Source organism: Magnolia sinica, chromosome 9 (genome assembly GCF_029962835.1).
Source record: "Magnolia sinica isolate HGM2019 chromosome 9, MsV1, whole genome shotgun sequence".
NCBI classification, from domain to species: Eukaryota; Viridiplantae; Streptophyta; class Magnoliopsida; order Magnoliales; family Magnoliaceae; genus Magnolia; species Magnolia sinica.
Window position 1 is genome coordinate 56,335,571 of NC_080581.1, and position 72,089 is coordinate 56,407,659.

The 72,089-nt window shown below is 40.1% G+C and overlaps 1 protein-coding gene across 1 annotated transcript; it reads right to left on the bottom strand.

Moving 5' to 3' along the window:
- Positions 1–3,777: 3,777 nt before the first annotated feature.
- On the bottom strand, positions 3,778–49,031 carry LOC131254992 (calmodulin-binding protein 60 B-like). Its single transcript, XM_058255693.1, has 6 exons — positions 48,974–49,031; positions 48,345–48,838; positions 46,290–46,444; positions 45,712–45,915; positions 6,689–7,126; positions 3,778–4,269 (listed from the first exon to the last, which is right to left on the bottom strand). Exons 2-6 carry the CDS (start codon positions 48,820–48,822, stop codon positions 3,778–3,780), a joined length of 1,767 nt encoding a protein of 588 aa, XP_058111676.1. The 5' UTR covers positions 48,823–48,838; positions 48,974–49,031.
- Between the last annotated feature and the right edge of the window lie 23,058 nt (positions 49,032–72,089).

Below are 72,089 nucleotides of genomic sequence, written 5' to 3' on the forward strand. Positions count from 1 at the left end.
CAATTGGTAGTCAGGCATGAACACTCCTTTTGTGGCGAGTTCATCCAAGCCTTAAAGATGCTCATCGAAAGGCTGATCCAGCTCAACACCACAACTGTGGTCGCTGAGAAGATCCCAGCAAGATCATTCTAAAGCTTACCTACTCTTGGTTAGGGGTGTATATGAGCTGGCCTGGGATGAGCCCACAAGCTAAGGAAATTTGCAATTTGATTATTTCCACTATAACAATGAAATAACCAAAATTCAAGATACTACATTCAAGTTTATGTTGAAGGAGTGGGGAGAGATTAAGGATGTTGCCCATAGAATTCGAGCTGGGCTGAAGGAATGGAGTTTCACATGATCATCATTTACCACTTAAACTGAAAAGGAAATTTTATAGGATAGTCATAAGACTAGCAATGCTTTATGGGACAAGATGTTGGGTTGTTAAGGAACAATATGTCCATAGAATGCATAGCTGAAGTGAAAATGTTGAGATGCAAGATAAGAAAGGATGGGAATAAAGCGAATGCATTATAGAAACTTGAGAGTAGCACCGATAGGTTATGTGAAACTAGGTTAGGATTTGGTTGTGTAACGGAGATATGGTTGAGAGTGTATCATCCAAGAGCTACATAGAGGTGGCCTCGGCAGTTACCTAGGGTGAGACGAGATATAACTCTCTTGGAGGAGCGTTACTATTGGCCACAGTTGAAACGAGATGTGGAAAAAGTAGTGCAGCGATTTCATACGTGTCAGGCATCTTAGGGATCACGGATAAATATATTGTTCTGACTGAATCAAAAATAAAATTATTTAAATTTTAACACTTGGCTGATTCATGTATAAATACGTTCTCCTTAAAGATTGATTCAGCCCCTGCTCCATTACTGATGGGTTACATGTGAATTGCTTCTAGGATAAGACAAACCTTCTCTCTAGATCCTGTATATAGCGATTATGAAGGGATCATACTTAGAAACTTGGTAAACACAACTCATCATTTGATAGATTGGATTAGTAGTTATTTGACAATTTTTTAGAAAGAAAATGTTTTGGAGAGATCAGATGAATTCTACTGGGATCTGTTGCAGTTAATGATTTCGGACCAGGATGGTTTAATTTATATAGGCATCAGAAGAGTGGACCATTGCTAGGTGGTCATCAATGGTTCATAATGTTTGCAAAACGTTTCTGACCATTGGCACTTGATTCAGAGCATTTCATATCATTGGATCAAATGATTTGAGCTAAAACATTAGACCTATAACATCTAAATTCATGTGGTATAAGGTACCTAATTTTTATAATATTGTAACTTTAGGTGGTTATTCTTTCATCCAAATGAGGTACATCAGATGAATGGATTGGATGGAATTTAAAAAAAAAAAAAAAAAACCTAGCCAGTCCTAGACAACTATTTTTGTGCGTTCCATTCTATCTGTTTCCTATATTGTGGCCTATTAAAATATGTTTGTGAGAACTAATCTTATCCCTCATAAATTAGCCATATCTTGTGAAGTAGAGACCATATGTTCATACAAGAAGAGTAGGTGCCTAACACCTTCCCTCTCTGTAACCGTAATCCCTTATGCATAATCTCTGAACATAAACTCAATAGTTATCTAAGATCTAAGGATCTTTGGATTCCTAATCCTAAGTGCTTCTACAAGGTCTAACTGATTGTAGATTCGAAGTAATTGGTTAGTGGTGACTCTGCTCAAAATAATACCCTCTTAATTGCAACCCCAGAGGCCCTTGAGAGAGGCACACACGGCCGTAAGTCGATTCCATCCAAGATCCAGCGTTCACAGGTTATCGTTGTCATGGCTACCATAGGCAGTAGATCCACAGGAGAGAGAGAGAGAGATCATCTATCGTTGTCTCTAGCGATGGCCATGGCCACCACCTCGAGTGGCGCCCATAGCTTTTTCCACCGGGTGCGGTTGTTTATTTTTTCTCAATCTCTTAAGGTTTTAAAAATTTTCTCGCTGTTGGCAGTGGCTGGTGTTTACCACAACATTATTAAAGGCTCAAACCATGTCGCCACCCGCTACACGCTGATATGTTAAGGCTTTATCAAATCCACAATCTCTAAATTTTAATTTAGATTAATAATTTTTTTATCATCCAACTGCAATCAAAATTTTCGAATATACCAATATTATTCTCTCTTTTATTAATTCCTTATTCCTCAATTTGGAATAGAGAAGTTTGAGAGAAAAAATAATAATATAATTATGTAGATGATCGATATATTTTAATAAAATAAAAGCATTGATGATAAAATCTTAGATTTAAATATAAATGCCTGCCTACTTTAATATGATCCATTCAACGTTAAAATCAGAGATCCGTTGTTGAGTTGCTATAATACCACTAAAAGTCATCCCAGAAGAGGGGCCCATAGGATCTAACAGTCTACACGATATGGAACCTTTGCAGAGCCGAGAATGAATGACGCCCGTCCAGCGGTCCGCCTAACTACTACCAGAGCATATGGGTCTGATCACCCTTTCTAATTCTACAGTAAGGATGGTCTCGGATTACGATCTACGGCTTGAATTATTTAAGGCACGGGCCAAGAGGACAATATAAACTTCTTTGTATTCTCTCTGGACTCTCCTGGTTTCTCGGGATGATTTTCACGAGAAAACCTCTCCCCATTTGTAGGGAAGGTTAGGAGTTTGGATGAGGCTAGAAATTTCGAAACATCACAGGTGGGAATATAACACCGCCGCAGATCAGTAAGACTACTATAAGGTTAAATTTGTGCAATCTTGTGAATTAACAAATTCCGTTGCAAGTGCTTTATTCTCTAGTCAAACTAGTTTATGACTTTTTTTTGGAATATAGTCCCTCTGTGCACAATAGAACAAAACCTATAGCCTTAAGGGTCCACTTGGATGCACCATTAAATGCAGTGTTTGATGCCTAAAGGCATTTTGATCCGAATCCCAGTTTATATTGTGCATTTGGATGTTCTCATGCAAACCTGGCCCGTCTCATCCTCTACTAGTCAATTGGTAGTCAGGCATGAACACTCCTTTTGTGGCGAGTTTTTTTTCTTTTTTTTTTTTTTTTTTTTTGTTTTTAACTCCCTTTTTTTTTTTTTTTTTTTTTTTTATATTTTTTTTTTTTTTTTTAAATAAAATTTATTTTTTTTTTTTTTATTTTTTTTATTTTTTTTATTTATTTATTTTTTTTTTTTTTTTTTTTTTTCAGATTTTTTGTTTTTTTTAAAACAAAAAACTGCAATTTTTATAGCATGGTTGACAAACGGCCTAAATACATATCACACTTGATTTTCAGTCACAAAGTTGTCAAATGCTCTTTCATGTTCAAATACTAATTAAAAAATTCTGTTTCCAAACACAAACTTAATAACCAGAAAAGCATTCCACTCATCCCAAAACATGTACTTACAAACGTAACTAAATTAATCATCATGTATAAAAGGAGAGTGAAATTTCAAACCGAGGTCTTTCAATCCAATCAAATTTTAACGAAATAGCAATAATGTTGTCGCTTTATTTCATACACAACAAAGGAATTATGCTATCCTCGACCCAAGGACACCTATAATACTCTCGTTTTTCAGTTTGCACAAGTGGGGCCCACAGTTTGTAGATCCAAACTGTTGAAAGTTTATTATTAGCCCATTGAGAAGATACCTATCTCCGGTGCAGTCATGGCCCCAGCAGAAAAATGGTCTGGATCATAGAACAATAGTCCCCCCACTTGAACAAGCTGAAAACTCAAAAGTACACAGTGCATACCTTTAGTTCTAGGATCTTATAAGCATTTTATGCATTCGGGTCCTCCAATCAGGATGGAGAATTTCAGCACAGTTATCAACGTCTTCCATGTTGGATGAGCTTTATCATTGGCAGCTACAGACTGCACCGACACGTTGAAGAAGTGGCTGGTGTTGTTCAGTTGTTCTGCTTCCAACAAAATGGCATCCAAGTCAATGTGATGTCGGGTATCTTCGTAGATCAGAAGATCAGAATACTTTACAGGTTCCATGCCTTCAATATGGGACAAAATGTTATAATCTGAGCTCGCCATCTCAGGGGGAGATAAAACGTTCAGTTGGTGTAAAGGCAGTCCACCAGAATGTTGAGAGCTTGAACAAATGTTGGTTGGATTCTCCGGCCTCGTAGAACCACATGGGAATGAATCGACGGCCATGTTTGAGGAACTACCAAGAATGGCCCCATCAACACAAGGGACTACTTCTCCCCAGTTTTCATATGCAACTTTGATCATCTGCTGCATTTCCACCTGATACAAGTTACCTAGATATGTTAGTGGGGTGAATGAGTGGACCTCTCTCTCTCTCTCTCTCTCTCTCTCTCTCTCTCTATATATATATATATATATATATATATATATATATATATATATATATATATAAACTCATTGGTGGCCTATGTCCAACAGTTTATTTCTTCTTTGGTTGTTTGTTGAATTAGGCATGGAGACTTTGCACTGGAATTATACAAAAAAGACTATTTCTCTCGTAGAGCTTTGCATAAAGTTATGGAAAGACGTCAACACCTACTCAATTACTCGTCAAAAAAAGAAGAAGAAAAAAAAAGAGCACAAATTATTGGATCTTCAGGAACCAAAAACTCATTAATTTGAATATTCCCTTGATTATTTGATTTACTAGATCTCGAAGAGTGATGAACCTTGTTTCATTTTGGACAAATCATGGAATAGTGAATCATGAAAGAAAATTTATATATGGCTATATGGGAAACAAGAAAAAAACTTCATGATAATCAATATGGGTTCTCACCACCCATCAGTATCTGGTGTTATTCGACTCAAAGTTACTACAGATGGGGAAGATGTTATTGATTGTGGACTAGAATTGATTTATAAACAGATGGGGCAGGGAAAAAAATCTATGGAATACCAAACAATTATACAATATGGAACACATTTAATGGTTTGTGAAATTTCGAAACATCACAGGTGGGAATATAACACCGCCGCAAATCAGTAAGACTACTATAAGGTTAAATTTGTGCAATCTTGTGAATTAACAAATTCCGTTGCAAGTGCTTTATTCTCTAGTCAAACTAGTATATGACTTTTTTTTGGAATATAGTCCCTCTGTGCACAATAGAACAAAACCTATAGCCTTAAGGGTCCACTTGGATGCACCATTAAATGCAGTGTTTGATGCCTAAAGGCATTTTGATCCGAATCCCAGTTTATATTGTGCATTTGGATGTTCTCATGCAAACCTGGCCCGTCTCATCCTCTACTAGTCAATTGGTAGTCAGGCATGAACACTCCTTTTGTGGCGAGTTCATCCAAGCCTTAAAGATGCTCATCGAAAGGCTGATCCAGCTCAACACCACAACTGTGGTCGCTGAGAAGATCGCAGCAAGATCATTCTAAAGCTTACCTACTCTTGGTTAGGGGTGTATATGAGCTGGCCTGGGATGAGCCCACAAGCTAAGGAAATTTGCAATTTGATTATTTCCACTATAACAATGAAATAACCAAAATTCAAGATACTACATTCAAGTTTATGTTGAAGGAGTGGGGAGAGATTAAGGATGTTGCCCATAGAATTCGAGCTGGGCTGAAGGAATGGAGTTTCACATGATCATCATTTACCACTTAAACTGAAAAGGAAATTTTATAGGATAGTCATAAGACTAGCAATGCTTTATGGGACAAGATGTTGGGTTGTTAAGGAACAATATGTCCATAGAATGCATAGCTGAAGTGAAAATGTTGAGATGCAAGATAAGAAAGGATGGGAATAAAGCGAATGCATTATAGAAACTTGAGAGTAGCACCGATAGGTTATGTGAAACTAGGTTAGGATTTGGTTGTGTAACGGAGATATGGTTGGAAGTAGTAATAAAAGGGTAGATGAAATATGGTCTAATATAGTCCTTGATAGAGTGGAACGAGGGAACATGATTCATGTAGCCAACCCTAGTTAATTTGACAAGGCGTAGATGATAACGATGACAAGTACTTGGTTGAATATGCTCAGGTGTGGGTAAGGAAACAAAACCTAAAGGGATGTTTTCCACCTCAGATTAAAAAATAAATTTTTTTTTTTTTAAATAAAAAACTGCAATTTTTATAGCATGGTTGACAAACGGCCTAAATACATATCACACTTGATTTTCAGTCACAAAGTTGTCAAATGCTCTTTCATGTTCAAATACTAATTAAAAAATTCTGTTTCCAAACACAAACTTAATAACCAGAAAAGCATTCCACTCATCCCAAAACATGTACTTACAAACGTAACTAAATTAATCATCATGTATAAAAGGAGAGTGAAATTTCAAACCGAGGTCTTTCAATCCAATCAAATTTTAACGAAATAGCAATAATGTTGTCGCTTTATTTCATACACAACAAAGGAATTATGCTATCCTCGACCCAAGGACACCTATAATACTCTCGTTTTTCAGTTTGCACAAGTGGGGCCCACAGTTTGTAGATCCAAACTGTTGAAAGTTTATTATTAGCCCATTGAGAAGATACCTATCTCCGGTGCAGTCATGGCCCCAGCAGAAAAATGGTCTGGATCATAGAACAATAGTCCCCCCACTTGAACAAGCTGAAAACTCAAAAGTACACAGTGCATACCTTTAGGTCTAGGATCTTATAAGCATTTTATGCATTCGGGTCCTCCAATCAGGATGGAGAATTTCAGCACAGTTATCAACGTCTTCCATGTTGGATGAGCTTTATCATTGGCAGCTACAGACTGCACCGACACGTTGAAGAAGTGGCTGGTGTTGTTCAGTTGTTCTGCTTCGAACAAAATGGCATCCATGTCAATGTGATGTCGGGTATCTTCGTAGATCAGAAGATCAGAATACTTTACAGGTTCCATGCCTTCAATATGGGACAAAATGTTATAATCTGAGCTCGTCATCTCAGGGGGAGATAAAACGTTCAGTTGGTGTAAAGGCAGTCCACCAGAATGTTGAGAGCTTGAACAAATGTTGGTTGGATTCTCCGGCCTCGTAGAACCACATGGGAATGAATCGACGGCCATGTTTGAGGAACTACCAAGAATGGCCCCATCAACACAAGGGACTACTTCTCCCCAGTTTTCATATGCAACTTTGATCATCTGCTGCATTTCCACCTGATACAAGTTACCTAGATATGTTAGTGGGGTGAATGAGTGGACCTCTCTCTCTCTCTCTCTCTCTCTCTATATATATATATATATATATATATATATATATATATATAAAGGGCATCTTTCAGCACCCTGAGCGGGCAGACACCCAGCCAGGGGCGTGGAAGTGGGGCCACTCTTGGGACCCTACATGATGTATGCACCCTATATATATGTGTGTGTGTGTGGCTAGGGGTAAAAAATGCATGAAATTAATTTTTGTATTTTCCCTTCATCTAGATCTGTGTGACCTTATGAACAGTTTGGATGACAGATAAACGTCATGGTGGGCCCTGAGAAGATTTCAATGGAAGGTATCATCATCCCACTGCTCTATGCGGTGTGGTGCACTTGAGCTTTGGATCTACCGATTTTTGGGTGCATGATGTAAAATGATCTCACTGAGTGGATGGACTGTGTGGATATAACACATACATCATGGTGGGGCCACAAAACTTAGGAGAATGAGAGTTGAGAGAGACATTCCGGGTGTGCAAGAGAGCAGCAAGTCTCTCTCGTCACGCTTCCATTGAATGCGAAAGACTCAGAATTGCCTTTTCAATCTCAGCCATTTTTCATATTTGACTGTTAATACTAAGGTGCGCAAACGGTTATATGCGTACGGGTGTGTAGGTGATCATTTCTCTCTCTCTAGTTATGAACTTCAGTGCAATTCACTGAATTTGTACATGTGCGCCTTTATTTGGATTTCTCAAAGACATTGACCTAGCTCCCCCATTAAGGATGGTTTTATCATGTCCAAAACACTTGGAAGATCTTATCTACTGAATCTTTAGTCTTTCCTCCATTGAATGGGTTGTTGGTGCATTTATTTTTAATCATGTATTTGCATGACAACAATGGAAATGTTAAAGTTAACCAATTCACGAGATTTCTAGGGCATGATCCATCTATGATGAGGGCTATAAGATCAATGGCTTAGATAAACCAATCATCACCACCAGATGTACATACTCGGTGCACAACAGTGAACTTTATGTTCGTTGCAAACAGGGAACTCGATCTTTCTAAAAGGAGAATTCTTTATTAGTGAACAATAAATAAACTCCCTAGTGTTGAGGCAGTTTGTAAATGTGGGGCCCATGCGATCCATTTATTTGTTATCTAACGGCCCCATAATGGATGGCACACCTTAAAATTTTCTCAAGTTGAGGTCCTAAACTTTGGCCTTTTTTCTGTTTAGTGTTCACTATTGGTGGTTTTATCTCACCATGGATTTGTAGATCTAGATTTGAAAGGCAGATCAATCGAGGAGATTTTAAGGGCATGGTCCATCCATTATAGGATTCATTGTATTAATTCTACAGTTTAAACCATGGGACCCACATTTGCAAGCTCTATGGAACACGAAGTTCCATCTTAGAGAACTTAATCTTTCTATTAGGAGGCCGGTTCCTCTGCAAGTTCTGGCAGAATAAGATTATTCCACAAGTAATCCATCCGTGTGTAAAGAGTTACTAACCCGAGTGTTGAAGTTTATTCACTACTCATTCACTTGCTCATACACTATTGCTTATGCATGGCCCACCTTGTTTTTTGTATGCCATCTAATCCATTCAGTGAGCCCCAGCATGATGATGGGATTCACCGAAAATCAGGCGATCCAATCATTATGTGGGCTAGACCATAAACCTCCAAATTCATGTGGTGGCTCACATGATGGTTGGATTAGCCTATTTTTTGAGGTGCCCAACTTTTATGGTGGGGTGACCCCGTGGGACAGGTGGGATGCCATACACTCATCACAATGGGCCCTAAGAGAAACACTTCTAGATTAAGCTTATTCTAAAGGACTTGAAGTGGAACCGGCCTCTTCCATTATTAAAATATTTCTTGACATACTTCATTTAAAATTTAAAAATCATAATGTTGAAGAGCCTCTTGGGGTTGTGAAAAAACACCTGCACAGAATCGATATAAGCAAAACGAAACGAAAAGAAGAAGAAGAAAATAGCAAAAAGACAAGAGGCGTAGGGATTTATATGGTTCGGGAATATAACAACATTTATGAGGCAGCCACGTGGGGCTTTTTTCTTTATTAAAACAAGATAAATCAGAGAATGCAAGGCTTACCTCTCCCACTATTACATCATATAAGGAAAATCTATCACCAAGGAAGAACCAAGAACATCACCCTCTCAGTACCTATGTCAACACACCTCAAAGAGAGCATTTACCAAAACCCAACCCAAACTAGGATTCCCACGTATTGGTTAAAAAGAAGAAATAGAGAGGGCAAGGTTTCCTATTGGGAAACCCAACCCAACCCAAACTAGGCTTCCCACGTATTGGTTATACAAGGACACCTCCTTAACATCCTTCAACTTAAAGACTAGTTTATCTAATAGTGTGTAAAAGACTCCTAATAGTAATTGGTCAATCATCACCACAATAGGTACCGTCCAACAAGGTCAAGAGAAGTCCTTTACAATAAACTTCGTCCCCACCCAAATCCATAGATCAACTGGCCGACTGAGTGGAAATACCTCGTTTCGACACTGGAGGTCTTGGTATCGATCCCTAGTGGGGGAGGCTAACATGGAGTGAGTGTACTGACATAGGTGTGTACTAACAAGCTAACACCCCACACACACACACACAAAAAAAAAAAACAAAAAAAAAGAAAAAGAAAAAAGAAGGCTTTGTTAGTATATTTGTTATGTTGTCGTTGGTGTAAATATTCTATAATAAGATATGCTTGTCTTCCACTATGTCATGAACATACTGATACAATACATCAACGTACTTGGTCTAAGCATGAAATACTAAACTTTTAGCTAAGTGTAGCGCGCTCTGACTATCACAATGAACCATCATTGCTTTTTCTTCTTAATTTTCAATTCTTCTAACAACCTTCTCAACCAAATACCTTTCTTGCATGCTTGTGTAACTAACATGTAGTTTGCTTCTACAATCAATAAGGCTACTATTGACCAAGGTATTCAATAATAGTAATGATGGTTGTCATGGCCAGCCTTATAGCCATTATGAATATGAGCTGCAACTCTAGCGGTCATTATGGCTCTGTAATAGTAAAACAATTTTGGAGGAAAAATGTATTGGCCCCATATTAGTCCCGTATCGGGCAATTATAGGTCATGTTTCTCAAATTAGGCATTGTGGCCCTGTATCGCATAACATGCACCACCGTCACTATTGCATAATGGTTGCTATGGCCATAACAAAAATGGTTTTAAATACCATGCCACTGATTATAATTTTGACATCCAACAAACTTCACTATGAGCTAAAGAGAAGACAACTTGTGGTTGATTTATCACGAGCTACTGCATAATTTGTGTACGTATATGTACATCTGAGCCTATGACTATGCCCATAGGTATATACAACTAGGTCTTATATGTTATGGGCCTTAGTCTTAGCATTTCCTCTTTTCATCTTTATTTTTATGCTTTTCTTATTTGTCCCTTGTCTTTTTTCCCTTCTAGTAAAGGAATATATGTAATTGTCCTCTTTCTTCTATTAGCATAAATAAGGTAGGACTAGACATCCTAGCCCTATGAGCTTCTTTTCTCTCTTAAATTCTTCTTCTTCTTATTCTTCTCTCTCTCTCTCTCTCTGTCTCTCTCTCTCTCTCTCTCTCTCATTCTTATTCATCTTAACTCTATGAGTTTATTTTTCCAATCTTTCTCATCAAGTGGTGTTTTCCGTTCTTCTGTTTCTAATCCTTGGTAGTATTAGACAGACTGAAATATGCCTTGTATAGTTAGCATACCTTGTATAGTTGGTTTCCATAGGTAGAGGATTTTGATTTTATTTCTTTCCTTGCATAGATGTTGTAATCTCTATATATTCAACCCCTTTGGGTTGTCTCAAATATACAAAAGCTTTCAGCTCCTCTCGGTTTACATGGTATCAGAGCTTCACTGATCCAAATCCGGCATCACCTGTCAGATCCGACCACTCCTGCGTCGTCCGACCATCCCTCTGCTCGTCCAGCGCCCTCTGTTGCTCGTCTCGCGCCCCCTATTGAAGATCCGACCACTCCTTGCTCGTTCGACCGCCCACTGTTGTAGATCCGACCGCCCCCTGCTGCAGATCCGACCACCCCCTGCTCGTCCGACCACCCCTTCTCGTCTCATCGCCCCTCTGCTCGTCCAGCGTCGCCCCTCTACTTGTCTAGCATCGCCCGGTCACCTCTATTGCTCGTTCTCTTCGAGTTCCAGCAACTCCATCCAGATCTGTTGCTCCCATCCAGATCTGTTGAAGATCTGTTGAAAATCTATTGCTGTTGCTCCCATCCAGATCTGTTGTTACTGCTGCTTGGTCGCCAGATCTCGATTATCCCAATCCAACGCCAGATCTCGCTTATCTAGATCCAGATCCACTATTGCTGTTGCGATTCCGCCAGATCCAGATCTACATTTTCCAGATCCAGAGCTCCTGTTGATGTTCCTATTCCGCCAGATCCAGATACTGCTACCCCTTGGGTATCTCCTGCTGTACGGTACACCACGGTGTAGTTTTGATGGACAAGAATACATCACGTACAGAGGCCGCAAGGTGTAGTTTTGATGGTACCAACTATTCGCTATGGGCCATCTATTTTCAGAACTTCCTCCAGGGTCGTGGTTTGTGGGGACTAATTAATGGATCTGTTACTATTCCCACTTCCATGGATGCCGATAAATTGGCTGATTGGGAAATGAACAATGGACGGATTATTACCTGGATTCTCGATTCGGTTGATCGGTCCATTGTTGTTGGCCTCACACCTCATCGCACGGCTAAGGCAATGTGGGAGCATCTTCAGATAATTTATCAACAAAGTAATGCGGCCCGGTCATATCGTCTGGAACAGGATCTCGTTAACCTTACTCAGGGTGACGACAGTATTCAATCATTTTACTCTAAAATTGTCACAAGTTGGACTGAGATGGCCTTGATGGATCCAATATTTCCTAATGACTTCAGGATTTTCCAAACTATGCGCGAGAGTGTGCAAGTTCGCCAATTTCTTATGAAACTGCGTCCAGAATTCGAGCATTGTCGTGCTACTCTCTTGAACCGTAGCCCTACTCCTTCATTGAATTCGGTTATTAATGATCTATTGGCTGAGGAACAACGACTGAAAGTTCTATCAATTCCTTCCTCGATTCCGGGATCATCTGATATGGTGCTTGCTGTGTCCACCACTACACCAACACGTGGCTCCTCTCCTTTAACTTGTCACGGCTGCAACAAGGTGGGTCATGTTGTCGCTCAATGCAAAGAATGGTGCGCTTATTGTCGACGGACTGGTCATGGTATTCAGGACTGCTGAACACGTGCCTATGCATCTTCTTTCGGCCGTGGACGTGGTGGTCGTGGTCGTGCTCTTTCTGCTACTGCTGCCACTATTTCTTCCGAGCCGTCTGGTAGTAATTCTACATCTACTGTTTCTGCTGAAGGTCTTTCATCTCCGTTGACTCCTGCGATGCTCCAGCAAATCGTTCAGGCCCTTTCTGCGGCCGGTATGTCAGGTATATCCCCATCTTCTACATGGTTCTTCGATTCGGGTGCTTCCAATCATATGATCGGTGCTGTATCCTATCTTCGTGACATTCGTCCCTACACCGGCAATCAGGCTATTTCTACTACGGATGGCACTAGACTACCTATTCAGTCTGTTGGATCATTGACTTTCTCTCCTTCTACTCATCGCAAGTTCACCCTTCGTGATGTGTTTCATGTCCCTAACCTCTTCTCTAATTTAATTTCAGTTGGTCAACTCACATCAAATAACTGCTTAGTCATATTTCTTCCCAACTGTTGTTTTGTGCAGGATCTGACGACGGGGAAGGTACTTGGGAGGGGTAGGCAGCATGGTCGTCTGTACGTGCTGGATTTTGATCCATCTATCACTCCGGCTCGTTGTTTCTTTTCTCCTTCTTCATCAGATATTTCTTCGGCAAATAAATTGTGGAAACTATGGCACTTTCGCCTGGGTCATCCACATTCCGATCGGTTACTTCAGTTAATTTCGTCTGGCATGTTAGGGAATATTTCTCTTAATAAAAATGATTTGGATTAGTCTTGTTCTTCCTTTTGTCTTTCAAAAAGTAAGTGTGTTCCATTTTCCCTAAGTACTACAAAATCATCTTCTATGTTTGAACTTGTGCATACGGATGTCTGGGGTCCTTCACCAATTATGTCTCTCTCTGGGTTACGATACTATGTTATATTCATTGATGATTTCACACGTTACACTTGGATTTACTTTCTGCAATCGAAGTCACAGGTTTTTGAAAAATTCAAGTTATTTCATTCTATGGTGGAGACTCAATTTCGGGTTTCAGTTCAAACTCTCCGCTCTGACTCAGGGGGGTAATATCTCTCAACTAATTTTCGTACATTTCTTCAAGGGCATGGGATTATTCATCAAACCACCTGTTCTGATACTCCACAACAGAACGGGGTGGCTGAAAGAAAAAATCGTCATATTGTTGAAACTGCCAACACCCTGATGACAACTATGCATGTTCCTCGTTCTTTCTGGGCGGAAGCAATGTTCCATTCCGTCTACTTGATTAACCGGATGCCAACCAAAGTTCTGAACAGTAAATCTCCTTACTCTGTTTTCACCGGCTTACCTCTTGCATATTTCACATTTCGTGTTTTTGATTGTATCTGTTATGTTCACCTGGCTTCATGTGAACGTAACAAACTATCTCTAAAATCAGTCAAATGCATGTACTTGGGATTTGGGAAAACTCAGAAGGGTTTTCGATGTTATGATCCGGTTTCTCGTCGTGTTTGGGTTTCACGACATGTTGTTTTTCTTGAACACATTGCTTTTCATTCATCTCTTCCTCCTTCGCACACTCCAAACTATCCTGGTCTAATTGCCTTTTCAGAAATTCCGTTTGCCTCAAGTACTCTCCCTCGTCCGTTGCAGGTTTACTCACGTCGACCACGTACAGATCCACCACCTATTACTCAACCCAAACCTACTGTACCTGTTGTAGATCCCGAACTTACCTCGATACGTCGTTCCGCTCGTGAACATCGAGTGCCTGATCGGTTGATATGCTTTATGTCTTCCATGAATGCTACTCTGGATACTGTTTCTATTCCTACTTCATACTCTCAGGCAGCCACTCATGATTGTTGGAAGAAGGCTATGGCAGAAGAACTTGCAGCATTAGATGATAATCATACGTGGGACATTGTCACTCGACCTACTGACCAACAGCTAATTGGTAGCAAATGGATTTATTCTGTCAAGCTCAAGTCTGATGGATCATTGGATCGATACAAGGTTCGACCTGTCGCTCAAGGATACAAACAGGAATACAGAATTAATTATGATGAGACTTTCGCTCCCGTGGCCAAGATGAAAACTGTTCGTACTCTTCTGACTATATCTTCTATTTGCTCATGGCCACTCGCTCAGATGGATGTGAAAAATGCCTTTCTTCATGGAGATCTCTAAGAAACCGTATATTTGAAACCTCCTCCTGGCTCTTTAATCACTGACAATAAGGTATGTCGCCTAAAGAAAGCCCTGTACGACATCAAACAGGCACCTCGGGCATGGTTCCAACACTTTCACGATGTTGTTACGGGTGCTGGCTTTACTCAAAGTGGTCATGACCCATCCTTATTTTTACGCATCACTGCTCACGGAATTGTCATTGTTCTGGTTTATGTTGACGACCTCCTCCTGACTGGTATTGATGCTACTGGCATCTCGGCTTTAAAGGAAGTTCTGCAATCCTCCTTCAAGATGAAAGACCTCGGCCATCTCACATACTTTCTTGGGCTTGAAATTTCACATTCTAAACGTGGGATCCTGGTCAGCCAGCGTAAATATGCCAAGGATCTTTTCGCTTTGGCATTATTGACAGATCAAAAAACAGTTCAGACTCCCTTAGAACTTAACATTCATTATGGCCGCGATAATGGTGATCTACTTGCACAGCCCGACTTATACCGCCGTTTGGTTGGGAGTCTGGTTTACTTAACTATGACTCGCCCTGATATTGCCTACGCTGTCTAAGTCGTCAGTCAGTTTGTTTCTGCTCCTCGGACTCTTCATATGACTGCGGTGTTACGCATCATACGGTACCTACGTGAAAATCTAGATCGATCACTGTTCTTCTCCTCCACCTCGACTCTGGACATTCGTGCTTACTCGAATGCTGATTGGGCTGGTTGCGCTCTCACACGAAGATCTACCATTGGCTACTGTATTTTTCTCGGCACTTCTCTCATCTCTTGGAAGTGTAAGAAGCAGGCCACTGTTTCCAAATCAAGTACAGAAGCCGAGTATCGGGCGATGTCTGCTGCGTGTAGTGAGCTTGTTTGGTTACATGGACTTCTTTCCGACTTGGGCATTCCTGTGCAGAATCCTACTCCACTCCATGTTGATAATCTCAGTGCCATTCAGATTGCCTCTAACCTGGTTTTTCGTGAACGGACAAAGCATATTGAAGTTGACTGTCACTTTATCCGCGAGAAATTTCAGTCTGGGCTCATTTCTCTACCACATGTTGCATCCCATGATCAGATTGCAGACATTCTCACCAAGTCCCTAACTTCTGCACGTCACTCATTTCTCGTTGGCAAACTATTACTTGTCGATGACCCGCATTAGTTTGAGGGGGGATGTTAAACAGACTGAAATATGCCTTATATAGCTAGCATACCTTGTATAGTTGGTTTCCATAGGTAGAGGATTTTGATTTTATTTCTTTCCTTGTATAGATGTTGTAATCTCTATATATTCAACCCCTTTGGGTTGTCTCAAATACACAAAAGCTTTCAGCTCCTCTCGGTTTATAGGTAGTTCCCTTCATAATCTTCTTTTCATTCTTTCCTTTGTTCTTTCTTCTTCTTCTTCTTTTTTTCTCAGCAAGTAGTGTTTCCCTTCCTTCGCTTCCTAATATTCTTTTATTTCTTTCCTCCTTTCTTCTTTTCCTATCTCCCTTATTTCTTCTTCTTCTTCTTATTAGTGTGTTTTTTTTTTTTGAGATTTGTGAGGCATTTTCCTTGTTGACTCGCTGTGATCCATGAGGAGGGGTGGCTTGCGGCTGGATTTTTTATAGGGTTTTTGAATCATGTGTTGCTGGATTTTTACTGTCTTTCATAAGTGATTGAAGCCCTTGCTGATTTTTTTGTTGTCCGGTTGAAGATGTGGTTGGAAATTCTTATTCTATTCCTTTTTTGAAGATTTTTTTCAGAGGAATTTGCTATTTTTTGCTGAATGGTTGAAGATATTGTTGGAAATTTAGGTTTGACGATTTTTTTAGGTTGTTTTTTTCTCTAGATTTTCAACATTTGGTTAGCAACAACAAGAGTTTGCTGGCAATATTGTCGTTTGGGCTTCTTTTCTGATTTATTTCTCCAGTCTTTGCTTTTATCCTCGGATTTCTCACAATTTTTTTAGAGTATATATGTTTGATTTGTCGACTTTTGAGACAGTTGATCATGTTAACTCTAAGATCAAACAGTTAATTGTTCATGTCCTGGCTTTTAAATTTGATGGAACCAGAAGTTAGCGAATGTTTATTTATTTACTGTTTAATGCTCTTAAGATATGCAGACTACCCATGAACTGTATGCAACTCAAAATAATATGGCTCATATTTATAATATTTATCAGGAGATTAGAAATCTAAGACGAGGAGAATGATTAGTGTTTGATTACTATGCTAAGATGCGTGGTTTGTGGTAAGAATAATCCTTTTTGGAAGATCATCATGTCGTTTGTTCCATAGAAGCAAAGGCATATAAAAAAGCATTGAGAAGAAATAATTTTTAGGTTATTGGTGGACCTTAATACAGAGTTCGAACCAGTTCACGCCTAAATTCTTGTTTCACCTTATTGATCATCACTTAATAGCATTTAACCACTATAATTACATGATAAGAAGCATCGTACTGCTATAGGATCGACTGTGAGGGAAAAATCTGTTATAGTGACAAGTTTTCGAAACTTTGACAATGCTATTACTAGTTGAAGTCAGGAAGAGGAGGACATGATGGCAGGTATGGTCATGGTCGCCATATTTGTGATCATGGCATCGATGGATTGTGTACCTATTGTGGTAGAGAGGGACATACAGTGGATTATTGATGGGTTATTCGTGGTAGACATCTAGGCTGAGTTGCTTTAGATGGCAGAGATTCTTAAACTATTGCTAGGGACATGGTTCCTTAGTTTTACCTATGGTTCCATCGACTGGGGATATTATTTATCTCTCAAAATATGAAGATGATACTTTTTTAAGAGATGCCACTCAGAATAAGGACTCACCATCTGCTTTTTTGACTAAGTAATACATCCACTACCCTTCATTCTACATCTCCGTCAAGCCCTTAGGTTATTGATTCAGGGACTACTGATCATATGACAAGTACATCTAGCTTTTTTCTTCAGTTACTCCTAATTCTAGTTTAGGACATGTGAAACTAGTAGATGCTACTCTAGCTCTTATTAGAGGCCAGGGTACCATCTTTGTTTCCCCCATTTTTTCCTTGTCAATTGTCCTATTAGTGCTAAATATGTCGTCTAATTTGTTATCAATTAGCAAGGTAACCAAGGATTTGAATTGTAGTGTGACTTTTTATCATAATCATTGTATTTTATATGATATAAAGACGAATAAGCTACTTGGTGATAGACATGAGAAGTATGGTTTATAAATTTTTTTTTTTTTTTTTTTGTAATGCTTCAAGTGTTTTACTGTCCAGAATGAAGACCTTTATCTCTAACATTGTAGACCTTTATCTCTTGGCATTGTATGTTTGATTCTACTATAGCAATCGCTATTACTAGTGTTAGTTCAGTCTAGTGATGTTAAAAATTTAAAGTGAGAGGCTTGTATTTTAGCCAAACGCTATAACTATAAGTATGTCTATCCACTTGTGGAGAAACGTTCTAGTAGAAGTTTTTCTTTGGTTCATTTGGATGTTTAGGGTCTAGTTCTATTGTTTTTTAATGGATTTAAATACTTTATTTCATTTATTGATGATGCATATCATCTAACATGGATTTATTTGATGAAATCAAGAGATGAGGTTAGCTATATTTTCAAAGTGCTAACAAAGTTTTTTTTTTTTTTTTTTTTAAAATAAAATTAAATGGCCACGTCCTCATGAATGTTGCAACGAGTCCACACTTCAAGAATATAACAAGTGCAACATGAGGTTGGGGTGTGGTGCTGCCCACTAATTGTGAGATCATGGGAAAATACGTGGATGATGAGTACACAGAGATGAAGAATTATGTGGAGGGATATTATCATCCATGAGAGATGTATGGCTGCACTGTGATGTGTGACAGTTGGACCAAACCAACAAGGATGTCGATCATAAATTTTATGATCTTCTACAGGAGACAGACGGTGTTCCTAAAGTCCATAAATGCAAGTAATCAGATTGAAAACACAGATTACATCTAGAAACTGATGCACTATGTCATGAAAAATGTTAGGAGGAACATCTTGCAGTTTATTATAGACAATGGGAGTGCATTTGTGAGGACATGGAAGGATATAATGAGTAAGTATTATATGTATTGGACCCTTAGCCCATTGCATAGATTTTATATTGGAGGTGACCGGGGGATAGGCCTTTATTGAAAGCCATTATTACCAGCGTACGATGCATCATGGCTTTTATAGACAACCACTCATGGTTATTATTCGAGATATGCGAAAGGTAATGTGAGGATATAGTACGTCCCGGGACAAAGCGGTTCACCAGAAATTATATTGCCTTAAATAGCTTCCTTAAACATAGGCAGGGCCTATGTGAGCTTTTTGGCTCTTGGGAATGCAGATATTGGAGTTAGAATGAAAAGAGAGTAGCTTGGAGAATTGAGGAGCTTGTGTTGAGCAATGCATTCTAGGAGCGCATGTGCAATGTGATGGCTATTCTGGAGTCTATTTATGCAGTGTTAAGGACGGTCAATAATGAGATATATTCGTCGATGAGATCGTTGTATGCATCCACACAGTTGATGAAAGACACCATGCATGATAAAGCCTCCATGTTATATAAATGGATGCAACAATAATCAACTACCATCGGACAATGACTCTTTCTCACCCATTTCATCAGGCTGGTAAGTTGTTACATGATTTATTTTTTTATTTATATGTTTCAATACTTTGTTATTTCTTCACGTAGCATGTATGGCTATTTTATTGTAGGGATGTGTAAATATTTATATCATGTTGGGTTTCAACTTACTTCTTGAATCCCAAGTGCCACTACAACCGGAGATTCTACAAAGACAATAATTGAAGAAGGTTGTATACAGTGTTTGAAATATCGGTATCGCGCAATGTATCTCATCCTTGGGATACAGATACGTATCAGTTATCGCACAGGATATATCATTTGTATCGCGTAATTTATTGCACTTTTTGGGAAACATGGGGAAACATTGGGAAAATGGTTGAATTTTCATTGAAACTTAAGGAATTATTAAAAAAATACCTCAATACACACTTTTAAATTATAAAATTTCAAAAAAGAAGTGCACATGATATATTTCCTTTGTATAGGGTCCTAAGCTATGCATTGTCCGATTGAACTAAGACAACTAACTATATTCAAATATGATACATAATGGACAACTAATATGCCATTAAAAAAAAGGATGAACATAGTAGATTTCTCACAAACATCATGATGGGCCCCACCATGAGCTTGATAGGACCATGAGGCGATTCAAATCTCATGTGGACCACACAACAGGAAATAGTGATGCTTGAACGACCACCATTAAAAACTTTTCAGGGCCGCACTGAGGGTGAATCTTGAGTATGGGCCCACCATGATGTATGCATTGTATCCATACCATCCATCCATTTTAAGAGATCATTTTAGAAAATGAGCAAGAGAACGATGTGCGTGGAACCCTTACTGTGGCCCCACCCATTATGTATGTGTTGTATCCACACCATCCATCCATTTGGAGAAACCATTTTAGAACCTGAGCCAAAGAATGAGGCCGATCCAATACTCAAGTGAACCCTACCATAGAAAACAATGGGGACAATGACACCCACTGTTGAAACTTTAAACCACTTATGTGAGGCCCACCATGATGTTTATTTGAGATCCAACCTATTCATAAGTTCATGTAGATATGGGCGAAGGGAACACACGAATATCAACTTGATCGAAAACTTCTATGGTCTCACAAAGTTTTTAATGGTAGGCGTTCAATCCCCATTGTTTTGTGGTGGGGTCCACCTGAGCTTTGGATCTAACACATTTTTTTTTCTTCTCATGATATAAAATTCTCTCTCCGTATGAATGGATGGAATGGATAGACAATACATACATAAATGCGAGCCCCACTGTAAGGGTTGCACCGTCTTGAGTGCATAATCCAAACTCTTTAGGAGCGCGGATTAGGTGTTACTGTAGGGCCCACCATGATGATATGTTGTATATCCACTCCGTCCATTCAATTTTTCAACTCATTTTTGGATGTTGTCCCAAACATTAAGTACATCTAAATTTTAAGTGGACCACACCACATGAAACAACGATGATTAAAGGTTCACCATTAAAAACATACGAAAGCCCACTTTAAGTAGATCCATCATGTTTATTTGTCATCCAACCCGTTAATAAGGTCAACCAGAAGTGAATGGAGGGAATATACAAAGATGAGCTTAACTTAAAACTTTCGTGGCCTATAAAATGCTTTTAATGGTTATTCACCACTTTTTATGGTGTGGTTCACCTGAGATTGGGATCTGCTGAAGTTTTGGCCTAACGTCCTTAAAAGGATATGAAAAACCGGATGGACAACATGGATAAAACATATACATCAAGGTGGACCCCACAAAGCCCGTTTGTAAAGTAAGCGAATTAGTTGTTGTACCGCACACCAGAGGCATTGTTTGTACGTACGTATGAACGATGGAAAGAGGATTAAAGCTCTATGGGCCCCATCATGATGTATTTATTATATCTATACCAACCATCCATTTGGCGAGATCATTTTAGGGCAAGTAACCAAAAATGAGTCATATCCAAAGCTCAAGTGGACGACATCACAAATAGCAGCTGGACAATGATTCCCACTGTTAAAACATTCGTAGGGCCCACCGTAATGTTTCTTCTCCATCCAATCTATTCATAAGGCCACACTAGATGAAGAGAAAAAACAAATATCAGATTGATAAAAAACTCCTGCAACCCCAAGAAAGTTTCAATGGTAGACGTTTAATCTCCTACTACTTAATGCGGTGTGGTCCACTTGTTCTTTGGATCTGTCTTATTTTTAGGTCAGCTCCTGGAACGATCTCATGAAAATGGACAAACGGTTTGGATATAACATATAGCTCATGGTAGGGCCCACAGAAATAGCCAAATCACTAGCCAGGTTGTTGGTGTGCGGTATGCCACCTGATCCGCTTCCATAAATGGCATCAGAAGCCAATTTTGCAGCAAGAAAGGGTTTGGGTCCTTCCGGAACCCTCAATCTCAAATCCCAAATCCCTACGATTTTGGCTGAAATCTCCATTTCGCAGAAAATCTCTCTCCTATTTGACGAAAAAACAAGGAAAATTGAGGTTTTTTTTTACACTTACGGTGCACCACTACCTCTCGATCAAGTGGCCTAGCAAATTCAACTTCCAATCACACTCACATCTTTTGCAGGTACCGAAATCCCCTCTATTACATAGATTTTCCACTTCTTTTGGATTTTTTTATAAATTTTTTTTGATAATATTGCCAACCCGACATTCCTGGCCTTTTATTATCGGAATTCTCTCCTCCAATGGTTGTTAGCTCTGTAATGTGCGATAGTATTGCTAATATTTGGGATTTCGCAAAAAATTGTGCGATATTGTATGATATATCACACGATACAAAAAAATCTGTTCTATATATATATATATATAAAATTATTTCTAGGACTTTTGATGGGTTTTGACTTTTGATGGGTTTTGTCTCGCTAGCCGGTGATAACAGTAAAGACAGCTTTGGTAATGAGGTATATATATGTGTGTGTGTGTGTGTGTGTGTGTGTGTGTGTGTGTGTGTGTTGGGTGTATTATAAGTTATTCCCTCATTGTTCGGGTAAAGGCACCTTTGGTAACGAGGTAAATATGTTCCACACCTACTTTCTCTCTATCTTCATCTTAAATAGTCTATACCTACCCTTACTGATTTATGCCATCAACAAATTGTTAGATTATGCGACGTTATTGGAATGTTTGGGTGCAAGGCCTGATGCAGGACATGAAATTCAGATATGATGTGCAAGATTTCAGGCTTAAGATCACGTTAGTTCATAAACAATTACACAAATTCCATACCCCACATGAAAGTCCAAACATTCAATTAAGGGGAATCTATGCGAGTCCAGGCCTACACATGATAGGGCTGGATCAATAAAAATTATGAACCAAACGATACTCAAAGATAAGAAATAATCATCCACACATGCATAGTAATCAGTCCCTAATCCAAGGGATTCAGAAATTCCAATTCGGGAAACCCTAGAGTGAGAAAAGGAGCATAAAATTGGATATTTGAGTAATTTAGGGTTAGGTTTATTGATTTTGGGTGAAAGCGGAATGAAAGAGAGGAGAGAGACGAACCAGAGAAGTACCGCTTGCATGGACAACAACAATGGCCCAGACCCACGTACATGTGATCACAGCCGCACATGTGTGGGGCCCACTATTTAGAAAAAGGCCACCTTGCCCATGGTCGGCCAAGGATGGACTCTAAAACTCCCAAATCTCAGCTCGATCCGATATACGGTTTATGTGTAGTGCTCCGCCGAAGTTTCAGCCCTCATATAGGACCAGATTCTGAAATTCTGATGTGGGGAGGAGAATTGCTGCAATAGATGATTGATTTAAAGTGTAGATGATGGGGTAAGGTAAGAAGAAAAGATGATGGAAGATGGGTAGTAGAGATGACGATGGATGGGGGCGAATCGGGATGATGTGGCTTCGCACCACGGTAGTTAACCCTTTGATGAAGGGAGGGCTTCACACCCAATTAGGCTTCACAACTCAGAGAGTGGGAAAACACAGAATTTTTATTAATCTTCAATGAATGAAAAAAGCTACAAGGGGTGCTTATATATAAGAAAACCCTATACCCCAAAACTCGCGCTATGTGCGCAACCTATTACTTGGCGATGAAGTAAACCAAAATAAAAACTAATCAAAGAAATCTAGAGCATCCATGATGTTCTAAATAATATGAATAAGCAAAACCTAAAATATGAAATCAATCTGACTAGTGCGCCACGATCATAAGATCTCATGATGAGCTTTTCTTGACTAACGGGCCCACTCTTTTGAATCAAAACTTCATCTTCTAACTAGGAGGCCCTCCCTGGACGTCACCATCAATTCAAATCGACGGTGGAGCCCTCCTTCTAGCGTACGAGCGTAGGTGGGTGGTGTGCGTGCACGGGAAGTCCCCATCAATTCTCCTCGGCTGCGAAGATTTCGCCACTGGCGAAATAAAACTACTGAACCGCTCCGAGATGTAAGGATCAAGTCTTTGAAGCTCCTCCTCAGTGAGCCACGTATTGGTTGAAGCTGGGTGTGACTTCCACTTGACCAGGTACTTCTGAAACCCGCCGTCCGACGTTGAAACTATTTGATGGTCCAGGATATCTTCTATTTCCTCTCTGGGTGTGTGAAGGTTAGGTATGGGAGGCAAAGGCTGAGAAAAAATGTCAGGAAGAGTAGGTATGGGAGGTAGAGGCTGGAAAAATGGGTCGGGACAGGTAGGTATGGGAGGTAAAGGCTGGGAAAATGGGTCAGGACGGGTAGGTATGGGACGTAGAGGCTGGGAAAATGGGTTGGGAAGGATTGGTATGGGAAGTAGACGCCGGGAAGAAATGTCAGGAAGAGAGGGTATGGGAGGTAGAGGCTGGGAAAATGGGTCGGAAAGGGGCCATGGTTCAAGGGATAAATATGGGGAGCAGGATGAGTGGGCGAAGGGCCGGACAAAGTATCAGTGATCTCCTGAAAAATAGTTAGATCCTCCACATCGAATGTGAAACTAATTCTCATGGAAGATGGAAGATCTACCTCATACACATTGAGACCGTTTCGTTTTATAATTTTGAAGGATCCAGCGCTACGCGCATGTAACTTACGAATGGCTCCCTGAGGGTACCGCTCTGACCTAATGCGGATCATGACAGAGTCCCTTATATTGAATTCCTTGAAACATTTATGTTGGTCTGCAGAAAGTGTGTAATGTTTATTACTAGTCATGATCTTCTGCCTGGTTTCTTGATGCCATGAATGAATGTGATGTGCAAAAGACTCCGTAGGCTCTGACGGCCTATGAGACAATGACATATGAACAAGATCAATAGGTTTCTCAGGTTTATAACCAGTAACAACTTCATAAGGACTGAGACCTGTGGACTTATCGACAGAAGTATTAAATGCAAACTCGGCTATAGGTATTACGATGTCCCATGTTCTGGTGTGCTCTATATCCCTCCTAGGGGGAGACTCATCTAGTAGATTATCAGGAAAAATATCACGTAACTCATCCATTACCGGAATGGCCTCAGTGGGTAAATTTACACTAGCCTCTGGTGCACTCTCCGACCACAAGGCCGCACATGTTGTACCCCTCAAAATAGTGGTCTTGATGTCTCTCATGGGGTGGGTGCACGAGTGCACACCCATAATTGATTCCTTGACTAACTTATTTATTGGTCTCTCATTCTCCCAGCTACCGGCCTGAGATTGGACATCTACCCAATGGTAGAGTTTGTCCTGGTGATGGTCTTTAGTCGAGTAATGCGTACATCAAGCTGTTCAAAGCATTGGTCTATTTCCAAGCGCTTAATCAAAGACTCCAACTTCTGAGATAACTTGTTTAGTGACTCTTGCAATTGTTCCATGTTTATTGTAGGGTGCCAACCAAAATTCAGCAATATAGTTGTCAAAATATAAGAATTATTTATTTATTTATTTTAGAAACAACCTAGTTTCTAAAAACGAAAAAGGAAAGTTCTTAAAACAAATTAGGAAAGTTTCTATATATATATAGAAGTAACCTAGTTTGGAAAAACGAAAAAGGAAAGTTTCTAAGAAAGACAAATTAGGAAAGTTTCTAAAAAAAACAAATTAGGAAAGTTTCTAAAAAAACAAATTAGGAAAGTTTCTAAAGAAAAGCAACCTAGTTTCTAAAAATGAAAAAGGAAAGTTTCTTAAAACATATTAGGAAAGTTTCTAAAGAAATAAATTAGGAAAGCTTCTAAAAAAACCAAATTAGAAAAGTTTCTAAAAAAAAAAACAACCTAGCTTTTAAAGGAAAAAAAAAGGAAAGTTTCTAAAAATAGAAAGTAAGTTAGTTTTTAAAAAAGAAAAAGGAAAGTAAACTAGTTTCTAAAAAAGAAAAAGGAAAGGAAATTAGTTTCTAAAAACAGAATAAGAAAGTTTCTAAAAAAAAGAAAAGGAAAGTTTCAAAACCTAGAAATAGAGCTACGTTAATTTCTAAAATAATTCAAATAAGGGGATAACAAAAAATTTCAGCAGCTTATGTCAGGGTTTATGGATCTCTAAACATCCATATATGATGAGAATTGATGTGTAATGGACATAAACAACCAAACCCTAAACATGTAATTAATTCCCTTACAAGAATCCGAGGCTCTGATACCAAATTTGATGCAGGACATGAAATTTAGATATGATGTGCAAGATTTCAGGCTTAAGATCACGTTAGTTCATAAACAATTACACAAATTCCATATCCCACATGAAAGTCCAAACATTCAATTAAGGGGAATCTATGCGAGTCCAAGCCTACACATGATAGGGCTGGATCAATAAAAATTATGAACCAAATGATACTCGAAGATAAGAAATAATCATCCACACATGCATAGTAATCAGTCCCTAATCCAAGAGATTCAGAAATTCCAATTCGGGGAACCCTAGAGTGAGAAAAGGAGCATAAAATTGGAGATTTGAGTAATTTAGGGTTAGGTTTAAGGATTTTGGGTGAAAGCGGAGTGAAAGAGAGGAGAGAGACGAACCAGAGAAGTATCGCACGCGTGGACAACAACAATAGCTCAGACGCACGTGCGTGTGATCACGACCGCACGTGTGTGGGGCCCACTATTCAGAAAAAGGCCACCTTAGCCCTGGTTTGCTAGGGATGGACTCCAAAACCTCCAAATCTTAGCTCGATCCGATGTACGGTTAGTGCGTGATGCTTCGACGAAATTTTAGCCCTCCTGTAGGGCTAGATTCTGAAATTCTGATGTGGGGAGGAGAATTGCTGCAATAGATGATTGATTTGAAGTGTAGATGATGAGGTAAGGTGAGAAGAAGGGATGGTAGAAGATGGGTAGTAGAGATGATGATGGATGGGGGCGAATCGGGATAGACGTGGCTTCGCACCACGGTAGTTAACCCTTTGATGAAGGGAGGGCTTCATATCCAATTAGGCTTCACAACTCAGAGAGTAGGAAAATGCAGAATTTTTATTAATCTTCAATGAATGAAAAAAGCGACAAGGGGTGTCTATTTATAAAGAAAACCCTATACCTTAAAACTCGTGCCATGTGCGCAACCTATTACTTGGCGATGAATTAAACTAAAATAAAAACTAATCAAAGAATTCTAAAGTGTTCATGATGTTCTAAATAACATTAATAAGTAAAACCTAAAATATGAAATCAATTTGACTGGTGGGCCGGTCACGATCATAAGATCCCATGACGGGCTTTTCTTAACTAACGGGCCCACTCTTTTGAATCAAAACTTCATCTTCTAGGTAGGAGGTCCTCCCTGGACGACGTCATCGATCCAGATCGACGGTGGAGCCCTCCTTCTGGCGTAAGAGCATAGGGGGTGGTGTGCATGCATGTGTGGATGGCGTGCGCGGGATGTCCCCATCAATTCTCCCCGACTGCGAAGATTTCGCTACTGGCGAAATAAAACTCCTGAACCGCTCCGAGATGTAAGGATCAAGTCTCTGAAGCTCCTCCTCAGCGAGCCACGTATTGGTTGAAGCTGGACGTGACTTTCACTTGACCAGGTACTTCTGAAACCCACCGTCCGATGTTGAAACAATCTGATGGTCCAGGATATCTTCTATTTCCTCTCTGGATATGTGAAGGTTAGGTATAAGAGGCAGAGGCTGAGAAGAAATGTCAGGAAGAGTAGGTATGGGAGGTAGAGGCTGGAAAAATGGGTCGGAACGGGTAGGTATGGGAGGTAGAGGCTGGTAAAATGGGTCGGGACAGGTATGTATGGGATATAGTGGCTGGAAAAATGGGTTGGGAATGGTAGGTATGGGAGGTAGAGGCTGGAAAGAAAGGTCAGGAAGAGTGGGTATGGGAGGTAGAGGCTGGAAAAATGGGTCAGGAAGGGGTCATAGTTCAAAGGATAAATATGGGGAATCAGGATGGGTGGGCGAAGGGCCGGACAAAGTATCAGTGGTCTCCTGAGAAGTAACTAGATCCTCAACATCGAATGTGAAACTAATTCCCATGGAAGATGGAAGATCTACCTCATACACATTGAGACCGTTTCGTTTTATAATTTTAAAGGGTCTAGCGCTAGCGCGTGTAACTTATGAACGACTCCCTAAGGGTACCGCTCTGACCTGATGCGGATCATGACAGTCCCTTACATTGAATTCTTTGAAACATTTATGTTGGTCTGTAGAAAGTGAGTAATGTTCATTACTAGTCAAGATCTTCTGCCTGATTTCTTGATGCCATGAATGGATGTGATGTGCAAAAGACTCCACAGGCTCTGACGGCTTATGGGACAGTGACATAGGGACAAGATCAATAGGTTTCCCAGGTTTATAACCAGTAACGACTTTATAAGGACTGAGACTTGTGGACCTATCGACGGAATTATTAAACGCAAACTTAGCTATAGATATTACGGTGTCTCATGTTCTGGTGTGCTTTATATCCCTCCTAGGGGGAGACTCATCCAGTAGAACATCAGAAAAGATATTACGTAACTCATCCATTACCGGAATGACCTCAGTGGGTAACTCTACAGTAGCCTCTGGTGCACTCTCTCCAGCCACAAGGTCGCACATGTTGTACCCCTTAAAATAGTGGTCTTAATGTCTCTCATGGGGTGGGTGCACTGGTGCACACCCATAATTGATTCCCTGACCAACTCCATTCATTGGTCTATCCTCTAGGCCACCTGCCTGAGATTGGACATCTACCCCAATGGTGGGGTTTGTCCTGGCGATGGTCTTTAGTCGGGTAATGCGTACATCAAGCTGTTCAAAGCATTGGTCCATTTCCAAGCGCTTAATCAAAGACTCCAACTTCTGAGACAACTTGTTTAGTGACTCTTGCAATTGTTCCATGTTTAGTGTAGGGTGCCAACCAAAATTCAGCAATATAGTTGTCAAAATATAAGAATTATTTATTTATTTATTTTAGAAACAACCTAGTTTCTAAAAACGAAAAAAGAAAGTCTCTCTCTCTCTCTCTCTCTCTCTCTCTCTCTCTCTCTCTCTATACATATATATATATATATGAAGCGACCTAGTTTCTAAAAACGAAAAAGGAAAGTTTTTAAGAAAAACAAATAAGGAAAGTTTCTAAAAAAACAAATTAGGAAACTTTCTAAAAAAACAAATTAGGAAAGTTTCTAAAGAAAAGCATCCTAGTTTCTAAAAATGAAAATGGAAAGTTACTAAAAACATATTAGGAAAGTTTCTAAAAAAACAAATTAGAAAAGTTCCTAAAAAAAACAACCTAGTTTGTAAAGAAAAAAAAAAGAAGGAAAGTTTCTAAAAAATAGAAAGTAAGTTTCTAAAAAAGAAAAAGGAAAGTAAACTAGTTTCTAAAAAAGAAAAAGGAAAGGAAATTAGTTTATAAAAACAGATTAAGAAAGTTTCAAAAAAATTAGTTTCCAAAAAACAGAAAAGGAAAGTTTCTAAACCTATAAATAGAAAGCTAAGTTAATTTCTAAAATAATTCAAATAAGGGGATAACAAAAAATTTCAGCAGCTTATGTCAGGGTTTATGGACCTCTAAACATCCATATATGATGAGAATTAATGTGTAATGGACATAAACAACCAAACCCTAAACATGTAATGAATTCCTTTACAAGAACCCGAGGCTTTGATACCAAATTTGAAGCAGGACATGAAATTTAGATATGATGTGCAAGATTTTAGGCTTAAGATCACGTTAGTTCATAAACAATTACACAAATTCCATATCCCGCATGAAAGTCCAAACATTCAATTAAGGGAAATTTATGCGAGTCCAGGCCTACACATGATAGGGCTGGATCAACAAAAATTATGAACAAAACGATACTCAAAGATAAGAAATAATCATCCACACATGCGTAGTAATCAGTCCCTAATTCAAGGGATTCAGAAATTCCAATTTGGGGAACCCTAGAATGAGAAAAGGAGCATAAAATTGGAGATTTGAGTAATTTAGGGTTAGGTTTAGGGATTTTGGGTTAAACCGGAGTGAAAGAGAGGAGAGAGACGAACTAGAGAAGTACCACACGCGTGGACAACAACAATGGCCCAGACGGACGTGCATGTGATCACGACCGCACGTGTGTGGGGCCCACTATTTAGAAAAAGGCCACGTTGGCGATGGTCGACCAGGGATGGACTCCAAAACCCCCAAATCTCAGCTCGATCCAATGTACGGTTTGTGCGTGGTACTCCGCCGAAGTTTCATCCATCCTGTAAGGCCAGATTCTGAAATTCTGATGTGGGGAGGAGAATTGTTGCAATAGATGATTGATTTGAAGTGTAGATGATGGGGTAAGGTGAGAAGAAGGGATGGTAGAAGATGGGTAGTAGAGATGGCGATGGATGGGGGCAAATTGGGATAGATGTGGCTTCGCACCACGGTAGTTAACCTTTCGATGAAGGGAGGGCTTCATACCTAATTAGGCTTCACAACTCAGAGAGTAGGAAAACGCAGAATTTTTATTAATCTTCAATGAATGAAAGAAGCTACAAGGGGTGCCTATTTATAAGAAAACAATATACCTCAAAACCCGCGCCATGTGCGCAACCTATTACTTGGCGATAAAGTAAACTAAAATAAAAACTAATTAAAGAAATCTAAAGCGTCAATGATGTTCTAAATAACATTAATAAGCAAAACCTAAAATATAAAATTAATTTAACTAGTGTGCCGGCCACGATCATGAGATCCCATGATGGACTTTTCTTGACTAACAGGCTCACTCTTTTGAATTAAAACTTCATCTTCTAGTTAGGAGGCCCTCCCTGGACGTCGTCATCGTTCCAGATCTACGGTGGGCCCTCCTTCTGGAGTACGAGCATAGCGGGGTGGTGTGCGTGCATGTGTGGACGGTGTGCGCGGGATGTCCCCATCAATTCTCCCCGGCTGCGAAGATTTCGCCACTGGTGAAATAAAAGTCCTGAACCGCTCCGAGATGTAAGGATCGAGTCTCTGAAGCTCCTCCCAAGCGAGCCACGTATTGGTTGAAGCTGGACGTAATTTCCACTTGACTAGGTACTTCTGAAACCCACCATCTGATGTTGAAACTATCTGATGGTCCACGATATCTTCTATTTCCTCTCTGGTTGTGTGAAGGTTAGGTATGGGAGGCAGAGGCTAAGAAGAAATATCAGGAAGAGTAGGCATGCGAGGTAGAGGCTGGAAAAATGGGTCGGGACGGGTAGGTATAGGAGGTAGAGGCTGGGAAAATGAGTTGGGACAGGTAAGTATGTGATGTAGAGGTTGGGAAAATGGGTTGGGAATGGTAGGTATGGGAGGTAGAGGCTGAGAAGACAGGTCAGGAAGAATGGGTATGGGAGGTAGAAGCTGGGAAAATGGGTTAGGAAGGGGCCATGGTTCAAGGGATAAATATGGGGAATTAAGATGGGCGGGCAAAGGGCCGGACAAAGTATTAGTGGTCTCCTGAAAAGTAACTAGATCCTCAACATTGAATGTGAAACTAATTCTCATGGAAGATGGAAGATCTACCTCATACACATTGAGATCGTTTCGTTTTATAATTTTGAAGGGTCCAGCGCTACGCGCGTGTAACTTACGAACGGCTCCCTGAGGGTACCGCTCTGACCTGATGCGAATCATGACAGAATCCCTTACATTGAATCCTCGAAACATTAATGTTGGTCTGTAGAAAGTGAGTAATGTTCATTACTAGTCATGATCTTCTGCCTGATTTCTTGATGCCATGAATGAATGTGATGTGCAAAAGACTCCGCAGGCTCTGACGGCCTATGGGACAGTGACACAGGGACAAGATCAATATGTTTCCCAGGTTTATAACCAGTTACGACTTAATAAGGACTGAGACCTGTGGACCTATCGACCGAACTATTAAACGCAAACGCGGCTATAGGTATTACGGTGTCCCATGTTCTGGTGTGCTCTATATCCCTCTTAAGGGGAGACTCATCCGGTAGATCATCATGAAAGATATCACGTAACTCATCTATTAACGGAATGGCCTCAGTAACTCTACACTAGCCTCTGGTGTAGTCTCTCCAGCCACAAGGCCGCACATGTTGTACCCCTCAAAATAGTGGTCTTGATGTCTTTTATGGGGTGGGTGCACGGGTGCACACCCATAATTGATTTCTTGACCAACTCCATTCATTGGTCTATCCTCCAGGCCACCTGCCTAAGATTGGACATCTACCCCAATGGTAGGGTTTGTCCTAGCAATGGTCTTTAGTCGGGTAATGCGTACATCAAGCTGTTCAAAGCATTGGTCCATTTTCAAGCGCTTAATCAAAGACTCCAACTTCTGAGACAACTTGTTTAGTGACTCTTGCAATTGTTCCATGTTTAGTGTAGGGTGTAAACCAAAATTCAGCAATATAGTTGTCAAAATATAAGAATTTTTATTTTTTTTATTTTTATTTTTTAAAAAAACAACCTAGTTTCTAAAAACGAAAAAGGAAAGTTTTTAAAACAGGTTAGGAAAGTTTTGATAAAAAAAAGCAACCTAGTTTCTAAAAACGAAAAAGAAAAGTTTCTAAGAAAAACAAATTAGGAAAGTTTCTAAAAAAAACAAATTAGGAAAGTTTCTAAAAAATCGAATTAGGAAAGTTTCTAAAGAAAAGCAACCTAGTTTCTAAAAATGAAAAAGGAAAGTTTCTAATAACATATTAGGGAAGTTTCTAAAGAAGCATATTAGGAAAGCTTCTAAAAAAAAACAATTAGAAAAGTTTCTAAAAAAAACAACCTAGTTTCTAAAGAAAAAGAAAAAGGAAAGTTTCTAAAAATAGAAAGTAAGTTCGTTTCTAAAAAAGAAAAAGGAAAGTAAACTAGTTTCTAAAAAAGAAAAAGGAAAGGAAATTAGTTTCTAAAAACAGATTAAGAAAGTTTCTAAAAAATTAGTTGCTAAAAAACAGAAAAGGAAAGTTTCTAAACCTAGAAATAGAAAACTAAGTTAATTTCTAAAATAATTCAAATACGAGGATAACAGAAAATTTCAGCAGCTCATGTCAGGGTTTATGGACCTCTAAACATCCATATATGATGAGAATTGATGTGTAATGGACATAAACAACCAAACCCTAAACATGTAATGAATTCCCCTACAAGAACTCAAGGCTCTGATACCAAATTTGATGCAGGACATGAAATGTGCAAGATTTCAGACTTAAGATCAAGTTAGTTCATAAACAATTACACAAATTCCATATCCCATATGAAAGTCCAAACATTCAATTAAGGGGAATCTATGCGAGTCTAGGCCTACACATGATAGGGCTGGATCAATAAAAATTATGAACCAAACGATACTCAAAGATAAGAAATAATCATCCACACATGCATGGTAATCAGTCCCTAATCCAAGGGATTCAGAAATTCCAATTCAGGGAACCCTAGAGTGAGAAAAGGAGCATAAAATTAGAAATTTGAATTATTTAGGGTTAAGTTTAGGGATTTTGGGTGAAAGCGGAGTGACAGAGAGGAGAGAGAGAAACCAGAGAAGTACCGCACGTGTGGACAACAACAATGGCCCAGACGCATGTGCATGTGATCACGGCCGCACGTGTGTGGGGCCCACTATTTAGAAGAAGGCTACCTTAGCCATGGTCGGCCAGGAGTTGACTCCAAAACTCCCAAATCTCAGCTCGATCCGATGTACGGTTAGTGTGTGGTGCTCCGCCGAAGTTTCAGCCCTCCTGTAGGGCTAGATTCTGAAATTCTGATGTGGGGAGGAGAATTGCTGCAATAGATAATTGATTTGAAGTGTAGATGATGGGGTAAGGTGAGAAGAATGGATGGTAGAAGATGGGTAGTAGAAATGGCGATGGATGGGGGCGAATCGGGATAGATGTGGCTTGGCACCACGGTAGTTAACTCTTCGATGAAGGGAGGGCTTCACACCCAATTAAATTTCATAACTCAGAGAGTAGGAAAACGCAGAATTTTTATTAATCTTCAATGAATGAAAAAAGCTACAAGGGGTGCCTATTTATAAGAAAACAATATACCCCAAAACCCGCGCCATGTGCGCAACATATTACTTAGCGATGAAGTAAACTAAAATAAAAACTAATCAAAGAAATCTAAAGCATCTATGATGTTCTAAATAACATTAATAAGCAAAACCTAAAATATAAAATCAATTTGACTAGTGTGCCGGCCACGATCATGAGATCCCATGATGAGCTTTTCTTAACTAACGGGCTCATTCTTTTGAATCAAAACTTCATCTTCTTGCTAGGAGGCCCTCCCTAGACATCGTCATCAATCCGGATCAACGGTGGGGCCCTCCTTTTTGCGTACGAGCGTAGGGGGGTGGTGTGTGTGCACGTGTAGACGGCATGCGCGGGATGTCCTTATCAATTCTCCCCGGCTGCGAAGACTTCGCCACTGGCGAAATAAAACTCCTGAACCGCTCCAAGATGTAAGGATCAAGTCTCTGAAGCTCCTCCTCAACGAGCCACGTATTGGTTGAAGCTGGATGTGACTTCCACATGATTTGGTACTTCTGAAACCCACCGTCCGACGTTGAAACTATCTAATGGTCCAGGATATCTTCTATTTCCTCTCTAGGTGTGTGAAGGTTAGGTATGGGAGGCAGAGGCTGAGAAGAAATGTCAGAAAGAGTAGGTATGGGAGGTAGAGGCTGGAAAAATGGGTCTGGACGGGTAGGTATGGGAGGTAGAGGCTGGGAAGAAAGGTCAGGAAGACTGGGTATGAGAGGTAGAGGCTGGGAAAATGGGTCAGGAAGGGGCCATGGTTCAAGGGATAAATATGGGGAATCAGGATGGGTGGACGAAGGGCTGGACAAAGTATCAATGGTCTCCTGAAAAGTAACTAGATCCTCAACATCGAATGTGAAACTAATTCCCATGGAAGATAGAAGATCTACCTCATACACATTGAGACCATTTCGTTTTATAATTTTGAAGGGTCCAGTGCTAAGCGCGTGTAACTTACGAACGGCTCCGTGAGGGTACCGCTCTAACTTGATGCGGATCATGACAGTCCCTTACATTTAATTCCTTGAAACATTTATGTTGGCCTGCAAAAAGTATGTAATGTTTATTACTAGTCATGATCTTCTGCCTGATTTCTTGATGCCATGAATGAATGTAATGTGCAAAAGAGTCCGCAGGCTCTGACGACCTATGGGACGGTGACATAGGGACAAGATCAATAGGTTTCCTAAGTTTATAACCAGTAACGACTTCATAAGGACTGAGACCTGTGAATCTATTGACAGAACTATTAAACGCAAACTCGGCTATAGGTATTACGGTGTCCCATGTTCTGGTGTGTTTTATATCTCTCCTAGGGGGAGACTCATTCGGTAGATCATCAGGAAAGATATCACGTAACTCATCCATTACTGGAATGGCCTCAGTGGGTAACTCTACACTAGCCTCTGGTGCACTCTCTCCAGCCACAAGGCCACACACGTACCCCTCAAAATAGTGGTCTTGATGTCTCTCATGGGGTGGGTGCACGGGTGCACACCCATAATTGATTCCTTAACCAACTCCATTCATTGGTCTATCCTTTAGGCTACCTGCCTGAGATTGGACATCTACCCCAATGGTAGGGTTTGTCCTGGCGATAGTCTTTAGTCGGGTAATGCGTACATCAAGCTGTTCAAAGCATTAGTCCATTTCCAAGCGCTTAATCAAAGACTCCGACTTCTGAGACAACTTGTTTAATGACTCTTACAATTGTTCCATGTTTAGTGTAGGATTTGAGCATACCACAACTGTCTTTCCGTATTAGCCCAATCATAAAGAGTAGATTATACTACCCTTACGTAAACTTTATCTTCAAACATTTAGCACGATAATGATGATTTGGACATTTTTTTTCAAACCTCAAAGGTAGAAACTCTTTAAGGGGGGTAGACTAGTATAAGCTAGGTTAGTGTAGTTATTATATGCCCTAACACGTAAATAAACCTGAAACCAACAGAGCTAAACAAATGAAATAATAAAACCTTACTTATTACCCTTAGACAATTTCGGGGATGAAATTTTTCTTTAAGGGGGGTAGATTTTAACGTCCCAAAAAAATCCGTACAAAGACCTGAGTACCACCTCAAGCAGAGATCACTAAGGATCGAACCCTTTAGAAATTAGACGAAAATTATTTAGTGCTAAACTAGATTACTTGTGAAATTAGCACTAATCACTTTAAATACGATCTGTAAGACCCAAAACGAGTAGAACCGTTAACGCTATATCACCAGGGTATCCCAAATCGGTTACTTATCGGCCGTAACGGCGATACGTAATGGTAATGGTGGGACCCGTTACGCGATATGGGGTCGAAACAGCCGTTATGGAATTACAGGCCCTGAAAACAAAAAACAAAAAAACAAAAAACAAAAAAAAAAACCTTACCTTTTTTTTCCTTTCTTTTCTTCTTCTTCTTCTTCTTCTCGAGCGGCTGCGGCTGCGGCTGCGGCTGCTTCCTGTTCTTCTTCTTCTTCTTCTTCCTCTCTCTCTCACTCTCTCTCTGTCTCTCTCTCAATCTCTTCTTTCCCGTTTCCCTCTTTTTTTCTTTTCTTTCTTTCCCTCTTTTTTTCTTTTCGTTTCCCTCTCTCTCCGTTTTTTTTTAATTTGCCGCAGCTGACTGCGGTACGTGTCACGCAAAGACGAGCGCTGACACTCCTCGAGCTCCGAGTTGTACGAACGGTTCAAAGGAGATCAAAGTTATATGGGCTCCACGGTGATGTATTTATTACATCTACACCGTTCACCTATTTTCAGAGATCATTTTAGAGCACCAGCCAAAAAATGAATTATATCCAGAGATCATCTGGACCACACCAAAAATAGCAGCAGGGATAATGATTTTCACGGTTAAATAATTTTTAGGGCGCACGTAACGTTTATTTTCCATCCAATCATATCAGACCCGAGTGGGCCTCACCATAATGTATATATTTTATCCATATCGTCCATCCATTTTGCAACGTCATTTTAAGTCAGGATTCAAAAAATTAGTAATATCCAAATCTCAGGTGGACCACACCATAGGAAATAGTGGTTATAGAATGCTCACCATTAAAAATTTCCTAAAGTCCACTGTAATGTTTATTTTCAATCTAACCTGTTAATTGGGTCACATTGACGTGGATGAAGGGAAAACACCCATGTCAGCTTGATCTAAAACTTTTCTAGCCCTCAATAAATTTTTAATGGTGAACGTTTAATTATTATTGTTTCTTACGGTGCAATCCACCCGAGCTTTGGATATGCCTCATTTTTGGGCTCATGCCCTAAAATTATTTGGCAAAATGGATGAATGGTGTAGATATAACACATTCATCACGGGTGAGGCCCAAAAAACTTTGACACGTGTGCTGCACTTTACATTCGAGTCCCTCCTAATTCAAACCTTAAAAAATTGTACACGAGACATATATTAACTTGAAATTTGACAATTAAATTATGGACTGCAATTGCTAACTCACAATGCCAAAATCAAATTATTTGAATAGTTTTAATTGTTAATTTGTGAACTTTTATTTTTTAAAATAGGGCCTTTTGATTTTTTTTTTTTTTTTTTATGATTCACTATCCAATAAATGTCCACCAATTTATAAGTGGGATAATGACAATAAATGGCATGAATTTGAGGCTGATTTGGAGAATAAATTGGTCCTCCAAGTCAGCCCCAAATTGGCAACGCCATCTACCTGAATTTAATTTAATTTTTTTAAAGAACTATTGGGAGAAATGATATCAAGATGTTAAGTATATAAATTACATATTTAAAAAATTAAATATATGAATTTTGTAGTCAAATTCAAGTTACCTGGTTAAAAAATTAATTAGACAGTCCGATACAACTTCTCACCAAAGAGTGGACCGTTACACCACCATAAACATGTTCCAATTTATAAATGAATGTATATTTGGAATGCTTAGAATATTCTGGATTTAATCCATATTTTTTCATATTGTTTTGCCAAAAAAAAAATAAATTGCGCCGTTACGGGCCGTTACGCCCCCGTATCCGTATCGGTTTCGGAGGGCACCGTTACGCCAACCGATACCGATATGGGACACCTTGTATATCACGTAAAAACTTAGGATCAATCTCAAAACCCAGTTGCTAGTGAGAAGAGTCTTCGGAGTGCACGTGAAAGGGATCGTCCTACGCGATTCCTTTGTGGCCAACTGGCCCACTGGAATCCAAACAATAGCCTCCTAGCGTCCAATATGACCGACGACTTCTGCCTGCTCCACCAAATCTTCACGTACAATGTGTACCCCAAGTGGAGCAATCGCAGCGAATGTAGGCACCTGATGGTAGACTTTTTGTACCATGCTGGGCAGGGAGAGAAGCTGTGCATGCCTACGTATGTACTACGATAGATAATTCTGACCGCACGCTCTACTAGGACGACCATTTCACTCCCATTCGGCCGACTCATATGCAAGCTTGCACGTGAATTCGGCTACAGACTTGGCGCAGAAGTTCCTGTGCTGATCCATTTCATCAACGACACTACTCTCAACAATATGGAGATTGGGCCACGACAACGTCAAGCCCGACTCGACGAGAGTGAGGATGAGACAGAGAGCGAAGAAGAGGAGAGTGATGAAGAAGGAGATGAGATAAAGGGAAGAAGGAGAGCAGGAAGAAGAAGAGGAAGCCCAGGACACTGATGAGGGCTCTCCTCCTACTACGCAGGTGTGTGACAATGATCGGGCTGCCATGGAAACCCGCTTGGCTCAACTCGAGGAGGGCCAAGTCGCCCTGAGACAGGAGATCCAGGAGACTCGGGCCGAAGTGAAGCAGAAGCTTGAAGAGAACGAGGCCTTCATGAAACGAAAATTCAAGAAGGTGTCTCGCACCCTGAGGGCTATCCTATGTTGTGTGCAGGACAAGGATGCACCTCCACCATCGCCAGATTCGGACGACTAGCCATACATGCGGTCATCTTTTAGTTTGCTTTGCTGCTTGTTTGCTTGTTTCCATGTATAGCCTTGATAGGCTTAGTAAGGTGGTAGAGCGGTTTGTAGGTTTTAATGTGAGGAACCTTGCTTAGATTAGCTCACATGCATCTTCTGTCATGATTTATGTAATGCTGTATCTCATGTACTGTGACAATTTTGTTAAATGAAATGCATGGAGTTTCTTTGAGCTGAAAGGTGAATGCTGTGTAGTTGAGTTTGTGAGTATGCTGAATCTGACCTGGGTTGCACCCTATGTTGTATATAGGGAATGCTACCTAAGGCCACACGGAGTACGACATGTCTCACACTTGGCGATTCGATTGATAGGGCACCTCCCCTAAGCGATAGCCAAACGGACCCCATTTTGGGCCCGACTCACGATACTATGCCGGATTTTCAGCCGGCCACTGGCCCCACTAATGGGCCGACACTTGTTGCACCACCAGTTCCTGAGCAGAACAGTCTACTTCGGCGCCGTACGTGCCTCAGTCGACTCCCCTTACTGATAGGTTGGAGCAGATGATGCTCTTGACATAGCAGCAACAACAGCAACAACAGTTTTTGACCACCATCGCAGGGGTCTTTGCCCAGAGCATGGGTGTGGTTCCACCTGTACCTCTTGTGCAGCCTGCGGGCAATATGAGCGCTAGTGGCCTATTTGAGCAATTCTGGCGCTTTCGACCTCCTACTTTTGCGGGTATTCACAGACCCGAGGAGGCCGAGTATTGGCTCGACCACATTTCTAAGATGCTGAAGCCGCTGCACTGCACTGAGGCAGAGCAGGTGGAGTTGGTCACCCACATGTTTGAGAAGGAGGCCAACCTCTAGTGGGATAGCATTCTTCGGACGGAGGCCTTCGAGACACGCTTCCACGAGAAGTATTTCCCCCTCACGTACCGCCATGAGAAAGAGGGAGAGTTTCTTCGCCTCCGATAGGAAGGGATGACTGTGTCAGAATATGAGAACAAATTCACGGAGCTAGCCAGATACGCTCCTTTGATTCTAGTAGATGAGCCGATGAAAATGCGGCGTTTTTCAGATGGTCTGCGGCCTGAAATCCGCGCTAAGATGTGTTGCGCTAGCATTTCCAACTATGTTGAGCTAGTCAATATATCTCTATAAGCAAAACAAGATGGAGACAGATTCTCAGACACGTATACCAATGGGCCCGAGGCCTCAGCCCGAATTGCAGCACCGGCCAGTCCTAGGTAAGAGGCCACCTGTAGACTCGCTTCCCAGGCTCGTGGCTCCGCCGACCCAGCAAAGGAACAAAACGTTGGTGTATATATTGCGACAAAGGGGGACACACTGACCCCTTCTGTTTTACCAAGATGAAAGATAATGGTATCACACCACCTCAGAAGATTGACCGTCAGCCACCACGTGGTATAATGACTCCACCTCTACGATCTGCACCACTAGCGCAACCATATTACCGATCGCCTATACCTCAGAATAGGCCACCTCAACGACCTATGGCAGCGCAACCAAATTATCCTCAACAAGCCCATGTGCATGCACTTGTAGCTGAACACCTGAGTTAGCAACTGCAGCGCCTTTGACTTTTGAGGTCACTGCCCATGGTCAAGGTACACCTGTATTCCTATTAGTAGACATTGGGTCAATTATTTTGATAGTGTCATGCTCTATAGTCAAGCGTTTGGGGTTGAACACTACCCCTATGGGTGTGTTGAGAGTCCTTATTACGACAGGGACCTTCTCCAACACTACCAAACCTTGTAAGGATTGCCCGATAGACTTAGGAAATAGAACGATGCACATTGACCTGATAGTTTAACCGCTCATATGCACGACGGGAGCTTGGTGGGCTAATAGCCCATTGGCCCAGGATCGAAGGAAATTGATCCAGGTTATACTTAAGGTTAGGTCACTAAGCAGGAGCTGGATCTTCCTTAGAAGGTCAATAATGAAGTCGTCGAAGGAAAGCAATTAGGATCCAAGTATTAAACCAATTCATGTGAAAGAATAGGCCTAACAATGGATTACTATAAAAATTATAAAAATAATATGGTAACTAGAGGTGACAAATATGTTATAAACAATAGAAAGGTTGAAACGGAAAAATTTCTACAACTTCGAGTTACCAATAGACTGGTTATATCTTTTCATATTAAAGTTTAGCATGTGGTATCTATTTAGGAATTATTTGTAATCATACTAGGAATTATCCTATGATTAAATTTGATTACGTAAAGATATATATATTTTTAGTTGTTTTTGTACAATTAAATTAGGACCCTCGAGTAGGATTTGAGTTTCATAGTTTGATACTCCGTAAGCTCATGTTAGAGGCGGACTACAGTAAAATATTATAAGTTTCTTATTCCCTTGTAAAGTCAAGGTTCATACCGCATCAAGGAGATGTCCCTCTTCTTTCTTTTCCCATGGCCTTATGTTGCTAACACCCCAAACTTCTGAAATATTTTAGAACTCTTGACTCTTCCTTCCCTCCCGAAGTTAATGAAACCGAAGTGCAATCTGTCCATAACCCCCTAGCCGTGTGATCGAAATGGTGACATACAAATATAATTTTAAGAGATTGAGAACCCTTCTAGTATAATCTTTGATTATGAGCACCATGGAAGAACTTATTATCCACCAAGTTAAATATAGGTTAAACAAGAACTCTCATTGAACAAGACCCAAAGGACAACCTTATAAACATGAGGCTTGAACCTCTTAATGAATTATAATACTCCTTAAATACTTAGGATGATCAGATTTCGGAAATTCAGAACCATATCCCTACGGGGCATTCGCGGCTTAAACTCGATTCTCAATCCTAGGTGATTACCAAAGGACTCACTGCTTTAACTGAGTAGAAGACCAGGATCCATCAGGATTAGGAAGAGATACAACGTTGTCTGCCTTGGTCAGGTGGACAATCGACGTATTGGATTTGAGCCTACCACAACTGTCTTTCCGTATTAGCCTAATCATAAAGAGTAGATTATACAACCCTTAGGTAAACTTTATCATCAAACATTTAGCACGATAATGATGATTTGGACAATTGTTTTCAAACCTCAAAGGTAGAAACTCTTTAAGGGGGGTAGACCAGTATGAGCTAGGCTAGTGCAGTTATTATATGCCCTAACACGTATATAAACCTGAAACCAACAGAGCTAAGCAAATGAAATAATAAACCTTATTACCCTTAGGCAATTTCAGGGACGAAATTTTTCTTTAAGGGGGGTAGATTGTAACGTCCCAAAAAAATCCGTACAAAGACCCGAGTACCACCTCAAGCAAAGATCATTAAGGATCGAACCCTTTAGAAATTAGACGAAAATTATTAAGTGTTAAACTAGATTACCTGTGAAATTAGCACTAATCACTTTAAATATGATCTGTAAGACCCAAAACGAGTAGAACCGTTAACGCTATATAATGTAAAAACTTAGGATCAATCTCAAAACCCAGTTGCTCTTGGGAGCGCGTTGAAATTCCGTATCGGACCTAGACCACGCGTCGAAAGTCCGATGACTGCGAAACTATACGGTTATGACTGCCTTGTTGGACTTAACCACCATCTCGGAAATCAAGTCCTAAAGGTATCCAGAAATGCACAACTTGATCCCGAAGCGAAGTGTGTGAGAAACGCAAATATCTTTAGAAAATGAATTGAAACTTAAGTGAATTGAGCCGTTCGCTTGTAGGCCAAATCTGAGGTTTCAGACTGTCAGATTCTGACCCAATCACACCCTCGGATCAGGGAAAATTTCCAACACATGTCAGTTACTCGTGGCCCTGATCGAGTATCGATGATCGTTGAACTGAAACAGGTCCCTCGCGGCCGATCCACTAATCCGATTGGGCCGAGATCTTAGCCTGACCTAGATCCAATGTCAGGAAGCTTAAGTCCGACCGCATGTAGAAAAGGGGCCTCCAGATGTACTTCGTTGGACCGAAACGGCCATCATTTGGCTATAACCTAAGTATACCATGGCCATGGGGCTATTCCCATCAATTCTGGGCCTATATAAGTGCCTTAAATCCTCTCTCTCCCTTCACATACGAATTTGCAACCCTAAGAGAGAGAAGAGAGCAAAGAGAGAAGGAAAGAGAGAGAAAGTGAGAGAGAAAGTGGGAGAGAGTTCCTGGGATTCGATCCCATTGCTCCACGTGCTTAACCACCCTATCTGTATTGCTATTCCGGCGATTCCGACTCCGTTCTTAAGTAAGAAATCCTAACCCTTATCTGTTTTAGGGATTTAAGTAGAGTAAATGGTGAAATAGCTAACCTATTTCATGCTATAGGTTGTCGTTGTGCCGTAGGTGAGGACTTAGTGTTTAAACTGAGTTCGTTATGAGTCTACCGGCGAAAGGTGCGGACTATAAACGTTTAGGTTATGGTTTTCAAGGCTTTCAATGTTAGTAATGGTTTATAACTGACTTGATTGTTATCACATGTGCTTAGATACGATGTTTTCCATATATTACATATAGATATAAACTATGTTGAGTATAATGCGTTCTATGTGTTTGTTGAAATGTCTGAATGACTATGGAAATATGATTTGTGCTTGTCATGCTTGTAAATTGAGAATATATGATCGTTGTATGAGTGGCAGCTCCTTTGTGAAAGGATTTGCCCTAATGTCTGTTGGAACTAGTATATTACACGTATGTGTAATATGTAGTATAAGTGTTTGACAAAATGCCTGCATGAGTAATTGGTTGATGCTTTGTAATTACGAGGGTTGTTGAGATAGCATTCTCAACTACCTTAGCTATATGTGTACTTTTCTTCATACAGCTTTAATTTCAAGTGTATGTTTGTGTTGCAAATGTATATGTAGAATATCATGTTATATGTGTTAAATAATATGCTCAAATGATATGTACGTTGAAATTGGTTGTTAAATGCCGTATGACTATCATGTATGCTTACTTCTAGCATTTGACTGTGATCGGGACTACGACGTAGTCCAGGCAATCGATAACAATCCCTGTTTGAGTGGCCGAGCTAGTCTCACCACAATTGATGCATTCGGGGAATCCGAGTCATATGATGATTGTCGACAGTGGTTAGCGCTCCATGTTGATTAATTCAGCATACGCTCGTACCAATGGAACTTGTCAAGTAACCCGATTTGCCCACTGTGTGTTTACCATGTATGAACATTACTGCTTGAACCTAAGGTACCCCTTACCAATGTAAAGACTCGTCTTAACCATCGTACTACGATCCGCTAAGACTCATGAGCCAGGCATGGTGGTATGAGACACCGTGGTCGAACTGTCGGCCTACACTGAGGCGATGAGCCTCCCCGTAGTGACCAGTAAGCAACCCAAACTCGTGAGCCGAATACAATGGTATGAGACACTGTATTCGAGTTGTCGGCCTGCACTGGCGCAGCCTGACTGTGGTCTCCAGTCGGGTTAGTGACGAGCCTTCGAAAATAGACTGCCAGTTGGTAGGGCGTTGGTGGAGTGACCTTGAGTATGAATTAATAAGCCTACCTCGTCGCAGCCTGGCTGTGGTCCCCAGTCGGGTTGGTGACAAGCCTTCAAAAATATACTGTCAGTTGGTAGGGCGTTGGTGGTAGTGACATGAACTTGCCTAACGTATGTGATTAACTAGGATTGATGACCCTAGATGGATCATTGTTTGGGCAAATGATACAAGGGAGGTACCTTAGCTTCCTAAACTTGTTGTATGAATAAGTCTAATTAAGAACTTGGCTAATCATGTACATGCACCGCATTTGCATGTGCCTTTGGCGTTGGAGTTGAGCACAGAGAAAAGGGTGCATGCCGCAATCGTGAGATGATGTTGCAGAGGGAGTGTAGGCAAGGGCATGCATCATTAACTCATATCATCCTTGCATTAACCAGAGTACCTAGGAATGCTTGTTGTATTGCTTTATCATTACTGCTTGATTGAATTGATAACATGTTAACCTTTGTCTTATAATTCCACTGAGTTGATCACTCACTCCCACGTTCTGGGACGGTGTTTTAAAACACCAACCAGACCTTGTTTTAGTTTCAGATGACGGCGATGCTTATAGGGCGGAGCCTGACTTTTATGATGACGACGAAGAGTTCTCCTACATGCAACTCTTTGGCGGGTCTATGTAGACCTAGAGTTGCGCATCGGGGCTACAGGGATATGGATAGATGATGTTACACTTTATCATTTTTTTTTGTATATTTTAGAATTATACATGTAACTATTTGACCTGGTGACAAGTTCATACTCTGGGGACTTACAACTACTTATATGCTTTACATATCTATCACAGTCTTCCACCTGCGTAATCTGTCTCTGGAGTATGATATGCTGATTTGGTATAATCCCACTCATGCTTAATGCACTAATACGGACAACATTTAATCATCTTTATCTATGTTGCATAAGTGATGTGTTGGAACTCGGGAGTTGGGCTCCTGTTTGACCCCTGATCGATTTTCAGGGCGTTACATTTACCCTGATCCAAAACTTTGGTGGGCCATGACGAAAGAGAGAGGCAAATGAAGGAAGGAATCTATTTCCTTTTGCCATAGCCCACCAGAGCTTTTGATCAAGGTAAAAGTTGGGCCATTAGGGATATATATTAGAAAACCTCAATACAGAACCACGCATATTCAGGTGTAATTTAGGCCAGCGTCCAAACTCTTAGCCCCCTATAAACTTAGGAGGTGGAATTGTGCTTAGTGTGATTTGGTACTAGGAAAGCTATTCTTTGGATTTTTGAAAAAAAAAATAAAATAAAACATGTGCAGAGAGGTAGTCTTTAAAACTGAATGTTGGTAAGGAATCTATTTCTCTAAAATTTTCGAGCTAGCCTTTATGAAAATAAAGAAAGAAAAAAGATGAAAAATACCTCTTTTGCTTGAATGATCCCAACAAAAGCCATTGTTAATTATTTTTAGGGATCCAAGCACAAGAAATGGAAATACTTGCTGATTTCGTACTTTCTTGGTTTTCAATGGATCTCTATATGTTCTTGAATGTAAAATATTCTGGTAAGGTTGAGCCATATGATCCCACGTCTATACCCATATTCTCCCATGTAACTTGAAGATTCTAGTTATCATAAGTAATCACTTGAGTATGGAAAAGAAACTTCATGAAAGAAAAAGATAGAAGAATGTTGTACCTCTTGGATTTCTGAAAATTCGTTGATGGGAATGAGTTGCCCTTTTAGGAGGAACCCTATCACTGTTCCCACAATGTTGAAGACAACTCCCTTTCCCGGTTCATCCTTGGAGTAGTAGACACACATTTCGCTACCAGGATTACATTCTTCTGCATGGTTCTTTATAACTTCCCACCTCTTGTCATTCATTCCAAGGCGTAAGACCTGCACATGTTTTCCTAAACAATGAGGTTTCCTTTTCCCATGCATGTGCCTATATGGAACATCTAATCCATACATCAGCAAGCCACATTGTGGAGATGTCCATGACCAATAATCAGGCGGACCACTGACCAACTCATCAGGTGGGCCATAGCATATGTAACTAACGGGTGGCTAAAAAGTTTTGGTTTAGTAATCCATTTAATTTTGTACACAGCTGCCCACTAAATAAGTGGACCAACTTGGTGGGTATCACCTGATGAATGGATCAGAACTTTGACACAGACACAATTATGTAGATGCACATGTGTATATCTGTGCGTGTATATTCATAATCGGATGGTGTAAGTTACAACGAAGGTGACATGAGGTCATACTTTTTGAAACCTTGGAGTATCTGTATGTAGCATTATCAGAAAGTCCTTTACAGTATAGACTTTCTCACTCTTTAGACGATTGTTAAGCTCTTTACCAATTTTCTCCAAGCGCCATACTTTATCATCCAATGATGGGGGATGCTTCTTCATGTATGCTGCAAAGAGAAACCAGGGGTTTGGTTTTATACCTTCCAACTGTTAGATGACTTCTACTTGAGGATACTGGGTTTACAAGTTATGCACATTACAAAGAAGAATTTATGAAGAACAACCCCATAGTAGATACAAGATTGACCATTTTGATAAGGAGGAATTATATGATACACTTGACATGAGGATACCCATGAATACTCATGGTTTTAGTTTATGAAAGTGAGGTCCATCTTTTGGGTGGCTCCCAACCCTTGGATACAGATTGCAGTCCTGTGGCGGGATCTGGATTCGTATGGGCATTCGTTCTTCATTGTGGATAGATCATAGAGTGACTTCTTCAATTCCAAGAAGATGACATCAGCAATCTTGTCCTTTGCTACGTTGTTCTGAAGTATATGATATGAGCCATTCATTTTTTGTTCTGTTCTAGAAATTCAAGATATACACATTGGGTTGGTCCTTATTCAGGTTAAAGAGAATAATTACAAGAATCATGTTTATGTTTGTCTTTCTAAAACACCATGAAGAACCGTTTTAGAGGCACAATCTTTGGTATCTAGTTTCTTGACCTCATACATTTGAATCCGTTTTTCCTGAATTGATTTGGACTGTATTTTTTTTTTTTTTTTTAAAGATGATGAGCTTTTCTTAAATTGATTTGTAATTTGAAGAGCATGTTCTAAGCAACATGAGTTTCAAATTCAGCTAGGTCAGGGTTTTGTATGATTGGATCCGCTAGATTCAATTTTCTGTATCACCGTCTGTCAAAATTGCATCATGGGCTAATTTGGGCATATGTAATAATTTTAAGGGGTGGTTTTTTTCTATTATGATTACAATTATGTGAGGTGATGAATGGATGGAATGGATGCAATCAATAACTAATGGATTATTTTAATTTTTCTAGGTTTGAGAAATTAAAGGGTTGTAAAGATTTGGGTGTTTAAACAGTTTCTTTGTTTAAATAAATCCTTGTAATTTTCTATTTTCATGGAAGATGACATAATTAGCATCCAAGGTGGACTGGTCAGCTAAATCATTAATGTATTATATGCTGTTGGCAGTGTTCGAAGTATCGGTATCGCTAAAAGTTTCGCTAGCCAGGGATACGGAAACAATATCGATATCGCCGATAATATCGCTAATAATCGAAATCAAAATTTTTTTTTAAAAAAAAATTGCATATGTAGAAATAGACATATTTGCATATGTAAAAAATAAAAATAAAAATTGCCAAAAGAATGCATACATAACAAGTTTCCATTTAATGGGGCCTTAAAAGCATGTGCTATTATAAGCAGTCCAACCATCCCATCCAGTTATTTAACCATCCAACCTTCTATCAATATTGCAAAATATCAACAACACACGATATTTCACCAAGAAATCATTAACAATTGGAAAGGAAACGAAAGATTGTGGTCTCAATATCGCACATGTTGCAATATCGATAATATCGAGATATTATCAATGACAAATTGAACACTACATAAAACCATGTGCCCATGAAAAAAAAAATTTGAAATAAAAATTTACTATTGAAATATCATCGATACACTTATGATACAAGCATTACCTAGAATTTACAGTCGAAAATATTGGCGATATTGATGCATTGGCAATACAAGCGACACCTAGAATTTACATAGTTGAAAATATTGGTGATTACATTAGTGATATTGATACATTAGCGATACTTAGTGATAAATTGCTAATATCTGGAATTTCTGATACTACCAGCATTATCGGTATCGCTGAGCTGGAGATAAAGATAATATCAGAGATATTTCGATAATATCAGAGATATCTCTCTATTTCTTTCATAAATTTCCAGTGGTGTGCTCCCCACCTTTCTATAAAAGAAAACAGTGATAAAGATTAACACAAATAAAATATACTCACATTTTCCACGACGCTCCTTGACTGCGAAAGGTTCAGTGATTGCTTCTTTCACTCTCATTTCATTAAAATAACCATCTGGAACTCTTGCAGCTAACCTGAATTTACGTTTCTTTGTCCTGCTTGAATTATCTGTAATTTTCAGCTTGCTTGCTACACCAATTCCCTCATTCAGAGTCAGAAACACATCCCCAGTAAGAAGTGTCTGATTGTCTTTTCCTTCTCTTACAATATTATCTCTAAAATGCTCAAATGTCCAGTTGTTGTCTTCATCGCCTTTAAAATTTCCTTCAAGAATTACTATTTCCACCTTCATCGAGGATTCGGGACCTGAGCTAACAACTTGCCCAGTCATAGCATCAACTAAAGCTATAGTTAAGGCAGAAGGGTCCTTTCCTTCAATTTCTGTCAAAGTGAAGATTGGAAGAGAGATATTGTTCCTAAACTTGAGTTGAAACGTTCTTGAGGCCGACTTGCGCATCTGCCTCCCATGAAGCCTGCAAGAAAGAAAGGAAAAAAAAAACAGTTATTGACCATAACTATTATCTCATACTTTTTAAAGCATGAACAAGGGTTCTTTCCATTGGCTTCTTACAGAATATTAATTTTCACCAACAAGCATTTGTCCTTACCCTTTCTTGGAAGCACGATACTTTCGTAGAAACCGTCCGAATTTCTTTTTTAATTCCTTCTTTACTTCCTTTTTTACCTGAAAAAAAAAAATTTTAAAAAATAAAATCAATGATCTATGAATTTGAGGTTGTTTGCTATTTACTTCCTTTTTTGCCTTTTTTTTGCCTTTACTCTATATAGACTATTGTTCACTACTAGTACAGACTCAAAGTAAAGAAAGATGCTTTTGCATGAAACCATAAGGAACAAGCACGTACATGGGAAAGCATCAACTTTCCATGCAATAAAACAAACATCTAGTTTATAGCAAGATTTTCGACTTCTGCATCCAGCCATGTACTGAAAATGATACAAATTCAATGGTGATGCCAGAGTATCAGATAAATTAATTTTATGAACAGTTGTAAATAAATAATTCCCCTACTGACCGAAGAGAAGAATGCTGTCTGGTATTTAATGTTCTTGTTGCATTGGTATTTGGGATGACTTGTCACATACTTCTTATATATTGCTTCTTTCATCTCTTGGGAAGAAGAATTTTGATTTTTAATTTTCTCTTCCTTCCTTATGCTGTCAACATCACTGTAATTGAGGAGCCTAAGATGATTCTCTTGTACTTTACTGCATCCACCTTTTTCTCAAATATTTCTTCTACTGCATCCTTCTTTGCAAGTACAAAGACTTCAATAGTAACGTAGATATTTAGTTAAACATTTCATGTGAGAGATAAGTTTCTTAGCATAACATGTCTAGTGAGCAAATAATTTAGTTCCTAGCTTCATCCAATTGTTTCCATATCGAAATACCATCACACATTAAGAGATAAGAGGCATTGTGCAAACCACAGAAGCTTTTGGATCTAAACTGCCACAACAATGATAAGATAATTAGACCACATGCAAAGCCGAAACCATGGAGCAGTGCAGTGATCTACAGTGTGGATGTAATCAAAGGGGAAGGTCAAAATTGATCAATGGACAAGATTGACTAGAGAAAATGGCACTTTCTCTCTCTTGTTTTTAATTATTTTCTATCTTTTCCTCTGTTTCAAACACTTCTTTCCTTTTCTCTCTTTCATAAATATGAGAGGGATTCCTCCGCATAGGATTTTGAGAAAGCACTACTTAGAGTAAGAGCAGAGATTTGTCCAATAAAGGAAAGTGGAGATGAGAGTAGATTTGGTATAAAGAAAAAAAAAAACAACAAAAGAGAGGAACAATGAAATTTCCAAACATGGTACACATGTAATGTCGGATCCACACACTCTAGTACAAGTGACTCACAGTGTCCCACATCCACCATGTCATACTCGATCCCACAGGGGTGGCAAATATCTCAAGTTTAGATGATAAACCCAGTCTCTCGCACATGAATCTGAAGTGATCATCCAGGATTCAACTATCTCTATAACAGAGATTGTGGTGTATTAAGCCACCATCTTCCTAGACATAACATCCCATGATCTGTAATGGCTACCTCATACCACCGTGACCAAACCGGGTGAATAGACTCTTAGTCTAGAATCAAAATCTAAAACATGTACATACTTATCCAACTTATTGAGTAAATCTTGTTTCACAAACAAAAATTTTGAATATACGCTAATACGATATTTACATATTCTTATAATATTTGAAAATCATGGCAAAAACAAATACAAAAGCTCAATAGAGCCCATAAAGGTAAGCATCATAAGTGTGTACTAGATTCCTATGACCATGGTGTCACGATCATTAGATCTTCACCACGCAAATATGTATTCATAATCAATTATGATGCGTTCGTAACAGTGCATGCAATTCGAATGCATCACTCGTGACTATTGTGATTGAACATTAAAGTAGTGACATTTAATTTCATCTTCCTAATGTTGAGGCACATGGCTAAGGGCCCAAGAGTTGCCTGTGAGACTGCTCACACATTCTACTAACTAGATCGGGTTAAGTAATTTTAGGTAGTGGTTTAGGCATGTAACGACGTAAAGCTCGGCTACTCTGTAGACTATCTTAGATAATCACCGAGTCTTCGATACTTTGTGATGAGGATATTGGAGGACCTACTCGGATGTACCAGAGATGGAGACAACCACCCAACTCAGCGCAGCTTTCTTTGTGAATGGGAGACGAGTTCTAGATGGGGTCCGCTGGGCCATTTTGAAGACTCCACATGCAATAGACGTGCATCAGAAAGATCCCACTTTGGGATGATGAATGTGGGCTGCTTAGGAGAGCATTCTAGTCATAGGATTTCTATTTCGTGTCGATCCAACCATTGGATCTTGTCAATCAGGCCATCGGGTTACCAGAACTTCCTAATCTAGGCCCCCTGGACTCTGTTCTTGCTCTCTTTATGTTTTTTGTTATTTTTAAGATTTATTTGATGATTTAGATTGATAATAAATGTTTTAGTTTTCTTATTTTGGATGATGGGCCACTTCACTAAAGTGAGTGACATAGTTGTAATTATGCTGGATTTTAATTCCAAATTTTCAATGATAAAAGCACAGGGGGGTGAAGTTCCAACCCTAATGGTATTATTAAGAAGAGAGAGAGAGAGAGAGAGAGAGAGAGAGAGAGAGAGAAGCTCTCTTGTGTGAAGGAATTTTACTTATTGCTTTCTAGGTTCTTTTTTTTTTTTTTTTTTTTTTTTAATTTTAAATTGTCCATTCCAATTGATTTGTAGAAGGGTACAAACTTGTTTGGTGGTAGATTCCCCAAGGTATTCTTCTTCTTCTTCTCTTGTCTTCCTCTTTTCCTTCCCATTGCAACCTTCTAAACTCTAGATCTTCAATTTCCTATTTTCTCCAATTTCTAAAAACCCTAATTCCAAAATCTCCAATTCCCATGAACCTTAATTTTCCTAATTTCATATTTTCCTCTTCCTTAACCTTAATCATGAAACCTACAAATCTGTCCATTGAGTGTGGAATGTGCCCATGCTAAATTGGAAGTTTTATCATTCTATTAGTCCTAGTTTTAATTGATTTATGTGATTTCTTAGCATGCGAGCATGTGATTTAGGTTAAATCAGATTTTATTTCCTATTGTTTACTCTTAATTAATTGATAGGTTAGCATCTTTTGTTAATTGAATTACTTTATGAACTCTTTCATAATTTTCATGTTGCATGCTAGCATTAAATTATGTGTCCTGCATTACTTTGTTTACAAGCACCACTTGAACCAGCAACCCTAAACCTGAGCAATGACACTTTGCGACGAGCACAATTCAACTACTAGCATGGTTTTGAATATCTGTTACATTACAGCCATATCAACTTTAACCACTTGCTCTAAAAGCTCGAACTGATAGAGCATGACAAATCAATCCCTTTATCTCATAGCCCAAGCCCTACATCTCATGGGTTAAGTTCTTGGCCGAACCCCCATCGTGGGCCCCATATCACATGGGTTTCACCTCACAGGAGCCACCGGCCTGACACGAGTGGGGCCCACAACCCACCTCATACGAGCCACTTGCCCCTTGGTGAGGAGTCTTGAACACAAGACCTCCTCTGATACCACTTTGATGCAGGACAACCAACCACTTGTTCTAAAAGCTCGAATTAATAAAGCGTGGTGAATCAATCCCTTTATCTCATAGTCTAGGCCCCACATCCCATGAGTTAGGTCCTTGGTCGAACCCCCTCGTGGGCCTCACATCACATGAGTTCTTTCTCACACGAGCCAGCCACCTCACATGGGCCGCCCACCCCGAGTGTGCCCCTACATCCCATAGGCCACCCCACTTGATCCCAGTGTGAAAATACCCCTTCATGACAGCTGTTGTGTAATGATATTGGTCACCCTTGTTACATTGTTTATGAAGATGAACCAGCCCGTTACAGAAAAAAGGGCCATATCAACCCACATGAACCAATAGTTATGCTCTGTATCAGCATCAATACAGACTACAGACCAAATACTACCATAAAGCCCTCATTTTTAAAAATTTTCCTCTCATTTTTCCACTTCTTTCTTCGTTTCAACCATAAAGGAAGCTTAGAAACTAAATTTACTAGATCTATGCCTATTTTAAGGTTCAAAACATAAGATTTGAGTGAGTTTCGACAAATTGAAGCATAATGGACCATTTATAGGAAGTATCGGAAGGTGTAAACCGTCAAATTTCTTCATTTTGCTGTATTTATGTGTTATGACCCAAAATTATGCTTGATTTTTATAAAAAAAAAATTTCTTTCAATTAAGACTTGGGTTTGGTAAACTGAAAAAATAAGGTATGAAAATTAATTTAAGTGCTAAAAACTTAAAGTGTTGAATTTAAGTACTTATAAGTAATAGAAAATCTGTTTAGATGACGATTAAACATTACAATGGGCCCTAGGATGTTTTTAATGGTGGGCATTCGATCACCACTGCTTTCCTATGGTGTGGTCTACCTGAGACCAGTGTTTTAAATATCGACGATATCAGCCAATATATCCCACAGTATATCTTGTATCCTACCTATACAATATAAAACACGTAAGTAGTGGGATATATCCCGAATGTTCCATCCAGTGAGCATTTTCGATTTTCAATCCCTTTTTTCCGTAAATCATGTTAAATCAATGTCAAAATTTTACAAATCCATGATTTTTCAAAAACAAAAAAAAATGGCTTGGGAGACTCGATTTTGAGATTTGGAGATGGGCAAAGTTATAGAAATTTGGAAAAAAATAAAATTTCCCAATTTCTCATAAATCGGTTGCAATCTCTATGTCCAAACATAAAATCAATTATTTATGTAACTTGATCTGGTGATTCTTCTTTTGCTTTTAAATGTATTGCTTGTGTTTCCACATGTCTTCTTACATTTATAAATTACATGAATAGACTTTGAATATACTTGCATCAATTTAGATAGACAACGCATAGATTAGGACCCCATACAAAGAAATCCCATTATGTGCACTTGTTTTTTTTTGTAATGTTTTGACTTATAAGTGTGTATTGATGTCTTTTTTAACAATCACTGAAGTTTCGTTGAAAAATTCGACCAATTTCCCAATGTTTCCCCATGTATCCAACAATAGCGATACATTACGCGAGACAACCAATATATCCCATGCTATAACTGATACATATCCATATCCCAAGGGTGCAATGCATAACGCGATATCGATATTTCGAACACTGCTTGTGTAATACCCCATACTTTTCAATACTCGGGTGTTACTGTGCGACCTTAGTATAAATACCAACCTAATTGATTTGGACATTCACATTCTTTCCAGTCTAAATCCAACCGTTAAAAGCAGCCCCCATCCATATATTAAGCCATCCATCCATTGATCTTCAAGATAGATCTTCAAGTCATCAGAGAAACATAATTTAGGATTTCAACCACCCTGTTAGGCAATTGAACCGCATAGTGTCTATCGTGGGCATTAGATCACGCAGTCCACTATTTGTTCAGCTTATATCATGGTCGTTAACAATCTAATCAAATTTGTACAAATCCAACCATACAGTTATAAGACCAATCACTAGTTCAGATTAGGAACCTGTTTAATTGCAAGCTCGACCATCAAATCGTTCATCTTAGATTTAGGAGTCTGAACAAAGAGATCTACAATGTTTCGTCGATCACCCCAACACTTGATTGCCCTAATTTAACCCCCTAAGTTTTAGATCAACCTCTATAATACACTCGAACATTCCTTAGGATCCTTAGGACCCTTTTAACCGTTGATGTTCAAATTCGAGATGATCCGACCATTAGATTGATGGAAATCCGTAAATAGGACCCAAATCACCTAGTGTGGCCCACCTAGACCATGTATTTGCCTCAGCTCTAATCAGAGGCCCAGGATGGGACCTCGTAAGTGGATGGATGGTGTAGATTCGAAATCTCGTCGTGATGGGCCCACATTTGTTGTGAGTGTAGCCAGTAGGCGTACACATGCGTTGCACCAGTCGGAGCAGCTCAGTCAAACCTAGTTGACCCACAAAACGCGAAAAGGGTAGGGACTCTACCTCCTTTCAAAATTTCCTGCCACAGTGGACGAACGGACATCGTTCGTCTTCATTGATCTATGGCCCACCATCAATGCTCATTAATCCAAGCCGTCCATCATGATCGGACGGGAGATTTAACCAAACCCTGCCCGTCCTCGATCGATGAGATACATGTACATGCACACGAACCCAGCCCAAGCCAAGGATACGTGCGGTTAATTTCCGAGAGAGGGATGGAAACTTCCTCCACGCTGGCTATCCGCGTATGGTCGCCTCCCTATGATTTTAACCCTCCATGCAGCGACAATCTCAGCCCTCTATTCGGCGTCACAGAAGGAAAGTTTTTCCGTGGCTTGTAAAAGGAGGAAAGATGCCTTCCACTTTGGGTGCGCGAGCTGGCGTGATTCCAACGATTGATGGAGTTTTGTTCGATTAATCTCGAACGTTCAAGCTAGGGAAGTTGTTACCCTGGCCGTTAGGGCAACCAACTTTCCACGAAAATCTACTGGCGCGAGAAAATAGCCGCGGTAGAAGAGATCTCTCGAGATGTAGGGCATTGCGATTTTGATGGGATTAGTGGGCCCCAAAGAAGTCAGTGCACCCATCCGGTCCATCCAGATGGTTTGGGTCATCAGTTTTGGCCGTGAATAAAAACATGCCATGAGCAACAACTCCTCCGTTTAGCCGAGAAACCCACCATGATGATGTGGGCCCCATTTCCCAATCTCAGGCACTCGTCTAGTTGGCCATGATGATAGGAATCCATCCCACATGATGGATTGTTCCCATGCAAACAAAAAATGAGAAGTGCAGCCACTTCATCCTAGTTGTCAATGATAAAGAGTAGCGGCTGTTGGGTGCTGATAGAGCCAACCCTAGCCCTTTATCTGCTTACTCTGACACAGATTGGGCAGGTTGTCCCATTTCACGATAGTCCACTACTGGCTATTGTATTTTCTTGGGACAATCATTGGTTAGCTGGAAGTGTAAGAAGCAAACCACGGTATTTAGATCCAGCACAGAAGCTGAATACTATGCAATAGCAGAGGCATGTAGTGAAATTACTTGGTTCCGGGGATTGTTGACAAATCTTGGGATTCATTCGTCTTTGCTCACTCCATTATATTCTGACCACCTTGGTGCTCTTCAGCTGGCTTCCAATCTAGTATTTCACTAGCTCACTAAACACATTGAAGTTGACTGCTACTTTGTGAGAGAAAAATACACAGCTGGAATCATTTCTCTTCCTCATGTGACATTAAAACTACAACTTACTGATTTATTTACCAAAACTATGACCTCATCCCGTCATAGGTTTCTCCGTGGCAAACTGATGTTGGTTCATTATCCCACATTAGTTTGAGGGGGGGTGTGAGAACATTATGTATATGAGTTGTCATGGGTTATCATTAGTTGTAATATATTATGTATAGAGAAGCTCTGAATAGGCTTCCTCGTATAGACTTGTATAGTGGTTATTTAAACCCAACTTTGGATTAAAGCAATGTAGAAAAACTCAAGAAGAAATCTCCAAATTCTTCAGTTATCATAATCTTGAGGGGAATTCACACTGAGCTGACCACTCATTCATCAAATATATATCCATACAAGTAGTGAAGGTGATTTAAATGATATTCATGTCCAGATTGATGAGGAGCAGGGTACAATTATCAGGGATGCATGGCTGCGTTTGCCAAGAGAAGTTGCGTGATCTTGCAACTCAAGACTAGTTGCAATTTATTTTGTTTCATACGCTAAAATTATTTCATTTTCTAATTGTAAGTATTGAGACATTGGTTTGTATAAGCCCTATAGGCAGCCGCTCGTATATCCTGAATGTGTATGCAAATTTCCTTTAAGTTTGATTTGTTTCTCTTCTGCTAAACTGCTCACTCTGAAAAGAAAAGAAAAAAACCTAAAATTTGGCTATCTTTAAAGGTTAACACTCGGGTTTTGGAAAATGAGTCGTATACTGGAGTTTCGGGAACTGGGGCGTTACAGCCTGAGACTTGGTTCAGCGTCATTTTTTGGATCATGCCCTAAAATTTTTATCCAAAATGGATGGACGGAATGGATAAAACACATACTATTAGGAAAATAAAATTTTATTTTTTTAGTTTGGTAATTGGAATATCTATATTTTAACATAACAAGGAAAGATCAAATGGAAGAATGCTCATCGTCAAAGATTTTTATTAATATGAGTTCTTATTTCATTCCTTACATTTCCCTTGATTCTAAAACAGGATACAACCAATTGTACAATAACAAATGACAATTAAAGATAGTAATTTCGGCAACACTCGGCTCCTGTAGAGTATCCATCGAAATGACAGAAGAGTTGTCCAGTTTAAAACCCTCCCTACATGCTCCAAAATAGGAATAAAATCATTATAAGTTTGTAAATGCAATTAAGCTTTTCCATTTGAATGTTACTATAGAGCAGTTGCAGGGCCGCGCAAGACTACTGAGTTGTGTGGTCATGTAACTCATTAGGAGTCTTCCTTCTGCTTCAATTCTTCTCTGATTTCTTCCAACCCTGGGATACACTGACTAAGGTTAGTGCATAACTCCCGGGAAGGAGTTGTTGCGTGAGTTTTCCTTTATACCTTTCAGATAAGATCTCTGAGGAAGCTCTGAACTCTCAAAAAGTACTCAAATGAGAGGGTGAAGGGGGTATGCTCAGGCATCCGTAAATGTGATGCCCTAATTCCGCACAACTTAACCAAGTTGCGTGGGTGGACCAACCTTCTACCAAGATTGCGTGGTCGCACAGCTCACCCTAGTTGCGTTGCCACGCTATAGTTTTCTTCTCATTAACTCAAACCATTTCCCCTTCATCTCCCTTCTTGGATTCTATCTTCTATTCGGTCGCGCAACTCATACTTGTTGCACGGTCGAGCAACTTACATCTTTGAAAAAGTTTTTTGTGTCTCAACATCATCATGGTGGGTCCCTCAAAGCACTGTCCAATAACCAGTGTTAGTAGGCAATCCACGTCTGGTTTGGTGTGCCACACACCACCAACCTCCCTTTCAGTTGATGACACCAAGTATTGTGGGCCCTACCATGATGTATGTGTTATATCCAAACCATTCATCCATTTGGCGAGATCATTTTAGCACACAAGCTCAAAGATGAGGCAAATCCAAAGCTTAAGGGAACCACACCACATAAAGCAATGGGATTAAATTTCTACCTTTCACAACTTCTTGGGCGCCACAAGTTTTCGATCAAGCTAATATTTGTGTTTTCCCTTCATTTAGGTCCATGTGACCTTATGAACAATATGGATGGAAAATAAACATCATGGTGGGCCTAGGAAGGTCTTTTTTTTCTTTCTTTCTTTTTTTTAAAAAAGAAAAAGATCGAAATCTAAACTCTAAATCAAATGAAGATGAACCGGAGGAAATGAGGGATTTGAGAAGGATTTCACTTCCGGATCTTTAGAGATTTTTTTTTTCCTCGAGTTCTTGTGGGAGAAGATGGGAACAAAAACTTTCGAAGGGTAATCTTGTCATTTTCAAAAGTTGGTAGGGACATTTTCATCAAAATTTGTTAAAAGATTTAAAAGGAAATGACTTACCGTATTTGGTGATAAGTTTAAGGTGTAGTGGCAATCGCTACAAAAAAAAAAAAAACCCCTGAAATTTCAAGTGATATTTACAATTAAGTACTTAATTTCTTTTAGTTACCAAACGGTCTGAATTGCCAAAATCACTGAAAATATTTCAGTGATAAGTCCAAAATTAAGTTTTACCAAATAGACCCTTATTTATTTGATTTTCGACCAGATAAGCTGATAAGCAACACTCGTATCAAAGAATGTCTAACACACCATTGAAACATCTTTATCATCATCTAAGCCTTATCCTAATTCAATGGGGTCGTCTACATGAATATTGTTATGACAGTCCACTCTATCAAGGGCCATACCTAACACTCTAGCACGATACACCATTGGATACACATAAAAATAAATAAATAAAATTTGTCCAATACAAGCCATATAATAATATGGGTTCAATATTGACGCAGGACAACCCTAATTATGATGCATGCTCATGGACATAATTAAACAGCGGAAATAAAAGGAATAAATGATCTAAAATTCTAACAGTAATCATCATAATTGAGAAAATCATAAAGGAAACATGCAAAGCGGGCCATCACTACAACCATGATTATGGAATTCAATTACTACTTAGGTTGGATCCGGCGAGGGATGAGACCTCTCGATCTTGCATGGTCACACCCAATCGATCAATGAAGATCACTAGTCTGAAGAACCAAGAAGTTTCTCGGATTAGGGATTTGAGAATTTGGGGATTTAGGGTTTAGATCGGTTCTCAAGATTTTGATCGAAGAAGGATTAGCCAAAACTGGAAAATAGAAGGAAGAAAATTATTACCTTGAAGAAGTTGAAGGGGCACAAGAAGAAATTAGAAGAAGAAGATCAAGGGAAGAGAAGAAGCACCATTAGAGAGAAGAGAGGAATGAGGCAATCAAAGGGTTTGCTTTTCATTAATCAATAGTTGAAATTCGAGTTTAGGGCTTTAGCCCACTTAAATAAGCAAATAAAGACATAAAATTACTAAAATACCCCTAGAATAAGCAAATAAAGTATAAAATTACTAAAAGACCCCTAACTAAGTCAAAAGCGCGCAAATAACATAAGTACGAGAAAGTTTGGGCGCTCGGTCTTCTTTCTCCAATCTTCCTTCACATGTGTCTTCCCTGAGTGGGGTCTTCTATATGTCCAATCACATGTGAAAGGTCATCAGCTCCTCAATAGTCGCCTATCCATAAGGACGGCACTTGTGGTTGGCGCTTTCTTCGTTGGTACACCTTGAATGCGCTTGTGTCCGCATCAATTTCCCTCGGGTGAGAAAAACTCGACTCCGACGAGTTGAAACTTTTGTAGCGCTCGAGTAGATCTGGATCAATACCCTGCAATGCGTCGCCCGACAGCCACGTAGATTCAGACGATGGTTTGTTCTTCCACTTGACAAGATATCTTTGGAAACCTCCATCTCTCGTGGATACTATCTCGTCATCCAAGATTTCCTCAATTGCTTCTTTATGGGTAATGGGTGGAGGAGGGGGTGGAAGGGGTTGGGTAGCAAACTCAGAAAAAGGCTATAAAAGGGACGATGTATCAATAATGGGAGTATGGGCACGAACTAGATCTTCCACATTAAAAGTTGGATTAATGCTCATTTCAGGTGGAAGGTCAACCCGATACGCGTTGGACCCAACCTTTTGTAATATCTTGAATGGTCCAGCACTACGCGCTTGTAATTTCTTTGCAAATCCTTGAGAGAATCGCTCTGGCCTTATTCGCACCATTACAGTCTCCTTCTTGAAATTCTTACACTCTACGATGAGAATCAGCTGAAACTTTATAATCATCATTGCTTTTATTTAACCACTGTCTAATATGTGTATGCAAATCATGAAGATGACGTGCGAATGCATCGGCTGACTTAGAAGACCTTTGGGTAACAGACATAGGTAAGAAATCTATGGGCATTCTAGGTTTATAACCACTTACAATTTCAAAAGGACTCAACCCTGTAGATCTATTAACTGACCCATTATAAGCAAGTTCAGCAGTTGGTAAAATTAGGTCCCAAGTCTTAACATGTTCACCCACTAGACAACGTAGAAGATTTCCAAGGCTACGGTTTACCACTTCAGTTTGACTATCTGTTTGTGGGTGGTAAGCAGTAGAAAATTGCAAACGAGTTCCCATAATGTGCCACAGTATCTTCCAAAAATAGCTAGTAAATCGAACATCACGATCAGACACTATGGTTTTAGGTAACCCATGGAGACGCACCACACCATCAAACAAGAGACGAGCAACATGAGACGCATCTGACGTCTTCGAACATGGGAGGAAATGCGCCATTTTAGAAAAAACGGTCCACAACGACAAAAACGGAATCGTGCTTTTTTATAGTCTTGGGAAGCCCGAGCACGAAGTCCATACTAATGTCCTGCCACGGAGCATGTGGCACTGGCAATGGCGTGTACAGGCCAGTATTTTGCTTTCTTTGCTTTGCCAGCTGACACGTTCGACACTGCCCTAAAACTTTGGCTACGTCTCGCTTGAGGCTTGGCCAATAGAAACGATCTTCCACGAGGGTAATGGTCTTATCACGACCAAAATGGCCAGCTATCCCTCCTGAATGAAGCTCCCAAATGAGGAATTCACGAAGGGACATACGGGGAATACAAAGTCTGTCTCCCTTGAAAAGAAAGCCATCTTTAAGAACATATTCACCCATAATATGCTGGTCACTAGAGAGCGACGCGTAAGTACCCCCAAAATCAGGACATATGGGATATTCATCTTTCAGTTGCTCAAATCTGACTACCTCTACACTTAAGGAGTTGAGCAACGCCACTCTCCTACTAAGGGCATCCGCTGGTTTATTTTCAACCCCGGCCTTGTGTTTCAAAACAAACAAATATTCCTGAAGAAACGCTACCCACCTAGCATGCCTTGGGTTGAGTTTCTTCTGAGAATGTAAATATCTCAAAGCCTCATGGTCAGAAAACAAAACGAATTCTTGCGGTAGGAGGTAGTGTCGCTAATGTCTCAGGGATTGCACTACCGCATAAAATTCTTTATCATAAGTGGAGTATTTTTATTTTGCCTCATTCAGTTTCTCACTAAATAGGCCGCTGGGTGTCCTTCTTGACTCAACACTCCACCTATACCGACACCAGACGCATCGCACGCTACTACAAAGATTTTAGAAAAGTCAGGTAGACGCATGACAGGAGCTTCCACCATCTTGCCCTTAATTTCTTTAAAAGCCTTGACGACGGCTTTAGACCACACGAACTCTCCCTTTTTCATGCACTCAGTAATGGGAGCCATGATCGTGCTAAAACCCCTAATGAACCGACGATAAAAAGTTGCTAGGCCGTGAAAACTTCGCACCTCATGAATGTTCCTTGGTTCTGGCCACTCAACTATGGCCCTGACTTTTTCAGGGTCTGCGCACATCCCTTCAGATGACACTATAAATCCTAAGAACACAACTTGGCTAGACATGAATGCACATTTCTTAAGATTAGCGTACAACTTTTCCTTCCTAAGGACACTACAGACCTTCTTTAAATGTTCAAGGTGTGATTCCTTAGTGGTACTATAAATAAGAATATCGTCAAAGTACACCACTAGGAATTTTTCCATGAACGGCCTCAAAGCTTGTGTCATCACCCGCATGAAAGTACTGGGTGCGTTAGTCAAGCCGAAGGGCATGACCAACCACTCATACAACCCATCTTTCGTCTTAAACGCCGTCTTCCACTCATCTCCTGGGCGTATACGGATTTGGTGATATCCACTCTTGAGGTCTATCTTAGAGAATATAGTGGACCTGGCCAACATGTCAAGCATATCATCAAGTCTAGGTATAGGGAACCTATACTTGACAGTAATTTTGTTTATGGCACGGTTGTCCACACACATGCGCCACGTGCCGTCTCTCTTTGGCGTCAACAATGCAGGCACGACACACGGGCTCATACTCTCTTGGATGAAACCCTTTTGCAGAAGCTCATCAACTTGCTTCTTCAACTCTGCATGCGCTGCAGGGTTCGTCCTATAGTGAGGAAGGTTCGGCAGAATAGACCCTGGGACAAGATCGATGGCATGCTGTATGTCCCTCATAGGTGGCAACTCATTCGGTAAGTCTTCAGGAAATACATCACTGTATTCCTTCAGGATCGAGGTCACCTCACGGGGCAACTCTGATGGAACCTCAGGTGTAATTTCTCTAGCCACAAGGGCATACACCATAGAATCCTCCTTAGCCTCTTTTTCAAACTCTCTTGCGCTGATTATATGTAAAGACTTAGGTTTGGATTTCCCCATTTCTCTAAGCTCACTTGCCTTCTCATCCTTCTTCTTCCCTAGTGTATTCTCAGGTGACATGGGATTAAGTTTGATCTTTTTACCATTATACATAAAAGTACACGCATTCGAACGGCCAAAGATCGTGACATCATTATCGAATAGCCATGGTCTACTTAGGATAACATGTTCCACATCCATAGGTAAAACATCACACCACAAGGACTCTTTGTATGACCCAAACTCGATGGGGACTAGACATTGCTGGGTGACATGTAGGGATGTCTTGTCAACCCAAGAAACTTTATACGGGTCTGGATGAGGTGTTGATTTCAGTTTTAAGCGATCTAAGGTGCTAGTGGAAATCACATTCTGACAACTTCCACTGTCCACTATCACCTTACAATTCTTTTCACCACACTTGGCAATAGTGTAGAAGATAGTGCTTCGACGCCAGTCAGGACTACTTCTAGACTGAGCTAACACACGCCTAACTACTGCAAGCGTTGCTTCTCCATCCACTTCTTCTTCATCAATAAGTCCTCCTTCAGGGTGATACTCTTCAACCTCATAATCACCTTGGTCATCTCCACCATTGTGGGACTCGCCTATAACTAAGGCTCTCCCACGGCTCTTCGTAGGACACTGATTAGACATGTGGCCAAGGTTGCCACACTCATAGCACCTCACTTGGCTCATGTTACTAGGACCGGCACCAAGAACCCCTTTGCCCTTGTCTTCCCTAGGCCTAGGCGGAATGGTCGCCTGTGCCATAGGTTGATTACCAATATTAGGTCTAGTTCCTTGGGAACTAGATCTAGCACTGGAGTCTCGGGACTCAAAATGACGAACGACAGGAGCCTTCAGATATTGTTCTAACTCCTGCACGACTTGATATGCTTCATCTAAGTCCGTTAAGGGCCAAGTAATAAGCTCGAGCCAAGGTGTCCCGTATCGGTATCGGTTGGCGTAACGGTACCCTCCGAAACCGATACGGATACGGGGGCGTAACGGCGATACGGAGGGGTAACGGCCTGTAAAGGCGTAATTTTTTTTTTTGCCAAAAAAATATGAAAAAATATTGATTAAATCCGGAATATTCTAAGCATTCCAAATATGCATTCATTTATAAATTGGAACATGTTTATGGTGGTGTAACGGTCCACTCTTTGGTGAGAAGTTGTATTGGACTGTTTGATTAATTTTTTAACCAGGTAACTTGAATTTGACTATAAAATTCATATATTTAATTTTTTTAAATATGTAATTTATATACTTAACAACTTGATATCATTTCTCCCAATAGTTCTTTAAAAAAAATAAAATTAAATTCAGGTAGATGGCATTATCAATTTGGGGCTAACTTGGAGGACCAATCTATTCTCCAAATCAGCCTCAAATTCATGTCATTTATTGTCATTATCCCACTTATAAATTAGTGGACATTTATTGGATAGTGAATCATAAAAAAAATAAAAAAAATCTAAAGGCCCTATTTTAAAAAATAAAAGCTCACAAATTAACAATTAAAACTATTCAAATAATTTGATTTTGGCATTGTGAGTTAGCAATTGCAGTCCATAATTTAATTGTCAAATTTTAAGTTAATATATGTCTCGTGTACAATTTTTTAAGGCTTGAATTAGGAGGGACTCAGATGTAAAGTGCAGCACACGTGTCAAAGTTTTTTGGGCCCCACCTGTGATGAATGTGTTATATCCACAACGTCCATTCATTTTGCCAAATAATTTTAGGGCATGAGCCCAAAAATGAGGCACATCCAAAGCTCAGGTGGATTGCACCATAAAAAACAACAATAATTAAATGTTCACCGTTAAAAATTTATTGGGGGCTAAAAAGGTTTTAGATCAAGCTGACATGTGTGTTTTCCCTTCATCCATGTCAATGTGACCCAATTAATAGGTTAGATTGAAAATAAACATTATAGTGGACTTTAAGAAAATTTTAATGGTGAGTATTCTATAACCACTTTTTCCTATGGTGTGGTCCACCTAAGATTTGGATATTACTAATTTTTTGAATCCTGACCTAAAATGACGTGGCAAAATGGATGGACGATATGGATAAAAAATATACATCATAGTGGGGCCCACTCGGGTTTGATCAGATTGGATGGAGAATAAACGTTACCATGCGCCCTACGAATAACCGTGAAAATCATTATCTCTGTTGCTATTTTTGGTGTGGTCCAGATGATCTCTGGATATAATTCATTTTTTGGGTGGTGCTATAAAATGATCTCTGAAAATAGATGAACGGTGTAGATGTAATAAATACATCACTGTGGAGCCCATATAACTTTGTTCTCCTTTGAACCGTTCATACAACTCGGAGCTCAAGGAGTGGCAGGCTCGTCCTTGCGTGACACGTACCTACAGCAGTAAGCAGCTAGCTGCTGCAAATTAAAAAAAAAATGGGGAGAGAGGGAAACGAAAAGAAAAAAAGAGGGAAAGGGGGAAAGAAGAGATTGAGAGAGAGAGAGAGAGAGTGAGAGAGAGAGAGAGGAAGAAGAAGAAGAAGAAGAACAGGAAGAAGAGCTGCAGCCGCAGCAGGGCACAGCCGCAGCCGCAGCTGCTCGAGAAGAAGAAGAAGAAGAAGAAGAAGAAGAAGAAAGAGAAGAAGAAGAAGAAAAAAAAGGAAAAAAAGGTACATTTTTTTATTGTTTTTTGTTTTTTTTGTTTTTGGGCCCGTCACAGCCGTAACGGCCGTTATGGCCCGTAACGTCCCCGTAACGGCCGTTACGGTCACAGAACGATAGGAGCCTTCAGATACTGCTCTAACTCCTGCACGACTTGATATGCTTCATCTAAGTCCGTTAAGGGCCGAGTAATAAGCTCGCGCTGAAGATCCGCACAAAGGCCCGTCTTAAAACGCGAGAGCGTTACTAGAGGGTCTTCTCGGATATCACATCGCATCACATACTCTTCAAATTTAGCGATGTAGTCAGCGACAGGCATTGACCCTTGGCGTAAGGATTGCCATTGGTCAAGGAGCTTCTGACGGTATGAGAGAGGAAGGTACTTCTCCTTCAACTTCTCTTTCATCTCATACCAATGTGTGATAGGGGCTTTACCAACTCTATCTATCCTACGCTCGGTGTTAGTCTAGAAGAGCTTAGCTTGACCCACAAGCTTCATCTTAGCAAACCGCATTTGACGGTTTTCTGACATGCCATACCACTCAAAGTAGTGGTCCATGTCAGTAACCCAGTCAAGGAATGCCTTGGGATCCAAGCGCCCATCAAAACTCGGGGCCTCAACTCTCACACTCTTCATTGCACGCTCATCTGGATCATAGCGGTCTTGATGACCACATGTGGCTTGTGCCTCTCGCACCACACCACGACCGTTACCACGATCTCTATCCTCACTACCACCACGTGTGGCAGCGCGTTCTTCCATGATTCCTTCCACTTGGGAGTGCGCATCTTCCCCTACAGCGGGGTTTTCCTTTTGGGACGCCTCTAGTTGCTCCACCTTAGTCATGGTAATGGTAATTTAGTTCTCAAGGCGGGCAAACTCACGCCTTTGACCCGCTTCTAGGGCGGTTATCTTTTGTATCAATTGAACAAGTTACTCAGATAACTGCTCGTTATTCAATTGAACAAGTCCGAAACCTCTACCTCTTCTCGTGGGCATACAATGAAGACTTGAACCAAACTCTACCAAACTAGACTACTAGGTGTTATGACTTTCAAGATGAATGCGATGAATGCAAAACTACTATGAACTGACACAATTAAGTTGAAACAGGAAACAACTCAAATCTGAAAATTTTCCAGATTAGGAACTTTCTAAAATTGGAAAGTTTCTAAAATTGAAAACTTTCTAAACCTGGAACTTTCCTAAGTTAAACGTAAAAATCAAAACCCTAATTTGATAACTCGATCTAAACAAAAACCATGCAAGCCTAGGCTTTGATACCAAATTTGATGCAGGACAGCCCTAATTACAATGCATGCTCATGGACATAATTAAACAGCGGAAATAAAAGGAATAAATGATCTAAAATTCTAACAGTAATCATCATAACTGAGAAAATCATAAATGAAACATACAATGGAGTGGGCTATCACTACAACCATGGATTATGGAATTCAATTACTACTTAGGTTGGATCCGGCGAGGGATGAGACCTCCCGATCTTGCATGGTCACACCCAATCGATCAATAAAGATCACTAGTTCGAAGAACCAAGAAGTTTCTCGGATTAGAGATTTGAGAATTTGGGGGTTTAGGGTTTAGATCGGTTCTCAAGATTTTGATCGAAGAAGGATTAGCAAAAACTGGAAAATAGAAGGAAGAAAATTATTACCTTGAAGAAGTTGGAGGGGCACAAGAAGAAATTAGAAGAAGAAGATCAAGGGAAGAGAAGAAGCACCATTAGAGAGAAGAGAGGAAGGAGGCAACCAAAGGGTTTGCTTTTCATTATTCAATAGTTGAAATTCGAGTTTAAGGCTTTAGCCCACTTAAATAAGCAAATAAAGACATAAAATTACTAAAATACCCCTAGAATAAGCAAATAAAGTATAAAATTACTAAAAGACCCCTAACTAAGTCAAAAACGCGCAAATAACATAAGTACGAGAAAGTTTGGACGCTCGGTCTTCTTTCTCCAATCTTCCTTCACATGTGTCTTCCCTGAGTGGGGTCTTCTATATGTCCAATCACATGTGAAAGGTCATCAGCTCCTCAATAGTCGCCTATCCATAAGGACGGCACTTGTGGTTGGCGCTTTCTTCGTTGGTACACCTTGAATGCACTTGTGTCCGCATCAAATATGCTCCCTTTCATGATGTTTTTGGGCTTGGCTTATATGCACATTGATACCATTATCCAAAACCTTGACCAATAGAGCATAATTCAACTTGAAAAGACTCTCATCCCTGATCATGCAAGTGATTAGAGGTGGTAGCCAATAAATGTAAAAGGTGATCATGCCTCATCATGTAATCACATCCTGAAAATACCTTGGCACATGATTGGACTTAGGGTGCGAGTAGACTGGCATGTCGGCAAATAAAGGGAGTTAGAGCATCTCGATGAACAAAAGGCTTTGTCAATAAATCTCTAACATCCCTCTAGTGGGTATTTAACTTAACACAATGCACATGTCTCACTTAATCTCCATATAGTGGTACGATATTTCATTGTGCTTTAATTCATTATTGAATGTTGGAATCTCATGTAATGTGAAAGGACAACATCTATTCCTTGACAAAACCTCTAAATTCAAATTTTGCTCCGAATTACTTCACAATGAGCAATATCACTAGCTTCTATGGATGAAAGTAGTAAAAGTTTGTTCCTAGCTAGACTAGGAGATAATCTCTCCATTCCATAAGGAAACAAAACTCATGGAAGGTTTCCCTCACTCCAATCATCTCCCCAGATAGGCTTGTTAAATGTCAGCACCTTCAACTCAATGTTTCAAAAACATTTCTTTCTTCTCTCTTAGAGTATTAACAACTTAGTTTGAAAACCTACCAATCGCTTAAGTTAGTGTTACTCGAGAATTATTTTGCATGTACACGATATATGGTGATGAAGTGCAAACTCAACAATCAAGAGACTAAATGTGTCAATTGCAAACTACAAAACAGACTGTACCACTCAGCAAGGAACCTTTAACTTAATCAGCAAGGACTTCCGTAAATAGGGTGAAGCACGCACCAGCGAACCTTTAACTTACTCAACAAGGGCTTCCATACATAGGGATTTATATTAGCATGGAGTTTTGTAACCAAAATTATGCAAGAACTCTTAGGTATCTTCGCCCTATGAGAGGTTTAAGAATTTCCTATAATAGTTGATAACACCTGAATATTGATGGGATTTTTCCTCCCAAGCTCGACCGGTAGAGAGCCTAGCTCGACTCGAACTCCAGCGACTTCGGATTTAATTTTCTCCACGTTGCTCGACCAGTCGAGGGTCTGCTCGACCAGTCGAGGACCTTGCTTGACCAGTCGAGGTTATGCAGATTCACTTCCGCGATTTTGTGCAGATTGCGGAATTTTGAGGCGGTTTTCACACCCATGCGAAAGAGAGTTTCCTAAACTATAAATAGGAGGTACCTAGGGCTTTCTAGGTAATGCAAGAGGGTTTCCTAAAGCTTTACAAGGATTTGCTAAAGGGTTTAGGGCTATCAAAGATGTGTGTGTGTGTGTGTGTGAGAGAGAGAGAGAGAGAGAGAAAGAGAGAGAGAGAGAGGAAGCTTGTGGAAGGGAGGTTATGCTCATACAGGTGATCTATTGTGCACTCGATATCTCAGCTCTTTTACGTCCTCATAATCAGTTAGATCTCTCCATTTTTCTTTATTCTCTTATTGTTTATCCACTCCTGCGTGAGTGAAGAAGGTTTGATCTAAACAGTGCGTGCTTTTGATGGGTTGTAACGTTCTACTTCATAGTGGATTATTGCTCTGGACTAGGTCCCATGGTTTTTACCTCTTTGAGGGTTTTCCACGTAAAAATATCTTGTGTTGTGTGGTTTGTGCTTTGATTTATTTCATTGCTCTATTATCCCATAATTCTGGTGTTTTTAGGAGGCTAGATCCTAAAGTTTTGTGCAACGGCCCCCAACAAAGTGGTATCAGAGCGTCTAGGTTTATTGAACAGAGTGGGATCAGTTCTGAATTATGAAAGGTGGCTCATCAAGGATGATCAATTTTAATGGTTTAAACTGGACCATATGGAAGGCTAAGATGGAGGACTTGCTTTATTGCAAGGACTTGTATTCTCCAATTCAAAGCATATCAGTAAAGTCAAAGGATATGACAGATGATGATTGGAAGAAATTGGACTGGAAGGCGATGGGGTTTATTAGACAATGGTTGGACGATTCCATATTTCACCATGTGTCTACGGAGATCTCAGCCGCTAACCTATGGCTGAAACTACAAGGGCTGCATGAGAGGAAGACAGCCGGCAATAAAATTTTCCTGATAAGATGACTTGTGAATCTCAAGTTCAAATATGGTGGTTCTGTGGCTGAGCACATGAATGAGGTCAGCAATATTTTGAACCAACTCTCCGTTATGAAGATGGTCTTGGATGATGAATTACAAGCTTTACTATTGCTTAGCTCATTGCCTGATAGTTGGGAGACATTGGTGGTGTCTCTAAGTAACCCCGCGCCAGACGGAAAGGTATCCATGAAACAAGTAACTAGTTGTTTCTTCAATGAGGAGACAAGGAGGAAGTCTCAGGGGTCTACTCAGCAAGAGGCCCTTGTGACACAAGAACGGGGGAGAGGAAAGAACAGAAATGGCAGGAAGGCCCGAGATAAATCAAGAGGCAAGTCAAGTACCAGGAAGGATGTTGAATGCTGGAATTGTAGCAAGAAGGGCCTCTATAAGCATGAATGTCGTAAGAATAAGAACGACAAGAAAGGAAAAGGAAAGGAGAAGGAAGATTAATCGAATTTTACTGTGGTCGCTTCAGATGGCGACGTTGTAGTTATATTTTCTGCAGATCATGATGTTTGTCTCATGGCTACGAGTCAGGACACCGACCGGGTAATAGACTCGGGAGCTTCGTTTCATGCGACTCTACGTAGGGACTTCTTCACAAGCTAGAAGTCAGGTGACTATGGGACCGTGAAGATGGAAAATTCTGGCATATTGAAGATCATAGGGGTCGGTGATATTTATGTGAAGACCGATGTGGGCTGCACATTGGTTCTCAGGGATGTGAGGCATATCCCAAACCTTCGCCTCAACTTGATGTCAACGGGAAGGTTGGATGATGATGACTATGAAAGCTGATTTGTTGGTGGGCGCTGGAAGCTCATCAAGGGATCATTGATTGCGACCAGAGAAAAGAAGTGTTGCACCCTTTACAAGGCAAGTGTCAGTATGTGCAAGGGTGGGTTGAATGCAACGGAAGATTCAGCTATTGACATGTGGCACAGCCGTCTAGGTCATATGAGTGAAAAAGGGCTTCAGGTACTAGCGAGGAAGCGGCTCCTTCCAGACGTGACAGGTATACCTCTCAAAACCTGTATTGATGGTTTATCAGGGAAAGAGCATAGAGTTTCATTTGTTAAAACTGCTTCTCATGTTAATAAAGTGGGGCATTGTATTTTGTCACTTTTATAGATGATGCATCTAGGAGGGTTTGGGTTTATACTTTGAAATCCAAAGACGAGGTCTTTGGTATGTTTAAATGGTTTCATGATATGGTCGAAAGAGAGACAAGTAGATCATTAAAGTGCATCCGTACTGACAATGGTGGTGAATACATCGGTGACTTTCATAAGTATTGTAAGTCCTTGGGTATACGGCATGAACAGACGGTTCCTAAGACCCCCCAACATAATGGTGTGGCTGAGCGAATGAATCGCACCATTATTGGGAGAATCAGATGCATGTTATCCCATGCGAAGTTGCCCAAGACGTTCTGGGGAAAAGCAATGCACACGGCAGTATATTTGATAAACAGGTCACCATCAACCCCGTTAAATGGAGAAGTACCCGAGAAGGTGTGGACTGGATAGGATCCATCTTACAGTCATCTCAGGGTGTTTAGATGCAGGGCATCCGTTCACGTACCAAAAGATGAGAGGTCCAAGCTCGATATGAAGATCAGGCAGTGTGTGTTCTTTGGGTACGATGATGAAAAGTTCGGTTACAGATTGTGAGATCCAACTGAGAAGAAGCTCGTCAGGAGCAGAGATGTGATTTTCTTTTAAGATCAGTGTATAAAAGACATTGGTAAGTCAGAGAAGAACTAGCCTAGTTCAGGTGAGCTAGAGGACATGGATCCAGTTATTCCTCCCGTGGTGCCTGATGACGGAGGAGTACAGCAAGGTGCAGAGGACGAGGGAGTTCCTACAGAAGATGGACCGGGGAGCAGCCTCTACTTGATCCACCTGTTGAGTCACAGGTGAGGAGGTCATCTAGTGACAAACAGTCGTCCAAGAGGTACTCACCGCATGAGTACATTATGCTTACTAATGGGGGAGAGCCAGAAGACTATTCTGAGGTCCTAGCCGACGAGCATAAGGGGGACTGGTTAAAAGCTATGCAAGAGGAGATGGAATCCTTGCATAAGAACCACACCTATAATATAGTGAAATTGCCTAAGGGCAAGAAAGCTCTGAGCAACAAGGGGGTGTTCAGAAAGAAGATTGAGCAGAAGAATTTACAGACGAGGTTCAAGGCGAGATTTGTGGTGAAAGGGTTTGGTCAGAGGAAAGGTATAGACTTCGAGGAGATATTCTCATTGGTGGTGAAGATGACATCCATACGGGTGTTGCTTGGG

Coding starts and splice junctions, on each gene's coding strand:
- LOC131254992 (XM_058255693.1), bottom strand. CDS start 48,822: ATGCGCAAGTCGGCCTCAAGAACGTTTCAACTCAAGTTTAGGAACAAT. Junction 45,916..46,289: donor ATACTCCAAGGTTTCAAAAA/GTATGACCTCAT, acceptor AAACATGTGCAG/GTCTTACGCCTTGGAATGAA. Junction 4,270..6,688: donor CATGGAAGACGTTGATAACT/GTGCTGAAATTC, acceptor AACTTGTATCAG/GTGGAAATGCAGCAGATGAT.